General features: G+C 38.9%; 1 protein-coding gene across 2 annotated transcripts; it reads right to left on the bottom strand.

Moving 5' to 3' along the window:
- Positions 1-18,709: 18,709 nt before the first annotated feature.
- SLC17A6 (solute carrier family 17 member 6) lies at positions 18,710-70,637 on the bottom strand. 2 transcript variants are annotated; one of them, XM_088145085.1, is made up of 13 exons: positions 70,552-70,637; positions 68,984-68,986; positions 66,935-67,187; positions 64,634-64,752; positions 31,215-31,329; positions 29,523-29,610; positions 27,702-27,788; positions 25,430-25,572; positions 24,524-24,673; positions 22,158-22,290; positions 20,761-20,871; positions 19,533-19,660; positions 18,710-19,045 (listed from the first exon to the last, which is right to left on the bottom strand). In XM_088145085.1, exons 1-13 carry the CDS (start codon positions 70,635-70,637, stop codon positions 18,710-18,712), a joined length of 1,752 nt encoding a protein of 583 aa, XP_088001211.1. The 2 variants fall into 2 exon arrangements, with proteins under 2 accessions (XP_088001211.1, XP_007435677.1); XM_007435615.3 differs by lacking the exon at positions 68,984-68,986.
- Between the last annotated feature and the right edge of the window lie 1,452 nt (positions 70,638-72,089).

Raw genomic sequence — 72,089 nt, 5'->3', positions numbered from 1 at the left:
ACCAGAGACTTTTCTTTTAGGTATGATGGATAAAGAAATGGAAAGACAATATGGAAATTTATTTCTTTATATGATAACTGCAGCGAGATTTTATATGTGCAAAAATGGAAGGACTCACAAATACCTACAGCTGAAGAATGGATATTGAGATTAATGGAACTGGTGGAGATGGTGAAACTGACCACTTTCCTCAAAGAGAGGGCACTGTCTAGCTTTGTTTCCAATTGGAAACCACTCTTAGTTTTTTTGCTTGACACTCAAAAAAATGCAGTTTTGATCTTGGGATTCAATGAATGATTGATGTTATAGAAATATCCTGTACAAATTATATGTATTATTGAAATAGATTGATTTTAGGACTTTTTTGAATCTTAGATTAAAAACTATTTTTTTATTATGTAAACTTTTAGATATTAGAGTGAGAGGTGAATATATTTTACATTTATACCTGTACCAAGGGAAGTCGGAAGCTACTCATTCTTTTCTATGTCTTTTTTTCCCTTTTTCTTGATGTTTCTGGATTTTAACTCTTTTTGAAAATATAATAAAAATTTTTTAAAAATAACTCCAGATCCCTTACTTCTAGTCTGTCTTCTCACTCATGAACCAATATAGTAACTAGTTAAAGATGATAGGAGGTGTAGTCAAACATGGCTAAGGAGAAGCAGATTTAGGATAGTTGCATTAGATTGTAAAGTATTTGTGTATGTGAAAACTGTTCACATGATCAACATACCTGTTAAAACAGGAATTGGCAAAAATAAATGGAAGTTCCCAGCTTTTACATACAATGGGACTTCATAGACAATTAGGCATGAATGCTTGTAAGTTAAATGTGAGCAATGTTTATTACATGGCTTTTAAAATAAAATATACCAGACTGATGTACAACTGGTTATAATAAAAAAAAATAACAAAATGCAAAACAAATAAAATGCAAATACAACATAATGCCAGTTGAAAATAGTAGATAAAATAGTATGAAATTTGTTCATTCCAAGTTAAACATTATTAAAATAGCTGGGAAAAATCATACATACATAGAATTTGGCAAAAAAAATATGTAAGTACCAAGAAATAAACCTGGAGAAAGTATTCTGTAGATTATAATATTGCCACCAAGGAAGAACTTTTCCCAGTTGCCACTTATAACATCTCAGTCAACAGCACAGATGGGGGGGGGGGGTGACGACCACCCTCCAATAGACAAATTAAAGCAACTAACCTGATTTGGGAAGAGCATGATTTAAATGTCAAGTGAAATTAATGCCATACCTTGAATGGGCCAGGAAAGAAAGTATGCCACCCCAATTCTGCTTCCTCCCTTACCCAAATGCATTTTTTAAAGATTTTGTTTAATTTACTTAGAAATAGAGGGTTGGTTCCATAGGATGGTCACCTGAAGGAGGTTGTCCAATAATACTGTTTTGCAGATTGCAAAGTTATACAAGCATTGTTAGAAAAGTTTGCACAGTATCATATCAGCACAGAACTTCTCTGTATTAATACAGAATTCCTTTTAAAGTTACTTTAAACATATGAGAACAATTCTGAATCCAAATGAATGATAAATTAGATGGAGTATTGATCTGAACCAACCAGTCATATTTGCAATTGGGGAAAAATATCAGTAATTCGTGTAGATATGTTGTGAACATGCTACTTCTGTGCTCCGCAAATTTCTAAAATCCATTTGAAGAAATCAAGCAGTACAGCAGATAATTATTTTAGTTCCTTGGGGAATGTATGTATTGTAATTAAAGTTATTTCTATTTTTAATGAATATCCCTGGATAAGTGATATTGTTCATAACAAGGGTTCCATATGCTACACACGCCAATGCATTCTGTTCATATGAACCATAACAAATTTTCTGTTAATTACATTTTAAATTCTAATTTAAAACCAATGTTAAACATAATTTATGTGCAAAATACATAAAGGGAATTTATAATGTTTTCAGGTTTATGCATATGTATTTCAAAAAGCAAATCACAATATTAATGTCAATTGATATATATTCTTCTGTGAAACCATCCTTTTTTGTACCCTGCTCTTAGAATTAATACCCATTAATGTTATGTATATAAAACAGCATGTACAAACATTGTACAGTATCTTTAAAAAGCTGAAATATTTCTTTGTAGTCTGATAATATACATGATTAGTTATAAAAAAAAATCTATTGACTGGAATTGATTTGTTATAGATATGCACGTGGAAGTTTGTAGGTCAAGACAGAAGGGGCTGTATCCAAAAAAAAAAGAGTCTAATCATTAACCAAGTCCAAAAATTAACTACTGGATTTTGCTCTTCTTAACCAAGATGAGTTGTGGATGTATTGAATGATTTAAGGGGAAGAAAGATATTTTTAAAGATAGGCTAGTGGTAGGTGAAGTCTAAGATATCCAGGGAATATGAGATGTTAATCTTTGAACTACCACTGTTCCTGATGACCACTGCTAACACTTATTCATTCCTCTTAGGTAATCTGTAATTCTTCAGATACTGTTGAACTGTGATTCCCATTGCACGAATTACTTGATTTATTATGCTTGTAATGTGCCCTTCCCACAAGCATTTGATGGTGTATAGAGGACCATCTAGTCTTCACACTATTCTGTGAGGTTTGCTGCATTGAAATATAGGAAACTGTTCAAAGTCTTCCAGTGAGTTTCATAACTAAGTGGAAACTTGAACCTGGATCACTCTAGCTTTAATCAAACAATTTAGCCACTCTAGCTCATTGATTTTATTCGTCACTATTGGCTATACTAGTTATAGCTTATATGATTTAAAGTTCAGCTGCATTTGGAGGGCCACATGTATCCTAAATTGATCTTTTTAAGCAATAGCAATGTGGCCATCACATAAACAAAGAGAAGCAAAGCCAGGATCCATCATGGTAGGAAGGGAATACAAGGAAAAAGGTCTTTTATTTGCACTATTCTGGGCAAAGAAAGAGATGCTTAGCAGTACTAGACACTATCATAGCATCAATGAAATTAGTGGGAAGGGCCACCGAAGTTGAAATCCAACTTACTTGGAGGATGAGAGAAAAGCTACAGTATGGCCTTTGAATTGGTTTGGCTATGGAAGATATTACAGTTCAAAATATCAGGGAAGTAGAGAGGAAGGCATTTTGGTCATCTGATAGCCTAGGCAGATTGATTTGACCATGCCCAAGTTTTTATCATTTTTCAGCAGTGCTCATAAGTTGGTTCCCTACCATGTAGCCAGAAAGAATGAATGAAAACTTCCTATAGCTGATCAAGATGGAACTGCTGAATGGTTGGGATTATCTTCCTATGAACAAAACAATTGCAAGAAAACTTTTTAAAAGTCCTTTTCAAGGTTTTACTGCATCCTAACTTGCCCTGTTTGAAAGATTAGTTTAAATTCTGTCTCAGAAGCTTGACAAGTTCATTCAGTTATGTTGCTTAGCCTATCGAGGACCAGCAGTTTCAACTGTTCTTATAATTTCACCCAAACTGTGGATACAGGGCAGATGCTAGTGACATGCTAGGATACCACTAGGATATATTGCATGATCTTATGTTTAAACTATGAGAATAGTGATTTCCTGTGGCAGGTTTTGTTACCTCATTTGAGTAGCTTCTCAGAAGTGTAGAAAAGGAATGGAGCAAAATCCAAGAGGGGGCACTGCTATTAGTGCACTGTTAGCACTATATTTCTAGCTTGTCGATTAGGTTCAATGTTACAATTCTTCAGAAAGCCTCTAAAAGCCTCTCTGTGGTCTGAGCCAAGGCATCACAGCAAGTAGCAGACATGGCAAAGATGGCAGCTGGCTTTTAGAAGAGCTTGAAGAACCTGTGAGAACAGAATCTGCAGGAGGCGTTTTTGCCAGGTTCTCTTGACAGCTTTCACCTTGTTTTGATTATGTTTGACTCATCCCTGTCTTTAAAAGAAAACCAACAACTCACAAGCAGTGATCAAATAAGAACATTTTAGTATGTTGCAAAGTGAACCATGTTCAACAGTATTTAAAAATGGCATTCCAGAGGGTGATAAGTCATTGATGCCTTCAGGTCAAAAATGTAAAGTAAATTCATGTCTCTTTATCGCCAGTGAACTCTTGTGGTTATAGAAATGGCCGAATATGCTGACTCTCCCCACGTAATACACCTAACCTTTCAGATAGGCACTTGGATATGGAAATTCTTGCAAGAGCGATTAGGCCAAGCATTACAGTCAAAAGCCTAAACAAATCACAGTTGCATAATCCTTATTACTATCATAAATGTCTCTTGTTGGTTAATGGCAATACATCCTGTATTTCATCTTCAGTTGCAAAAGGAAGTAAGCAGAGGCAGTAAAATTGTCTACTACTGTCTCAGCCACATTCCTCTGTTAAAAGTCCCATGATGTGGGACTTCTGTAATGAAAAACCAAGTAGGTTTATATATCTTGAAATCTAAAATGAACCATTCAGAAACACATAAATAACAATATTTGTTAGGAGTAAGCTTCAGTTGTTATCTAAAGAGTGGTATTCTATAGGAAGGGAACACCCACAGATCAGAGTAAAAACCTTCATTATGGCCCTTAGGCCAGAAAACACTACAATAAAAATACATACACCTATAAGTATTAATGAAACTAAAAAGTAGGCATAAATACAATAAAATAAATTAATATAGTAACAACAATACAGATAACAGTGGCAATCACCAACATTTGTACCAATCTTCAGTCGTAGGTAGGATGGATGGCACAAATAATAGCACAAAATTGGACAACCTGGAAGGATATGTCAGGGTTCTGGATAGATAGAAGCAGTGACAGACATTGTGCTCTCTACCAGGGTAGTTTTTCAAAATGGGATAGATACATACCTTCCGAGTTTCCCTGTAAAAAGAGCATCAAAGGAACAGGTGGCTTAGGGATTCCACAGAGCCATCCCCACAGGGGCATAAATGCTGTACAGGAATGTTTTTACACCAGCCTCACAGGACTGCAGAGGGTAGAGCATCCAACCTGGCTGAGGGGAAGGCCCAACAAAAGTTCAAAATTAGAACTGAGGAGAGGGAAGATGATGGCACATTTGAGAAAAATCCATGAACTAGGGGTTGGACACTAGGTTTAGACTGGTTTGAAAATCAATATCCCAGAAACATTGGTTAAGATGACTCCTAGCATTTTCAAATCCTGACAGAGGCTCTCCAAAAACAGACCTAAGGACTGGAGTTTGCTATTACCCCTTGTTAGCCAGGTTGATTTAAAATGGTCTCTGAGAACCAGTGGAGCCATACCCACAGGGGAAAAAAAATCAATTTTAACCAGAAGTTAAGGAGATAGAACCAGGCTCTGGTACCCACAGAAACCAAACCAATTTCTAACCGTAAGGCAGCATTCTAGATGCAACTTGGAAATGCAAGTATAGCTCTGGATAGCTTCCCGGGTATCAAACTTTGTAAAAATGAAGATCTGGACACTATAAAGAAGCTGAGCAATAACCTTAGCATGAAAAGGCTTGCAATCTGCAGGGATAAAATGTGCCCCCTTTGAATGGAAGAATCTTAAAACAGCTGTGAAGCTATGTTGGACAATATTTGCCCAATAACAGAAATGTGTACTCCAAGATTAGGAGGCTTGGAACTGAACCCTAAGTTATTTCTAAGTACGCATCTGCTCTGTTGGGGTCACATTAATTTGCCATTTAGTTTTTTTGGTTATTTACTACAAGTTGTTCTTTTAGACAAAAGGAATCCAATACCCTCAGTGCCCTTCTCATTCCCACCTGGGAGACAGACAAAACTACCACATTACCTGCATATAGCAAAGTTGGAACTGCGCAATCTGCTAACATTGGAGAGTGATGCAACTCAGAATAGGCTACAGAGGCATATTAGGGATCAGCAGTGGGGACAGCAAATTTTAGGCTGGTAAAATTTTCTACTCAGTCAAAGATGGCAGATAGCAACTCGATAAGTCCCAATGAGTGAGAGTGGGAATGAGTTCATCAGTTCTGTCTCTTTCCTACTTTTCTTCTTATTACACTCCATGAGTTGTATGTCCCAGTTTCTGATGCAATTTACAACCTTGATTTTGTGTGAGAAATTTATATGAGTTGTCAATTATACACTGTAATATTATTATTTTCAAAAAAGAAAAACACGAACAGAAAAAATATATATAATTAATTGTTTACATTTCAGACAGGAAGATATATATCTTACTTAGCTCCTAATCCTGACTCCTCCTTGAAGTACATTTGGAGTCTGATCTCCTGAGGTTTAAAAAGACCCATAAAATGCCTCTTTTTTGCAGGGCCTTTATGAAGCTGGGAGAACTTTTCTTTTCAGGGGCAGTATTCAATACCAATTTAAATTATGGTAGTACTGGGATTAGAGAATGATTTAAATTGATCATTCCATTGTTACATTGTTGATATTGATTTGTATCATACTGTGAATTTCATGGTTTGCTTGTATTACAAACCAAATAAAAATATTACTATTAACACTGCTGCTACATACACACACACACACACACACACTTATAATCAGGCCAAATTTATAAATAATCCTCCAGAATGCATGTTCAATATAGAAAGAGAGCTAAGTTGTTCAAACTATTGTACAACTAATGAAGCCTTAGAGGCTTAGCAGGACATAAGTAGAATGAATGAAGAGATGAGGATTGTCTGTGGTTCTCTGCAACAAACCAGGTTTAATTTGCAACCTGCTGCTAACAAGAAGCTGGAATGACCTGGCTTTAGAAGCTTTCCAGCTAGGGCTAGAGGAAAAGGTTCCTGCCCTCATAATCCCGGATGGATAGATGGATGGATGGATGGATGGATGGATGGATGGATGGATGGATGGATGGATGATAGGTAGATAATAAACCTACCTGAATCAATATTCGACTAAGAATACTGACAGTGAAGACATGTATTATCAGTTGACAAATCCACAAGGCAATGTTATCTTCACAGATACAATCTGGTAGAAATTATTATATAAGGTCTCAATTAAAAGTTTTTTTTAAAAAAAAAACAACTTTATTTTATTACAAGTTTAAAAAAGAATATCCCAAAATACAAAAGAAACAAATCGCTACAAAAAAGAACAAAAACAAATTATAAACAACAGTAAAAAAAATAAAATAACATAATTAATAGTGAACAGTAACTAATGAAACAGAAACAAGAAAAAAAATCTGAGTATGTCACTTATACATCAAATATTAAATAATCTATGAAGATTTCAAATTTTAAAAAGAGGAAGTCTTTATTTTTGCAAATTATCATGGCATGTGTGCCAAAGGAAAACATATTGCATTATTTTAGAAGAAGAAAGTAGAAAAGATTGCTTTTCCAAAAATTGATATATTTCAAATGTCCTGAATCTGATCCTTAATATCTGAAATAATACTTATCCGATTTCTCAAAACAATTCTTTCAGAAGTTTTCCATACCTGCAGAGCCAAAGTTCCTTGAAAACAGTCAAATTCCATATTATAGAAAAGTAATTCAACATAACATTAAGAAATGTTCCCATACACCTACATACATACATACATACGTATAGATAGATAGATAGATAGATAGATAGATAGATAGATAGATAGATAGATAGATAGATAGATAGATGATAGATATGTTAAAATATTCTTCCCAAAAGATGCCAGTAGCTTACAAGATCAAATCATATGAGTCAATGACTCCTCCAATTTTGTACATTCCTGCAGGGGGGGGGGGGGGGAATCTGACATCCATACACCATAAATGTCAGTAATTTCAATTTTAAAAATATTATTTATTTATTTATTTATTTATTTATTCTTAAACTTGTACGCTGCCCATCTCCCCCAACGGGCGACTCTGGGTGGCTCACAATAACAAAAAAGAAAAAACACACCAATCCCTCCAACAGTGGCTAAAATCCATAAATAATTAAAATACAAATATACATTAAAAATGTCCTAACCCCCCCCCCCTGTATATTTTAGCACTAACACCTTCAAGATGCTGGGGGGGGGGAAGCCAGAACCCATCACCCCACCAGCCATCTCCACAGATGCAAGCCCACATCCGGCCCCCAAGCCTTCTGGCAGAGCCAGGATTTAACCCCTTTTCTGAAGGCCATGAGGGAGGGGGCACACCGGACCTCGGGAGGCAAGATGTTCCATAGGGCGGGAGCCACAGCAGAAAAGGCCCTCTGCCTAGACCCCCACCAATTGAAATTCCTTGACCAGTGGGATCTGCAACCTGCCCCTTCTGCTGGACCAAGTGGGGCGGGCTGAAATATTTAGGTTTTTATACAAATACAATATAAGTTTGGTTTCAGAAATGGACTCCATCACAAGGGAAGGTATCTGAGGTTTATCTTCGGCCTGAAGCATCTGGCCCATATTGAGAGAAATCCTTAAAATAACCATTACAAAGTAACTGATTTAAGGTCACTGTTCCAGATTCCATCCATATTTTGGATTTATGGATTACACCCCACTTGGAATACTGTGTCCACAATTCAAAAAAAGTTAGTGGCAATTTGGAGCCAAGGTTTGCCAAGATGGTGAGAGCTCTGGAAACTAAGCCTGATGAAGACTGGTTAAAATAATCTGGATATGTTTAGCCTAAAGAAGAAACATCTAAAAAGAGATAATAGTGTTCAAATATTTGAAGGGCAGGTATCACATAGAAGAGTGTGTAGACTTATTCTCTATTGTCCCAGAGGGCTGGATCAGAATGAATGGGTTAAAACTACAAGGAAGTTCAGCCTAGGTGTTATGAGGAATCTCCTGTCAATATGAGCTGTCAACTAATAAAACAGCCTGAAGCCACAAATTCTCCTTCACTGGAATTCTTTAAACAGAGTCTAAAGAATTGGTCTTTTGCTAGACACACTGAGCAGGAGGTTGGACAAAATGACTGCTAACGTCCCTTCCAACTATATGATTTCATGGTTCTCTTATTAGTGGCAATATCAAATTAGTCACTAATCAGCACTGTATGCATGCATTTTAGTAATGTACTTATTCTATTAAGAAGGATTTCAATAGAAAAGAATATCTGTAGCTCAGGGATGAACTGCGGAGTCTTTGGTGTTCTCGGAGCCTGGTTGTTTGCTTGCAGATATTTCATTGCCTGACTAGGTAACATCATCTGTGTTAGTGAATGTTTGCTCCCTGCTTATATACAGTAGCTTGCCCTTCCCATTTTGGTGGGGGTGTGGCTTTCTCCTTGGTAGCGCCTTGATTAGAGTATTGTTTTCTACTTGATTGTTTGTCTGGTGTTAATCCCTGCTTATCTGGGTTTTGGCTGTTGGAGAAGATGTGTTCTGGTCTTTTTGTTTCTTTCTTAGCTTTCTTATTGTCTCCTTTGAATGGTATATAAATGTGCTTTATCTCTAAGAAGGGTTTGCCCCAACTACTATTTGGTATCATATAAATATTTATCCTGTAACATTATTCTTTCTTGCCTGGTACAATTCAGTGAAATGGATATGGAAGCAAATGTGCAAACATACACATTTATTCTTCTCTAGTGCATTCAGAATAGTTAAATACTGTATATGAACATTTCAAACACTGAGTTAGGCCCTGAACTGTCAGTAAAGAATTTTGTGTAATATTTGTCCTTTGCTACATAGTATATAATACTAATAGTGTAAGAAAGCCTATGTGTTGTCATGGAACCTCTGAGAACAGGAAAAATAAGTTAATAGTGGACCAGTAAAGTTTGGATGAACTGGATGTAGTAGAAAGAGGAGAATCTGCAAAATAATAACCCTTTTAAAATAGCCGAATATATCAACTTTTGCCTAAACAATATCCTTAAAAACTTAAATTTTCCAGCAAGAAAAGCCTTTCTCATACCCATTCATTGCATGTATGCCTATGTATGCCCATTAAGATTGTGAATATGAAATTGTTTTGTGATTTTATCAGATCTTCCTAGAACAAGTTCAGGGTTTTGTCTGATCAAATTCTATCTTCTCCATGTATAGGAATGAAGCACTTAATGTGAACATGCCACATCAATCTCATAATCTTCCACTTTTTCTCCCTCTTCCTCCTAAAAAGGTATTGCATGCCTACTTGTGTCCATGCCTACATTGTCCTTAGATGCACTTTAACAGTTGTTGATTTATTATTGAGAGATGAAACTGGTCTCTGAAGGCTTCAGTCTTACATGTAAACCCAAAGCAAAAGATTACGTTAGACAAGGAATGCCTACTTTATTTCTTCCACCAGGCTGGTCCTCCAAGGTTTCTAAAGTCCTGCTGAGCTTCTACTTCAGGTTGGAAATGTGAGATAAGGGAGATATTTGAGTGTTACTCTTCCCTCCCCAAGTATTTTTTTAACAGGTATCTTTACTTGGCTTCAGGGCAGTGCACATTACCTGCCATTTTTGGGAACAGTTGTAGAAGAGTTAGGCAATCCAGTGGTCAACTTCTTGGAGAAAAAAAGACCATGTTATACATACAGGCAAAGAACCAGTATTATCTCTGATTTTTTTTTTATCATGTTCTTTTTTCTCTGATATTTCACAGCATTTCTATTCCCAAGGAAACCGTTTTAAAATGCATAAGCACAATAGCTTCAATTAACATTACAGAGAGACATAGTATATGATTACATGCATATTGATTTCTTTAAATCCTAATACTGGAGTCTGATAGAATATTTGGAGTGGAGGCATGGGTAGTGAGATGTTTTGTTGAATGAGTTAATTCTAAAGGTTGCTGTTTGAAACCAATTGTCTCTCAAGCAACAGGATGAAAGAAAAGGCACATTCCAGCTTCCCTTAGGAGTAACTAGCAATAGCAGAGATTTCAGCCTCCCGCTCAGTGTTGCAACTATGCTTTTCTACCCCAGGGACTGTCATATCAACAGCTCAAGGATCTCTCTCTCTCTCTCTCTCTCTCTCTCTCTCTCTCTCTCTCTCTCTCTCTGTGTGTGTGTGTGTGTGTGTGTGTGTGTGTGTACTGTATTTACAATCAGCATATTGAACTAAAAGAGTTGTAAGCTTTATGCTATGGATCACCACAAGATGTCTCATCTCCATTATTACAAGAATACAAATAGAGTTTCAACTTCTGCCACATACGATGGCTTTTTCTGGGAAGATTATTTCCATTTCTTCCTCCCCTCTTTCTTTTTCACTGGCTGGTCTATGGTTTCAGCATCAGGAAATGGAGATGGAGGGGGGAGAGAAATTAGAGACCTTGTGAGCTCGTTTATAAATGCATTGTTATGTAAGCTCTGCTGCTTTTTGCAAACCCAATAACTTGCAAACCCAAAGAAAATATCAATGATGCTTTTCTTAAAGAAACCTTTTCAGTGAAATGCTAATTGTAAAGCCTACTCTGTAGATTGTATAGCCTGATGGCAGTGGAAACAAGAGGTCCTTAGGCTACATTCAGTGCTAATGCTATTGCCTGGGAGTGGCTGTGCTTTTATAAGGGGAAGAAGGCACAGGGTTGTGGTTGTTGTTTTAAAGATGAGCTGCAAATGTATTCCAATCAGTGTCCCAAGTGTAAATCAATAATTCATCCATCTACATCTTCTCGCACTTTGCAGGCAATCCCTGACTAAATTAATGGTTGCATATGACAGAATGACTTCACCACATTCCTCCCAGGAGATTGGCTACATTGCTCTGCAAATGACATACGGTCCCAGGACTGCTGTTGCAGAAAAACAGAGCAATCTCATACACAGCAGAGTCAGTACTGCCAAAAGAATGGGATCTTAGAACCTCCCAAATAAGAAACTTCCTTCAACTACACCAGCCCAGTCAGCTCAGTGTCATCCACACTGACTAGCAGGAGATATTTTGGGCATCAAGTAGGAATCTTTTCCAGACTTACCTACAGATCCTTCAGCTACCTAATAGGATTTCAGATAAACCAAGGGACACCAATGTCTTAGGATCTCCATTTTACCAGAATTCTAGAGCAGAAGTGGGAACTGAGAGTGTAGCAGCACCCCATTTATGTTATCCAGTGCCAGTCGAATGCCTCAGCCACCCAGCCAAACAATGAAGCCAACCAGGGGCAGGATCTGAAATTGCTGGCCCTATACATTTTGTTGACAACACAGCTGTGCCAGCTATCCCTCATGGGGCACCCTCTCTAAGTCAAGAATGGCTACCAATTTTTATTATAGAATAAAAAATGGTAAGGGGCTTATTAGGGGACGCGGTGGTGCAGCGGCTTAATGACGCTGAAAGTTGCTGGCCAGAAATGGTCGATGCTTCAGCGGTTCGAGTCCAGCCTTTGCATTAACAGGGTGAGCTCCTGTTTCCTCCCCAGTTCCTGTCAACCCAACAGGTCGAAAACTCACGTGAGTAGATAAATGGGTACTCTCACTCCAGTGGGAGGAAAAATGCTGGCGGCGCCTTGCAAAGAGGAGTCGGGAGCAGTTGCTGGTAAGCGCGAAAAACCGCGCGCGCCCAAAAAGGGCGCAAAGCAACGGAAACCCCGCCTCCTGCACTCGCCAGCTGGGCTCTGCTCTAGGAAGGAGGCTCTGGCAAACCACTTCCGAAAAACAATTGCCTTGAAAACTGCAAGGACTCGTCCAAGCAGTCACTGCAGGGTCGGTAACGACTGAGCGCAGATAAAAAAAAAAAGGGGGGGCTTATTGCACTGGTCCCATTGCAGTATACACAAAAAAGTTATGCCTTTTAATAAAATTTATTAGTTTGAAAAGTGCTACCAGACTTCTGATTTTTTGGACCTATTATATCAGTGTCTATCATATTAAGCATATTCCATCACTGATTCAGTTCTGACCTTGGTTTCTTTTTAAAGAGCTGACATCTACAACAGTTTTGCCTTCTGTCTCTTCAACATTATTTGAAGAAAAAACTACTCATGCAAGGTTCAAAGACCGGCATAATCAAATGAGCTGGAAGACCCAAAATCTGACTAGCGTAAGAAAGCAAATATAGCATATAACATTTATATGAATGAACTCATTGCTTAGATGAACAGATTTTTAACCCATTTCTTTGGCTTCATCTTTTTTTTTTTAAAGTAATAGTGAAAGGGAGAAAAGATTGTATTCTTACAAGCATTGATCGGAAAGAAGCAGTTCTTTATACATTTTAATTTTCATCTCTGTGGGGTATAATCAATCTCTGAAAATAATTACTGAGTTGGACACGTAAGGCTATTGATTCAATACAAGGTTAGATTTACAGCTTATTGGTGTGGTTTGAAGTTGCAAACAGGAAGGATCTGCAATTTTTAAGAAATCAGCTTTATTCTAAGGCCATTTTTATATCTCCTTGGAAAGAGGGGCAAAGTAAAACCCTGCACCCCAATGGCCATAGTAGCATCACTCACTTACCTGTCACATAAGTTAGCCTGGCTACTGTCAACAAGGTGAATTTTAATTCAGTTGGGGCTATCTATCATTAGATTTAATAATATATAATCATATAATCATATTCCTACACAGTTATTGGAAAAAGCGTCTCTGCTCTGCCCACCATAGTTTTCCCAAGTTCCAAAATTCCAATATGTCTCTGAATGGTTCAAATTCTCCTAACCATAAAAGGAAAAACTTAAGCAAAGCTAACTCCTCCCCCCTAAAAAAGAAGGAAGGGGAAAAAGTGGAAGAAAAAGAAATAAAACAAAACAAAAGGAATAAAATGAAAGAAATCAGAAGAAACCAAAGAAAACTGAAAGCAAACAAAACAAGGGATCCAAGATATAATTAAGATTTCACTACTTTTCTTCGATATAAAAATCTTAAATGTATTTATACAAATCATTACATTTCAAATTGTAATACTGAGTTAAACCTAGAGTGTACAGAATCATCTTGCCCAATCTTGCCTTTCCATAAAAAAATCTGAGATTTGACAAATTCAACTGAATCAACATTTAGAGTCCAATCTTTGCCATGACCTCACTGTAGATGAAAATTTAGTTTACCAGTTGAACTTTTATGAAAAGAAAAAAAAAAGGTGGAAAGAACAGAAGGCCGCAAATGTTTCTTCACTCTTTTATCCTGCTGATATCAAAGTGGGTTACTTTAAATAAATATTTCCCTTGAACAATAGTTTAATATTTTCAATATTTTATTAATTATTAAATTATTATAAAATGATAAAAGGTGGAACTAAGGTCTGTTTTCACATTCCACACAATTTTGCAGTTACAGCATAACAATCTGCATGAAGTCTCAGCACAATGAAAAACGCTTCAGCTTCTTTGGTTACTCCATGATGACCCCACGAACATTGGAGTCCTGCTTTCAGACATTTAAGACATTTTGATCCCTGCAGACTTACTTAAATAATCACACCAGAATATATATGCACAAATAGACAGTTCTAATAAGGTGACAGTAGAACAAGCAGAAATGTAGATACTGTGATTGATCTGAACATTCCTTCCATACTAGTAATGCAAGATTACCTAGGAAATGTTTATGCCAGCTTTTTAATAATTATCAGATCAATAGCTGAGGTTGAGAGGGAAAAAGGAACTCCAGATACCTGCCTATAAATGGTATACAAATTCTATTCTGATCAGATTATATCTTTAGTCTGAAATATTTTGGACCGGACCTACATAGCTTCTAATGAAACATACATTGGTGCAATTTTGCTATGGAGTTTTAACAGTTTGTTATATCTTGATGCAAAATGTAATGAACCTGCTATTAAGGTGTTAATCTGGCACTTGGATGGGAATATATCTTTGATTTTCACATTGCTTCAAAGCTAACAGCCGCTCCACAAAAGGAACAAAAACATTTTTTATCTCTCTATGACAGGGCCTGAAATGATGATTTGATCTTTCAAATATAGAAGCTTCCCTCTATGGCATTTCTTCTGCTTCCAGTATTTGTTTTCATTCTTTATATCCCAAAGAGAGTTTCATTTTGATGTATAGATACTCTTCTGTCAGTGTTATTCAGCCAAATAGAGGTTCTTCTACTTTCCACTGACCCGTTGGCATTTATTGTATTTTTACAATTCATGAGCCAGAATGCTGGATATTCATTATTTATGAAATAGCAAAATCCATGCTCGTGATAGGTTTGTGGGCTGAAGCATATGAATTTGCGCTGAAGATACCATGTGAAAAATATTGCCTGTTAATTCACATTGTATAAAAAGCTTTCTAGGTAGCACAAATGTTTCAAAACTATGAGCAAATAGGCAGCATTTTGAATTCTAGTGCATATATACACAAAACCACACCCCCCCCACACACACATATATAAAACACCTAAATCTTAATAAATTATTTAAGACATTCTTTTTGATCAAGAATTTTTTTTAAAAATGAGACTAATATTAAGCCTGTATACACAAAAAGAAAATGGTGTGGTATGTTCCATCTAGCCCCTCCTGCTATCAACATACTAGTTTTGAGGACCAGCAGCTCATGACACAGGAGGGCTGGATCTATCCTGTGGCAGACATTTTTAGTTCTCCCAGTCATCACAAAAGGAAGTTGGAGGCTTTCATTTCGCTCCCTGTTTCTGGCCTTTTAAATTATGTTCACTCTAGAGATGAAAATAAATATAAAAATCCACAGTAGCACAATCAAGATCAGCATCTCTGCAGGTAGACTTGACTGGGCTTTCCAATCCACCCACCAGTTAGCCTTCTGCTTCTTTCCCCCCTCCTGGGTGGCCATGGGGTAGGGGTAAGCATTACTAAGGGGATTGCAATGAGGGTGCCTTTCTAGGATAGCAGAAGTCACCTAATTTCCAGTATGCAGTTCACACAACATGAAGGAAGGGTGAGGGAGTTAGCTTATCAGGGAAAGTTAATTTCCAGATAACTCTGGGCATGATTGGTGCTAAATCTCACTCTCTCTGGGTCATGTAAATTTAGAGCAGTGTTTCTCAAACTTGGCAATTTTAAGATGTGTGGACTTCAGCTCCCAGAATTCTCCAGCCACACATCTTAAAGTTGCCAAGTTTGAGAAACCCTGATTTAGAGTTTTTCCACATAAGTGGATAACAGGGGAAGAATCAGTTTGGATTAGGGTGGGTTAATAAGCAAAGCAACAGCCAATAGATCTGTTTCTGCTGCCAGCCAGTTTGGGATTGTCAAGGGCTGCATTTGGCCTGGTAGGTTACAATGTGATGAATTGACTTAAGAACCAACGATGGGAGAAAACACTGCTTCATTTAGCAAAGCTTAATGCCTTGATATTCCACTGGAACTCCACATACAATGAACAGTTTATCAATGTACAGAATCACTTGAGTGATACAAATGTTTTTCCTTCCTAAAAATAGGCTTTGAAAGAAACCGTCCTGGGCTATTATGATCCTGGGAAGTTATGTGTGGTAATTTATTTTTGCAAAATACAGGTAGTCCCTGGGTTAAGAACACCCGGTTTACGGATGACCCATCCGTAAGTTAAGACTGGAGCCTATTTTAGCAAAATTCAAGTTAAATACACAATGATTTGAGTTAAATACACAATGGTGTGAGTTCATTACACAAAACTACTTATACAGTATTATACAATGATACTGTTCCGGCTTACATACACATTTGTCTTAAGGAAGACGTTGGGAATGGAACTCGTTCTTAAACTGGGGACTACCTGTAGTTAAGAACTAAGCCATAGAAATGATGCTGAAAGAAAACACACAAATACTTTTTCTTTATATATAAAAGGATAAATAGAGCATTTATTAACACTTTTTTTTAGCAGCAACAAAAGTGACACAGTCCACATCTTTTCACAGCAAAAGCTATGGCCACATTTTACATCACTTTGAGGCACAAAGCAAAATATATAATTGACTTTTTTTCCCTCCAGATAAAAGTAGGGTTAAGTTTAGTACAAGAAGAGAAGGAGGGGAGAGGGCAGGAAGAAGCAGAAAGAGAAAGGAGGAGGAGGAGGAGAAGATCCTTGAGTTGTATATTGCAGTAGCAGGGCCTTAAAATACTAGCACAATACAAGGAGCAGATCAAAAAACCTGAAATGGCTTTTTAACATACAACAATAATCATTTCATTGGAGCTGGGAAATGGATACTTTTTAGAGCATTAAGTGGTCTAGTAGCAGAATGAAACATATTGTTCATTAGTCTTGTCTGTTTTGCTTTTGTAAAATTTATTAACCCAACTGTCTCAAGGATCTACTACAAGCTCAGTAGTGACAGTAACAAAGAGATTAAAAGATCATGCACTTAACAGTACATGGCACTTATTGCTTGGTACACTAACATTACAATTCTTATTGAAGAACGCTCTAAGAAATACAAGGCCTTGATCCAGAGCTCCACATTCATGGAGCTCATTTTCTCGGGCTTCCCTAGTCACTTCAATGAGAATGGCAGGTCCACACGCACATAACAGATGCACATATTCTGACTTGCTCCTCAACTGTAGCAAATGCAAGCCTGCACATGCAAAAGCTTGGTGGGCCTCCTGAAGATCTTCCATGGTCTCGGGTTTCTGGACAAGACAAAAAACTGCAATCCACACCCCACTGAAGCCAGTGCCCAACCTCCCATGGATTTTGAGAAATTAGAATTGCACTTGAGCACTGTAAAAGTTACACTCTTCCTAAACCCAGCCCCCATGGTTTGCCACTTTGGGCTCACTATGGAAATGGCTGCTCCTACTCTGTGGTCCATTATAGTTCTATTGATTTGCAAGACAAATACATTTTTTTTAAAATTCAGAAATCTTTAAAATAGCACTATTTTCTATAATTATACAGCATCTTCAATAAACTATGACTTTATTTATAGAATTGTGGCACAACATCTGAAAATATGAAAAACTATCCAGGATTAAACAAATAATTATCTTCTTTTCCCTTTCTTGCATTTACTTCAAATAGGCTTTAAAAGAAATACTAGTTTGTTCTAGGGCTGTGTGTCTGCAGTATATTTTTCTTTGGATTTGTCTGGGTGAACATAAGACTTATGGCCAATAATTTATAACAAACAACGAGTATAACAAATACTCCTTTATCTTGTTTATTTATTCTGCATGGAAGGTCAGACTAAATGTGATTTTTTACTGGTTGGTAGATAATCAGGAAGAACCTGACACAAACAACTGCTGTATGAGCCTGCAGAAATGAAAGGTTTGTGCCTAAATGTTCAATTAAAAACAACCAATTAATAAAAAGTAGCCTGCAGGCATATAATCACAATAAATAAAATTATATCTTAGACTGTTCTGTAAAGTCCCAATTTAACTCTCTTTAGAGGACTTGAATTAGGACTAAAACAGAAGCCTTACTCTATAAGAAATCCTTGATTTTGACCAACCATACATTTCTTACATTGTACCAAGTAAACCTCCACACAATCAATGTTATGATCTCTTTCAATACAGTGTAACAAGTATGTAAGTGCATTTTTAAATGATCAAGAAGTTTTGGCTTTCTAAACTGAACAGTTGATGTCCCAACCCGGATGGTAGTTGTGCTTTTCCTTAGTTATGAGCTTTCCACTCATTTATACTGCAAAGACCTAGTTTCCTGTGTAGGTTTGACCAGATAACCCTTAAAACTCTATAGAATGGAGACACCCAAATGGAAGTGATGAAATGTCACAAACTCATACAGATTGCACTTGAATGGTATTATTTCTTGGTTTTACAGTAAGACCTTCTTGTCTGTTATGTGTTTACATGTTTATGTCACATTTGTGTCTCTGTGTGTGGTGCACGCGTGCGTAAACAATCACAATGAATAAATCACAAACACTACAAAATATACCCAACATAGGCCTGTTATGAATAATCTTCTCCTTCCTTATAACTATATGAGTTTTGTGCTTCTTCTTGTACAAATTCTTCTCTCTTCTCCCAGCCTTCTGGCCAGCCACCATTAATCTGGGTCGTAGCACCATAAGATTTAGTGGTACCATAATTTACATAATTCTGAGTAATGTCCCCTGTTTCTTCATCAAGTTCATCTTCATGAATGAAGCCACATTTTTCTTCACTCGTCTGTTCAGGGTCTGCCCATGGTTGTTTCTCTCCTGAAGCAAATATCCCATAGAATATGACTCCTCCATAATGGACCAAAGCAGCAATAAGAAAGACATACTGCCATTCCTCTCGTGTCTGTGACAAAGAAGATGGTGCCATCAGAATAGCAGAGGGGGTTCACTTCGCACTATCAAAATAGCTGTGGGGGACTCTTTAGGCTTATAATGATTCTTTATAGGAATTATGGGACTGTATCTAACTACTGTATAAAGTAAAAATAAAATGCTTTTTTAGGGAATAAGAGGTAGCAGGAAAAGCTATCAAAACTTGAAAATCTTAAGAGAAAATATGGGCAAAGTTGTAGCTATATTTTGAAAAAGGATACCCAAGGGATGTTATCCTTATTTCTCATCTCATCCACCAGGATGGATTTTAATTAACATCATGAGGTGAAGAAGCTAGTAAGAATTCACTTTTTCATGGAATGTAACATGTGAACTTACACTGTTTATATGTGTGACAGACTGACAATGAATTTGATCAGATTGCACATGAGTACTATTTCTTCAAGCCTAATAATAACAAAAACTACTTTTGGAAACTGTAATGTAGCAAAACTTACTTTGTTTTTTGTCATCGCTCCAACAATTATAGGGCACACCATCCCAGACAATGTTCCAACTCCGTTTGAAATTCCCATTAAGATACTGGCATACCTTGGAGCAATATCTAAATGATTGACATTGAATCCTGTAATACAAAATCACGTTTGTTAACTGAATGATAGAAAAACTATACATCAATTAAGACTTGTTTTACTTATCGTAGTTAGGACAATATTCCCAGAAAACCTTGAGATAATATTAAATTCATTTTTATTCTTTCCAACTCAATGAAATGTTGGAAATAAATTATATATTTGGGCTCAGGATCTGTCTGTCTATTTATCATCAAGATAACTCTGCAACAATGGAAAGAACAGGCCCAAAGCTGGCATAGTGGGAGAAGCTGGCATAAGAAAGATAGGGATGGATCTGGCAAGCACTGCAGAAAACATCTCAAGTCCATGTGTATGGGAGAGGCAGTCAGATAGTGGCTAGAAAGGTTGGTGACTGCTCTATTCTAAAGCCCTCCCTTTCCTCCCTGTCATATGATCCAGGGTGGAGTATACACAGCCCACCCCATGCTTCCCAATTCACATATACAAATAAATAAAACCAGATGCAACACGGGGGAAAAACAGAAACACCCCCACAATACAATATGTTACTCATAACACAGAAGAAATACACAGTCCTTCCATGGTCAGTATTCCAGAAGTGTTCCATGGGTTTTCCCTAATTTGCTCCCCCCCACCCCAGAACCCAACAGAATTCTGGAAAGAAATATGTAAAGGGAGTCAGGATTCGGTCTGCTTACCTGTCAGCACAATAACTCTCTGAAAATTGAACAAATGGGACCAAATTTCATGTGATGGAAGAATTTGGCAAAAGAAAGATTTGTCTGACAGATAGTCCAGGGGTTGCAGAGAGGCAGCAGCTTGAGAATTTGGTGACTGCCCTATTCTAAGCTCACCTTCCTCCTCCCTATCAGCCACATGCACCAGAATGAAGTGTGTGCAGCCCAGCACGTGTTTTCTAGCACACATACGCAGAGAGTGGCAGAGAATACATACCCATGTCCAGATACAACATGCTACTTCATTATGCAGAAGAAAATGCAGATACCTCCTATGGCCATTGCTGGTAAAAGGCTTGGAAGAATTCCAGAAGCTGTGCTCTGTATACTTCTCTCACCTTATTTTGTTTTTTACAGTGGAATATATTACACTGATAAAGAAGTTAACTTACCAGATATAGCAAATCCACTGAACCCCACGGCAAGAACGAGGAAAGAAATAGCCACACCTCTACTATGAGAATATCCAACTACCAAGAGAAGAGTTGCTTCCATTCCAAAGCCTTGGATTAAAAAAAATTAATAGTGACTTGATAGTACTTATTGTTCTTTTGAAGCATTTACTACAGCTAGATAGTAGCACCTAGCCAGTCTTGGCATATTTCAGAAAGCTAAGCAAAGTAAATTTGGTTAGCACATGGAGGAGAGACTTCAGGAAATAACAGAGTTGTAGAATAGATTGGGAAGTCAAAACGTGTTGAAAGAAGGCAATGATCAACTTCTTCTACACTGTTGCCAGGAAAAGTACATTGGTGCATAGCGTACCTGGATCTCAGCAAAGCCTCTTATGGAGTACCTCATGATCCACTCCTTCATAAAATGGTAAAATTGTAGATGATACAACAGTTAGGTGGATTCACAGGTGGCTGAATGAGCACACCCAAAGAGGGCTCATTAATAGCTCCACTTCAGCTCGGAGGGAAGTATTGAGTAGAATGCCACCGGACTCTGTCTTGGGCCCTGTGCTACTCAGCATTTTGATCAATGACTTTGATGAGGGAGTTTGTTGGTGACACAGAACTGGGAGGTATGGCTAACATTTTAGATGAAAGAGAGAAGATTAAAAAAGATCTAGACAGGCTTGAAGAGTAGGCAGAAATTAATAACATTAAATTTAATGGGGAGAAATGTAAAGTTCTGGATCTGGGTATGAAAAAATAAGGCATAAATATAGGACAATGGAGCCTTGGCATGACACTAGGACATGGGAAAAGGACCTGGGTCTCCTTATCAACCATAAGTTAATCATGAGCCAGTAGTGTGATGCAGCTGCTAAAATGGCAGTTGCTGTCTTGGGGTACATTAACAGGATAATATACTGTAATTCAGATCATAGGAAATAATTGTTCTAGTCTACTTTGCCCTGGTCAGATTCCGCTTAGGGTACAGTGTCCAGTCTGGGCAGCACAGTTCAAAAAGAACCGTGGCACCTTCATCCATCTTTCATACCTTGCATAGTGTCCAGAACTGGGGCATTTGTTCCTTCCATCTTAGAATAAAACTGTGATATGAAGGTTCTGTAAACTATTCTTTTACATCAGCATGATAATGTACAATATTTTCCCCATCAAATATGTAGAAGAATTGGGTTAAGACAGAATACTGGGTGAATGAATCAACTGACAATAAGCATTTTGGTTAAGACGATACTTCTGTTTTATTACAGTTAGAAGCAAAAGCAATTTTGTGTGCTATCAGCTTATATGAACCTGTTGTGAATTGGATGTTTTATGCAGTGTGGTACTCACAGAACATTCGGCCAAGCCTTTTAATAACAAGTAGATCTTACCTCCACAGTTCATTATCTTCCTGACGGTAGTGGTTGAAAGAATTTGCCTGCTTCTTAGAAAGTCTGCAATTTGTCCTCCAATAGGCACAATAATAGTCATCACTAAATGTGGCAGTGCAGACAGCATTCCCACCTAAAATCAGAATTTTTAAAAAGGAGTTCTAATAGAATATATTGATTGATTAAAAAAAATAACCAGCAGATGAACAAGCTGGTACTGCTAATATTCAGATGCCTTGGACTACATTGATCATAATTCCCAGCGAGTATGGACACTGACACCAGCTTGAGGAAGGCTGACTTTATAAATGCAAGGAAACTTTTAAAGATGCATTATCTTGATCATTTCTAATGAAAAAAATGTCACCAGTGTAGATATAAATTTGACTTTTTGCTTCTAGCGAATGCATCTATGAATAGTAATATTATTTATAGCAACTTTCCCAGCTACACACATTTTCTTAATAATGTATAAACAGCACATAATAGTTACTTGGAGTTTCCTAGACCAAATATAAATTAGAATTATGATTATCCTATTCAGAATCTATCTAATATCTGAACTCTGCATTTCAATTTTGATAAGATTGCAAATTGCTATTTAGGCCTTGTTTCCCTCATGATCAACTTACCAAAATATTTAATATCTACCTCTATCATTGCTATTTCCAGTATGGCCAAAAGATGGAATTTACTGTTGATGTAACTAAAAAAGGATTAGTGATGGTAGGCAAGAAGCTGAAGATACATATTTACGCAGAGGAATTCTAGCCAACTCTATTCTGGATCTCAGAAGACTTTCAGGCTGCAGATGAAGCATTCTAAATACCGTTAGACACCTGGATCTAGTATCTGGCCATTTAAATTTCCCATTTGTCTATCCAGACAGTTGACAGTTGAGAAATATTGTGGGAAATTAAATATTCTGCAAGGGCTGAATATGGAGGTAGGAGGAGCTTCCAGGGCCCCGGGATCCAGCAGTTGCCAAAAAATCCCAGGTGATAATTTAAGGATGGGGTTGAAAGAGCTAAAGTTCAGGGGGATCAGTCAGGATCCAGCAACTGCATCAAAACAATGAAAGCAGCATAGTGCCATTGTATTGCAAGCTCCACTCCTTTCACAAGTGTGTACATCACAGGACATGTGATGAGGGATGGAGCTTGACACAACACTGCTTTCATAATCTGGTCTCCTTACCTCCCCCCACAGGCGCCACCAAGACCAGCTTTCCTGAGTGTGCCATAATCTGAAATGGCAACATACATTTTATACTGACGGGTGGATACATTACAAACACAAAACATAGTGCAATATCTTGTCTTACAGAACTTAAAATGTATTCTAGGTTGGAAAAAAACATAGGTTAATTCCCTGAAGCCTAAAAGCTACTTACAAATGTAAACATCTGCTATAAATTGATCTAATCTTTCATGCTATTTCTGACCTAATTGCTTATATGCTGCTTTCTGTAAAGTGAGACCTGTCAGAGTAAGCTAGACTAGAAGGCTAATTCTTATAATATGCTGAGGGACAGACATCTAATAGGCTGTGACTATGGAGCAGATCATCCTAATACAGCAGAAAAGCAGGACCTGGCTTTTCTAGATAACTTCTTGGGACTGTAAACACAAACTTTTGAACACATGCCACAGATCATCAAGGCAAAAAAACAAAAACCCTTCATATATAGTTTTGCAAGGAATAATCACAGAGCTGTTACCTATGAACATGACATAACAGAAATCTAGTATCCTATTTATCAGTCAGAATGCATCCTTGTTTATAGATGATATTGTTTTACTTGGAGGCCTGTCCAGTCCAAGTCTAATGTAAATATTAAAGCATCGTAAAAAGAGGACACATGGGCAATGAAGTTGCTAATCAGCATTTAGTATCTGGACAATAAATAGAACAGGTCATGGGCCACCTGGGTACAATCTCCTCCATGAAGTTTTGAGGTACTGCATGTCTGTTTAAATCACTGCGATTATACAGTGCACATACATGTCCACTGATTGTGCTACTCTCTTTCAGGAAAGCAATGTTATGCAAAGTGCAAAGAAAAAAATAAGAACACACAGCACTAAGCTACAGCAGCCCACTTTTTTATTTTCTAAGACTATCTCTGGTTTTTATGTTGATCAGAAGCACTGTTGAAAATGCAGATTATGCTTAAAGATAATGCTTTGCTTCACAGCAAGCTAGCTTCTTGGTTTTTAATTTTTTTTTAATTATAACCATCTTTTTAAAAATGGGTGGGGTAGGAAACCTTGTGAGCCTTAAGGAAAGTCCACATATTTTATGGTGGGATCCAAGAACCTTTACAGTATGCCAGTTCAAGTTTCTTTTAAAATAATATAAATTACCTTACTTATTTCAAATCCAAACACCTCTTCAAAGTAAGCAGGTTGACTAATAAGGAGCAGATAAAAAGTCCAACTTCTACAGAAGTTTGCAACAATGATTGCATAGACAGGCATAGAAGTAAAAAATTTTCTCCATGGAGTCTTGAATTTCTATAAACAAAGACAGCAGCTGGTTATTTCTTAGACATACCAGAGACTTCAAGGCTGCTCTTATTGGGCACACTTGCACACTTGTGTTTTCTCACTTGTACATGTTAAAAACAAACAGAAACAGTATGTTTTGGAAGACCAGAGACGAGGAGCAGCACCATAAACTACAAGGAATATGATACTTCTTGAAAAACTATGTTCCAATTACCTCCCACTCTTTTTAAGACTAGATTTCATGGTTTATTACTTGACTCTATTTTTTGTCATTGTTCACCAGCACAGTCAGGCATGCATGTACACACACAAACATCCTTTCAAGTTATCAATTTTTAATATAATTTTTATTTTTATGAATTAAGTGAAAAATAACAGGAAAAACAAAACAAAGGAAAAGGAATAGAATACATACATATACTTATGCTGGTAATAAAGATTTGATTTGATTTGATTTGATATGATTTGATATACATAATTACATACAAGGCAGTACGATCCCTAACTCATCTATGTTGTTATTTATCTTTTTTTAAAAAATTAACATTATTCTTGCTGTTGCATAAGCTTTACACTGAGGTAAGGGCTGGAGTGAGAATACAAAAGGTGAGGTGAATTTAAAAGAACTATTAAAAGATTAAGGGCTACATAGCTCAGATGAGACCACCTTCATTTCTAGTTCAGTCCCTGACCTAGCTGGCATAATCTTATTTTTTTTTCTAGATGTCTGTACAGAAACACACACAGTAGTAAAATCCTTACTTCCATTGCTCCTAGAAGATTGGCACTCTCTCCAATACTTTCTTCTATGTATCTGCGCTCTTCATCTGTAATTGTAGGGTGCTTTGCAGGGCTCTCATATGACACCAAAAGCCAAAACATATACCAGACAATGCCGAAACTTCCTGTTGGACATATATAACGGGAGGACAAATTGAAATGGAACTGCAATGGAAACATTCTACACAAGAAGCAAAAACAAGTTTTAAAAAATCGCCTGCTTGGTATTTTATCTTGGTATTTATTTAAACAGACACTCTTTAAAGAATACCCTTAAGTTTAGAAACATATTTTAATTCTCTTTCAAATGTATTTAATCCCCTTGGAACTGACTATGCAATGCCCAGTGATTCTACCAGTTGATCATGTATGGGGTACAGTTGCAGTCTGATGCAACCACGTAAAAGCAGGGATGTAACTTCTGCCTGATCATCGCTTTTGAAAAAAGCTGTTCTTCAGTTAAGCAAATGGGCCATGTGTTCATCTCTTCATCATCACTTCCCAGCATAAATTGGATAGCTCTATGCCTTTTCAAAGGGTTCCAGGAAATACAACAGGTATAGCCACAGCAACCCAGCTGAAAATACCCCCTTAAAAAGCTGAATACAGATTCCAATCCAATCTGATGGATTCCTTGCACAAAATGAAAATGGGTAAGAGAATATATGGAATACAGGACATTGGGGCGCGCACTGCCTTTCATGCCTCATCCATTTTGGCCTGCCTCTTGAACCTTATAGCTGAGATGGAGAGGAATGAGAATTGTGGCCAAACAAAGGGAGAATAGGGAAAGAGCAGGTAAAAATAAATCACGTCCTCAGCATATCATCCATATATGGGTGGAATTAATTGTACAGTGGAGAATTATTTCATCTCTAGTTTCATTCTTCAAATTCACATGTGCAATAGAACTGCCTCTTCCCTCCAATAAAACAAAGTTAACTTAAAAATGATCAAAACTTTGCAAACTCCTAATAACTCTGAGAACACTTGGAAAATTAGTGAACTCTCAATAGGTCTTAGGAAATATTGCATGAGACTTCAGATATTTGGGAGGGAACATTCAAATTATTGTATAACATCTTAAGTCCCTCAAAGATGGATTATCTTTCATCTGGATTTATCTCAAATTTGTAATAGTTACTGTACACAGAAGAAATGTTCCACCTGCTGATTTTTTACCTAAATGCATTTGCTATCACACTTTTTCAGTTGAAAACCCACTTGACAGAAAACATAAAAAGAACATTACAGAAAGGTCCCTTCCTGCTCCCCTACACTCACTTACTGAGAATCTTCTATACTGTCTACAATAATTAACTTCATTCCCATAAAAATTATTCTAACTAAAGATCAGATTCATGGACTGTAATTCAACCTGCCCTAGTTTACACTGAATTAAGTGTATCAAGACTGAGTCACTGTCCTCATTTAGGCTGAATTTGAGAGTCTGAACAATTCCACTGTTTTGGGAATTGTATCTCCAGGCAACCTAATTTGTCCATTTTGAATGTTCTTTCTCTCTAAATTCCCTCGGAGCTTTTCTCCTCTTGCTTCTAGCATATTTGTATGCAGTATTAGAAGAAAGCCATATTCTGAGTCATAATCTGGGGTCCCAGAGCTCCCTGGGTTTGAGTTGTCAAGTCCCCGCCCCCCAGTTTGCTCCAGGAAAAAATCAGAACAGCACAGGAGATGATGGACCCTTAAGCGATAGGGGTGCCAAAAATCACACCTTTCCTCATTTCCCTGAATCTAAGAACACGGATAGGTAGAGTGCCACTGTTGGATACAATCCAGAATGTGTGCTTCACCCTTCTTCTAAGATTATATTTATGGTTGCTAACTTTCCCTCATTACAAAAGAAATGGAAAGTACATTAGATACAGAAATAGTAATGACTTCCTTCAGAGAACTTAGTTGAAATTAGATTTCTCTCTTCTAAATAGTTTCCCCACTAGAATCTTAGACTGTGTTTTCAATATTAGTCTCTCTGGATTGAAGACCAGTACCAATAATGGAAGGAATATAATGGTACGCTTCCATTAATGGAAACAGTTTCTACTAATGGACAATGAGAAGGGTGATTTTCAAAAAGTTCATGGGCAGCCACAAGAAAAAAAAGGAAATCCTATTATGCTGACAGAAGTCTGTCAGCATGACATTAGATAAATATTGTAATAAAGTATGTATTAATAATAATCAATAAACATATAATGCCTTGCTTATAAAGCAAGATGAACAGAGAAGATCATACCATACACATAGAACACAGATGACCATCCCGTATATTGCACTAAAATCCCAGCCAATGGCATTGCAATGACTGCACCTGCATAGGATCCTAGAAAACAAAAGAACCATGAATAAATTATAAACATCTATTAAGATGGCATCAAGTCTGAAATTCAATTCATGTTGGCATCATGGGTATCTACTGGATGCTTTTGAAATACATTTTTCTAGTTTCTAAGAAAACTGTTCACTGATATCTTCTAGACAAAATGACCATATGAAGTATTTAGGTCATTCTTCCCTAATCTGTTTCTTTTCAGGTGGATAGGAAGTTGAGGAAAAATGGAATAACCTCTGCAAATAATTTCACAATCTTATTGGCTAATGTTACCAGATGATTAGTTCATATAACTTCATCCAATAAGTCGAGAAGAAATGTACCCAATAAAACAGTAGCCATGAATACTTAAGAGGTTTCTTTTGGATCCACTTGGTTTTATTTGTCCAGCTGGAACACTGATACAGTATGTTAATTATTATTATTGTTATCAACCTGAATCAATCCATTGCAGAATGAAGGTCTCTTCATTGAAGCTTATGGACCATAAACTACCACGCTTGCCCAGTGTAGATAAATGGTAGATAAATGTTTTTCCACTTCCCAGTCTAGGGCTGAGAGTGATGGGCTCAAAGCACCCAGTTGTCTCTGTGACTAAAGGAAGAATAGAACCTGTGTCTTTCTGCTCCTAATACAGCATTTTAACAACATACCACACCAGCTCTCCAATATATTAATACTGTGATCTATGTACTGCACTTAAAGCTCATATCCTTTAGCTGCAGCTAAAATGGCTTAAATATGCTATTTCCAAAGGACCTGTAAATTGATACATGAAAACTGGGAAAACACATTATTGCTTCAACAATTATTGATTCAGACTGACAAATAAATCTAAATATACCAATAGAAGAGAATATATATAGTCTACAACATACAATGTAAGGACTGTAACAGCCACTATGGGGGACAGACAGGCGAAATAGTAGCAGAGCACATCCATGAAACAATAACTATCAGTCAGAAAACATGATAAAAACTCCTTAATTTCACAACACATGGGCAGATTCAATCTTAGTTCAACTGGGAAACCATCAGCATCTTAGACGAAGCTAAACCCAAAGACATGATGGAATTCCTGGAAGCATGGTATTCAGACAAGTCAGCCATCAGCAAGCACACAGAGATAAACAACATTTACACACCATTTAAAAGAGACAATAAAAAGGAAACAAAAATACCAGGACACTTCTTCCCAACAATCAACACCCAGATAAGCAAGGATTAACACCAGGATTAACCCCAGGCAAACAGTCAAGCAGTAAACAATACCCTAATCAAGGAACTACCAACCGAGACAGACAATCAAGCAATAAACAACAGCCTAATCTAGGAACTACCAAGAAATAAACAATACCCCCTCCAACACTGACAGGGCAGGCTACTGTATATAAGCAGAGAGCAAACCCCATTCCCTTCTAGCACTGAAGAGGTTACCTAGTCGGGTAATGAAATGCCTGCCAGAAAACAACCAAGCTCAGAGAACCCCAAGGACTCTACAAATCCAAATGTCCTTGTCTGAATATAACTTCTAGAATAAATTCTCAAGTTAACTTTTGTTCACACAGAAAGAATGAGCCTGCTCTAAATTGTTCTCTGGGGAAACAAAACTCACTGCAATCAATATGTGTGAATATTACTGATGAGCTGCAGAAGGACAGTTTATGTTAGCATATGCTAGAAAAAGGAAAAACAAACAAGTAAGAAAATGGAGATGTCACTTACCACAGAAAGATGTAGTTGCTAGTCTACTTCTCTCTAAAGGAGGAGCCCACTTGCTCCATATTCCATGGCAAGCTGGATAAGTTACACCCTGTGGAGAAGATTACTTAGTTTATATATGCTACAACAGACATAGAAAGAAAAGGGTAAAACAAAAGGGGGAATTGATAATATGGCATGAAATCTGAGAGTATTTGTAGGTAGGTCACAAAGGATGGAGGAGTGGTGAATGTTGATTATGTGTGACGTGATACCCTCGAAATGCATTATTCGTCTTTCAATGATTTTTCTGCATTTATGAACTTGAGTCGCATATTCTTTTTAATTTTTTTCTCTTCTGATTCATTCATTTCATGCATTCCCTTGGCAACTGTTTTAGTATCATTTTTAACTTAACTCACTGTTTTTATGTTCTTCTTTGATTAGTCACATGGATGAGCACATTCAATCAAAAACTATCTAGTAAATTAGATTATATTGTAACATAGACACCTCTGGCTTAAGCGGTGAGGTACAAGATATGCCTCTTCTCTCTTCCTTCATTCCTTCATTGGCAGGAAGAAAGAGGAAAGCAAGAACAGGAAGAGAGCATCCAGCAACAATTGCTGGGAAGCCCACAGGGCCTTTGAGGCCTCCACTTCCAGTCCAGAGGTCTGCTGCTGCTTTTTTTGCAGAGACAGCATGTGATCAGAAGCAAGAGCAGAGGAGCTGCAGCAGTTCCCTCCTTGCTTCTGTACTGCTCTTCTCCTGTGGCTCCTCTTGAGGCCCTATGCCTTGGCTAAGATATCTTGGTGGCAAAATCCAGATGTCCACTAGAGATGGCAGCAAAGAGCTACAGAAAATTCTAACTCTTTGCTGCTATCTAGTGATCATACCAATTTTTGCAGTCCAGATACGGTAGCCTTACCCTATGTGATCACAGAATTAAGAAGTAGGAATGAACCTTAAAAGTCATCTCGTCCAATCTGAACCACATTGCCATCTTAACTGCCAGCTCCCAGTTCATGGATACCCTTTCATTGTTTTTCACTGTATTTCCTTGTGATCAACAACTTTTCCATTTCACCCTACCTCTAGATTATGAACAAATAAAAAGGTACTCATCCTAAAACAAATTATGTATTTACATCATTCCATTACAATAACTGCCCATTTATGCCAGGTAAACTCTTTTTGTAGTCTCTGAGACACTTTAACTCTGGAAAAGCACATTTGGGGTTATTTTCCAGTGTGAGTGAGGCTACAGCCTAAAAGCAGGTGGGGCTGTGACCAAAGGAAGTTGGGTTGTGCTTGTTCAGGTAGCCACTACCCTAGTCCCACAGAAGCAGCATACACAGAGAGAGCCATAGTGTCGTGGCAAAATTTGGACTGTTAATTTGAAACTGCCCCTTCAAGATACTTGAAGGTACCATGGTGAGTGGGGAAGGTAGACAAAGGCCAAGAGATGAAAAGAGTAGTGAGTTGGAGGCAGTCCAGCACTGGTTGCCCAGCCACCTGGTCTCCCTTTCCCTCTGAAGGGATTGTATGAAGTTGTTTAATTCATTCTTGTTATGCCATTGATAACCTGTTCTTCTTTCTCAGGGAACTCAGTGGGCAAGATTTGGGGACAAAGTATCACATCAAGGGTCATAATCAAGAGCAACCTGACTGCCCATTCAAGCTGTCCATGGAAGAGTTTGCGCTTCAGTTCCATACCTCAACCAAACCTTGCAAGATTCTAACAAAGATGACACATCCAAAATGCACTCGAGCAGCAGACGGTATTAACATGTTGAGGGTGGATGTCAGTAGTATCGCTGCACCAAAGACCCTGAAAGAGATTAGTGGAATTACTGAGAACTATGCCTGAATGCTAGTAGTCATATTTACATGTGTATAGATCTAATAATTGATATATATTTGTGTTCTCTGTAAGACATAGACGCTGGAACTGGGATGATCCAGTTTCAACTCCACACTTATCCCTGGAAACTGACTGGGTGAGCTTCTCAGACCGATTTACTTCACACCTTATTCTGTACATACAACTGGAAATATGTTGTCTTGCATTCCAGAAGAAAAGACAGAATATAAATTTTTTAAAAAATGCCCAAATTCCATTTTTAAGGAGAAAATAGTTATTTCTTAATGGATATAGAATAGTTTGGTATTAAATATTTAAAGATATCTTCTGATCACACAAAGTCCATCTTTACAAGAAACAAGTAACTTCACTATTAAAAAAAAAAACCTGTTGCAATGACATTTTCTGGGTAGGAAGATCAACTACAGTACTAATATTTTAGTTTCCTTTTGGTGAGGACATGCAGGTCGCTTACAATTCCTTTGTACTATTTTCTTGACTTACAGCATATTCATATACATGACTGCTCCAAAAGCTCTGTTATATTCAGTTGGACTTACTGTCCACAACTATGCCTTCTGGACCCCTGAGTACAAATCAGCACACTCTATGACCCAATATGGTTTTCTTCTTCTAATTGATAACTCTTTCCAAAAATTAAATGCACCAAATATATGTTCAGAGAGGGTGAAAGACCTTCAAAGCATTCATTTCAGACCTCCACCTCTGCAGATAGTTTAGACCAGTAACCTTGAAGAACTCACCTATTTTGCTCAGCTGCTGTAATAGATGAACGAAATAAGGAAGATGCTTTGCTTTCAGCATGACTTGGCAGCTGTAGGGTGTGTGGACTTCAATCCCAGAATTCCCTAGCCCCAGAATTCCCCAGAATTCTGGGAGTTGAAGTCCACACAGCTTAAAACTGTCAAGGTTGAGAAACACTGGATTAGACTGTCTATTGAGAAAAATATCTACTAGTCACTACATCCTCTTGATTAAATATCCTGAAGTATTATAAAGCCATCAGTTACACAAGGATGATAATTCATAATAATATTTTGGGAGCATGCATTTAATCACTCAGCATATCATTGTTCACTTGAGATTTTTGTAGCCGAACATATCAAACGAAGGCATATTGTATTTATGTCATCCATGGAAACATTTTGTCTATTGGCGCTTGATCTCTAACGCTGGATTCATGCGTGCCTGTCATCATCCGATCTTGTATTTATTAGGCAGTGAAAATCTGTATGTGAAAACACCTTTCAAGATGTGATTAGAGAAAAATAGCCTCAAAATGTGCCCTAACGGACACAATGATTCTGAAACAGGAAGCCATTTATCGCAAATCAGTTTCCTAGTGGAGAAACTAAAAAGTTCCTGTATAGCCTTGAAGCGTTCACCTGTTTTGCTCAGCTGCTGCAGTAGATGAATGAAATAAGGAAGGGAAACATTCATCGGAGGACGCTCACCACCAAAACAGGCGCTGCTGCTCTGAGACTAAAATGTGGGTTTGTTTTCAATTTACTGAGATTAAGGCAGGAAATAAGAACATATAACAAAGCATAGAACACACCTTCAGCACATGTCTTCCATGCATCTGTTTAGATGTGAAAGGAGAGAGAAATGTCTGATCTGAATAGGATTGATATTGTTTAAAAAAGACAAATGATTCAAGGCAGCTGTGTGGGAAAAGGTCACTCGGTCCATGGAGGATGCTCCACTGAGATGGAACTCCGTTTCACTCTCTTATTATTAATACATCCCATCAAGCCTCTTTCTATATAAACAGCCTCTCTCTCTCTTAAGAAAGGGAACAAACACACACAAAAGAGTGTGTGACAGGCTGCATATACCTACGTTTGACAGCTCCTCCTCATGTGTTTCCTGAATTTTTTTTTCCTAGTCTGGCCTGAATACAACATTTACTTTAATGCATAGATCATATTTCCTGGACAATAAACTCTACCCAAAATATACAAATGGCCAGTTTCCAAGTATTTTATTTTTAATACATTCATTCCATATTCTTAACAGTGTAAGCAACTCCGTCCTTACATATAAAACTATCAATATCACAATAATGCTGAGTGTTACATACACAGGCATGCATGCAAACACACCCCTTATTTTAATAAACAATTGCATAGTCATAAAAAGACATCAGAATATAGTCAAGGATACTTAACATACTCAGTTTTATTCTCCCTGTTCCTGCCTACTTAAAAAAAAAAAAAGACATTCACGTTTGCTTCATGAGTTCTTGTTGCTTGCTTTTGCTTGTATGACTAGTTCTTTTGCTTCTTCTTTTTTTTAATAACACCCTTCATTTCATTTTCTTTCACTTTTACATTTCACATGTCTTTTGCCTAGGAATCTGCCCAAACCACAAGCTTCAGTTCAGACTCCAACTCAGTGATTTAGAAAACAGCCTGATCAAACTGGTTTGGACCTCTACCTTCTATTTGATTCATGGCCAAAGTCCAAATCTTCTGACACTCATATTGATTGATTGATTGTATTTATTTAAAAGTTTTGTATGGTTGCCCATCTTAAACAACTCTGGGTGGCTCACAACAGCAGTAAAACCCAATGACTATAAAATAGAGCATAAAACCATAAAACAAAAACCCAGTGCCTTCATCATCCCCCCACAGCCCACTCCAATTACCTTCATTCCATTCCAGCACCTGAGTAAAAAGCAAGGTCTTGATGGCCTTCCAAAAGGCTGAAAGGGTGGGGGCTTGCCAAATCGCTGGGGGGTGGGGGGTGGGAGGGTGTTCCATAAGCCACAGAAAAGGCATGCTTCCAAGGTTCCACTGGATGGCAGGATTTTAGGGAAGGGATCTGGCGCGTGCCTACCCTATCCAGTCTGGTGGCATGGGCAGATAGTCTTAGGGAGAGGTGCTCCTGCAAATAACCAGGTCCTGTGCCACACAGGGCTTTAAAGGTGATAACCAGCACCTTTAATTGCACCCGGAAAGAAACTGGGAGCCAGTTCAGCTCACACAACGGAGGTGTAACATGGGTGAACCTAGGAACAGCCAATACCACTGCATTCTGGACCAGTGGTAGCTTCCAAGTGGTCCTTAAGAGCAGCCCCATGTAAAGCAATTGCAGTAATTCAAAGGGAAGCAACTAAGACTATTCCTGCACTTTCCATTGACTGTCACTGAAATCAACCAAGATAGCATTCTTTAACAAAACTGGACATTTACAGGGATAGTAATTCCTTGTGATGGATGAAAATGGACATATTTCAGACAAACAGCTGCAGTGGTGCTTGCATTAGACAAGTTTGTGTTGTGATTTTAAAAAGGGAGATTACCTGCAACTGTTTAATATTTTGATTGATAGAACTGAATGAATTTAATTCAACCAACATGAATAAATTCTGGATCTTTTGCATCTGGTGGTATTTTCTCTCTGAATTAAGATGGTGAGAAATGAAAGTATGTCCGAAAAGATACATTTGACAGGTGCCTGTTTTTTAAAAGAGCCTAGCATTTTCTTTGTTATTTTTCTGACTAGGCTAGTCCTCCTAAGCCTTTTCTGGATAAATTTAGGCAATTGTGCAAGAAAATCCTTCCTGATTTGGGGTCTCTAGCAAACAAACTTGCACAGTTTCAGAAACTTGGGGGTTTGGGCATCTGTGGGTTTGATTAAAGCCATGTTTTTCAAACTTGGTAACTTCAAGATGTGTGGACTTCTTATGTTTGTAGGGGTTGGCAGTTTGTATGGCACAATGTCAATCACAGGGAAAGCAGGAGCCAGGGAAGAATTCTGTAACATTTCAGAACATTAATTTTAGATTTTTTTAAAAAATTCTTTTTGTGTTCTGTTCAATTATTACCCAAATCTCATTTAAATAGGACAGAGGGAGATGGTGGACAGTACATGTCGTGCAGAGGGAGAAGCAAAAGAGGCCGAAGATTCTGCATTTTCCAAACAGTTTTATAGGAATGATTCATGTTCAACGTTCAACATATGGCTGCATGTTGCAGAGGAATAATGGCAGTTCCTTTGGGGGTTCTTGAAGTTTTTCCCTACTGCAGATTTTTACATCAATAACTCTCTAAGAAATGTCTGAAGAACTCCAAATAATGGAGGTACAGAGTCTATAAAACATCATGCCATAAAGGAAAGCTCCACACTACTGGGCTTCATGTACTGAAAATGGGCAGCATGTTACCTATGGAAATTGAGATCCAACTCCAAGAAGGGGGGAAAAAAGTTTTCTTTTCATTATTCCTTGTATCAATTTGATTTTCTCTGTTTTCACTGACTTCCCTAGACCTTTTTGTTCCTGGTGCTATTTCCTCTCTGAATTAAGACAATCAGAAATGAAAGTATGACACAAAAGATGCATTTAACAGGTGCCACGTCTTTTTTGTTCCCTAAATAACAGAGTCTAGCATTTCATTTGCTATTTTTGGCCACAGGTACGTACAGCACAAGCATTTTCAGCCAACGTCTTACTGACTGTGATATCTGCAAAATGGCTCAGATGGTAAAACAGTTTCTTTTCATGTACACTGACAACAGCATTTTAATTTATGTCTTTGACTGCATTGCAAGATATGCAGCCAGGATTTTATATTCTTGTAGGCAGTGCAAAATTTCATCATGAATTGTGATGACCAAATACAGCATATCAAAATGAAATGGTCTTCTTCAACAAATGCAAGATTTTTCTGTATAAAAACATTATATATATAAATATATATATTTAACCTTTGCACTCTAGCCATTTAGAAATCTCTGTGCAACCATTTTCATTTTTCCCAAAATGACCCAAAGAGAACTTCAACAGGACAATCCTTGTCACATTAAGGCAGAATTAAACCTCACTACATTCAGTGTTGGTTTATTCTCAAGTATCAGTATGACTGCATCTTTAATACATTTGTGGGATGGAGTAGAAAAAATAACATGTGTAACATTCAGAAAACATCAGATAAAAATTGACATCTTTAGGAACATTTAAAGAACCTTGCATAAATTATTGGTCAGCAGATGGAGCAATTGTTTCACTAAATTCTACTTCAAGAATTTTTCCTTACCCTAAATCATTTAAAAGGTTTACTTATCTTAAGCAAGTAACACTTTTAATTTAACTATTAAGTGGAATTTCCAACTTCCAACAGCAAATTAATTTTTTTCCTATTATGAAGAAATATACAGTGAGACAATAGCTGAAACCTCAAATTTTTGGTGGTGGTGGAGGGGTGCCTTTGAATCGGTGTTGGTGGCTGCCAGGACAGGTCCCTGCAGTTTTCTTGGCAAGGTTTTTCAGAAGTGGTTTGCCCTTGCCTGCTTCTTCCTAGGGCTGAGAGATAGGGACTCCCCCCAGGTCACCCAACTGGCTTCGTACCTAAGGCAGGACTAGAACTCCCGGTCTTCTGCTTTCTAGCCTGGTGCCTTAACCACTACACCAAACTGACTCTCAAAACATCAGTAGTGCTAACAAAATGCAGAAGGGTGGAAGTAAGGAATTAGATAAAATCTAAGCCATGCTTCTAGTGTCCTGATTTCAGTGATTCCATTTCAGTTGGTGTTTTTCCCTACAGCTTCAGATCATCCATGTAAAGGAGGTGGGATAACCTGGCAAATGTTTTTGATGTTTGATAGCCATGTCCTGACTTGTTCAGTATTGTTGACAGAGGAATCAATGCAATGACAAACAGTAGTGGTTATAGTGAGTCTCACTGAAAGATTCCTCTCTTGATGTTAACCTCTCCCAGTCTATCACCATTGACCAGCAACCGTGTCTTCCATTGTGCCATTGATCTTTGCACAAAGCTTCTGATGTTTCTACTGACTCCTGTTATTTCTAGGCACTTGATTGTCCAATCATATGGCAGGGAGTCAAATGCCTTCTTGTAATCAATCCAAGCTACATTCAAGTTGGTCTTCCTTCTCTTGCAGTTTTTCAAAATCATCTTGTCAGTTAGGAGCTGATCTTTTGTCCCTCTGCTGTTTGGGCAGTTTCTTTTCTACTCAAATGGAAAGAGTTTGTTTTCAAGTAGGTGCTGTTGAACTGCATCAGCTACTACACCAGTTAGCAATTTGAAAGTTGCTGGCCAGCAGGCAATTGGCCTATAGTTGCCTGGCGTTGCCCCTTTTGCTGGATCTTTCATTATCAGGCAGGTTTTACCAGATGTTAACCAATCTTCGATTTCACCTCCTTGCAGTATTTTGTTAAACTGCTTGGCAATGAGGGGCTACAAAGCAGTCAGATGTTTCAACCAAAAACCACACAGTTCACCTTCACCTAGTGCTGGCCAATTCTTGATCTTCCTTGCCCTTTTCTCCACCATTTCTGCTGTTATGACAAGTTCTTTCATTTCAGCTTCTTCTTTATTCTTATCTACCTCCTTTATCCAAGCTGCATTCTTGTTGTATTTCTTTGGGTTGTCCCATGGCTGCGCCCAGAACTGCACTGTATCTTCTTGTCAGAGAGACTGGTTCATTGCAGTCTCTCCATTTTTGAATTGGTAGTGCATCATCATCATCATCATCATCATCATCATCATCATCATTTCTGATTATAGATAATGTTTCTTATTCCATCCATGTCTTTTCTAGAAATTGGCTTATGGTTAGTTCTGACACAGTGGTGAATCTCTTTGAATGTGTTTAGAAACAATGAAATATTTAGAAATATTTATTTATTGGTACTTCTCATTATTATTGGTCTTATTTATATTCATTAAAGCACTGTACACACTCATAATGCCATATCTCTCAATCAATCAATCAATCAATCAATCAATCAATCCAAAGCAGTAGAACTACTATCAAGTCACCCAATATATCAGAAATACCAAATCTCTGTCCTATCATGCATAATCCTGCCAGAATTCCTTCACCTAGGTCAGGCCTCCCATTTGTACCAGAATTCATATGCCTTGAACTGGATGTAGTACAACTCCATAACAAAGTTTCAGATGATGCTGTGATAACATCTGAACAACTACTGTATCAGGGTCCCCAGAAACTAGGAAAGCAGCCATGATTCTAAGACTGATTGGACATTGCCATGAATGGGTATAGCAGCATTCTTCTTGGTAGAAACCACACCCCCACCAACACTGGCAGGACAAGCTACTGTATATAAACAGGCAGCAAATCCTACACTCATCAGCACTGATGATGTTACCCAGTTGGGTAATGAAATGTCTGCAAGCAAACAACCACGCTCAGAGAACACCAAGGACTCCACAGTTCAATCCTGAGCTACAGATATTCTCTTCTATTGGAACAGTAATATTTACTGTAGGGTACAATCCACAATACAAAATTCCTATGGCACCGGTCCTGGTAACTAAGACCCCCATGCTGACTTAATAATTTTAGAATCTGCTTACCACTACCCATCATTTTTCTAAATGCATTAAAGGGAAAGGGTTTTAGAACATCAGCCAAAAGCTTTTAGAAATGGATGTTTTGGGGTGTTGTCCCTACCTGACCTATATGGACTCAGGATTGATCCCATTAAATTTCATGTCTGGATAGATTCCTCCCCCCTATTGTGTGTTTGTGTGTCTGTATATATGTGTGTGGCTGTGTGTGTGTGTGAAATCAGTCTGATGGATAGATTCTCTCTCTCTCTCTCTCTCTCTCTCTCTCTCTCTATCTATCTGGCTATTTTCTCTCTCTCTCTCTCTCTCTCTCTCTCTGCTGGTTCATTACAGATTTCCTACAAAGAATAAAACCGCTTTCTACATGCCATGGGGGAGGGATAGAGGCATCTGGGTGCCTGTTTCTCTGATTAAAGCTTCTTTTACACCATTTTTCAAAGGATTAGTACGGATAAACTGATTCCCTGGCTCCTGCTTTTAATCTAATAAAGGCTTGAATACATTATTAATTTTTGCAACACATCTGAGGTCTGCTTTTGTCAAATAAATCCCCCACCCTCCTAATCCCTTAGTGTATCATTAAGCTGTGAAAATGACTTCATCACCCACGGCAGAAAAATGGAAGCCCCCCAAGCCATATGGCAAGTGATCTCCATGAGAGTTCAGCCCCTTCTGCCAGGAAGCTGATGTATAAAAGGCATCCTTTGGGCCTCACTTCGGCAATACTATCCAAGGGCTGTGGAAAACAGAGCAGCATATTTTGGAATCACCTCCCACATCAAATCCACCAACAACAGCTAGGCAGGTGCTTTACAAGCTAACTTCCATTCCCATGTAACCCTAGCACCATATCACATGATACAGGTATCTCAAATGTGAATTGATCTGCTTGATCCAAGGGAGCTTTGGACAGCCTTCCTAATCACTTTGCCATTGGGTCTGTTTTAATTTACAATCATAGCTATCACAGATAGCATTGATGTTTCTATCTCCATGTACTGAATGCCAGGGAAGGAGAGTGCAGGTGACTTCTGTATAGGGCAGAAGAGGGCAATGTGATTCTCAGTCTAATCTCCCTAGCCGAATTGAATCTAATAATTTTAATGGGAAACGATTTAGTTTTGATAAATTTTCTATTTAACCAAAAGTTTAACCTTCAAAACTTTGTGCAATATTCTGGTAGGGGCCATACCAACTGGAGGCTAATATTGCTGTAATTTTATGCTAGTACAGCAGCACAGAATCAATGCCATAGAAACCATGGCCGATAGAGAGGTTAATTTTGCAGTCCCGGCTTAAGCAATGCATATCCACCCTTCAGTCTGTCCTTGCCCTTTGAAAATACCTTGCCGTTACCCACACAAAGGAGGCACTAGTCAATACACAGGGACAGCAAAAGGAAGATATCATGTCCCTCAGAACAAGGCACGCATCACTCTATTGACAGCCAGACAACAACAAAGAGCCCAAACATGTATATGTGTTCATAATGCAAAGGGTGGCAAGCCAGACAGAAACTAACTACAGCCATGACTTGAATACCACAATCTTTGTTTATTATTTATTTACTTCATTTCTATACTATAGTATATGGCCCCAGCAAGTCAGCACATGGCAGTTTACAATGCTAGTAACAATCCAATCCAATCATCATCATCAATATTATATAACTTAATAACTGTATTTACCCATAATAAAAATGCAAACAAGATACAAAACCACATATAAAAACACAGTGTCAATATTAAAAGGCAAAACAGCAGATTAAAACAGGGTTTTGTGTGGGGAAGGCTAAAATGTAGAAAAAAATAGGTTTCTCTTAAGTGACATTTATAGAAGAAGTTGATAGAACATTTAGGAGAAGAATAGATGTGTTGGATGAAAAAGTTCTTTAACCTGGAAATTTTTCTGACTCTTTGTGACTCGGAGTTAGCGTAATAAAGATACTACATATTGGTTCCAGGAGGTATGGCTACAACTCCCACTGTGACTCCACAAAGCTAATCCCATCATCTTTGAATTCCTGAATATATCATCAACAATTGCTTTAGAAAGGAAAAAGACACAGAAAATGCCAGGGGCCCTGCTTCAGAAACAACATGAAAATTGCACAGCCACAAAGAAGAAAATAAACAGTGAGGTATACATTAGGTGATGACAAACCCCTTTCCTTCCTTCCAGGCTTCCAGTGACAATAGGACAATTCAGAACCACTTCTCAGCTGAACCTTGCAAACTTCTGTGCATAAATTGGTTTATTTATTTATCGAATTTTAACCCCCTCCCCCTCTTTCTATCCATTTGACAATCAAGGCAGCTTACAAGACTAAAGAATGTACAAAATACAAATTAGTGACAGCCCTTCAAGGTAGATCTGACTAGGAAACCAATGTCATGTAGGTCAGTGCTATTTTTATTGTAAAGCTATAGTAACAGAATCTTGCAACAGTATCTGAATGTGTCCCCCTCCCCACACCTTTATCTTCATGTGAAATAGGGAGGGACTTTCTGAGACATTTACTCATACTACTTTCTTGGCTTGAGCTCAGGCCCCTTTAATCTGACCATCACCTTGGTAACTGGCTCTTCCTCCTGTCTTCCAAGGCCATTCCCTCTCTCCTTTACACTAAATCAGCATCAACAGAATGAAATTCCCCATGATAAAACAAGCTTTAAAATCAATTAAGTTAAAAGCTTTGTGGAAGAATTCCTTTACTAACCTGCTCCCCATTGGAAGAATGGGGAGCAAGTGCAGTTCCCTAGGGGAGAGCTTCTGACAGCCCAGAAGCCACAGAGGAGAAAGCTCTTTCTTGCATATCAAAGAGCTAAGACTCTTGTAGCACAGAGATCCACAGATGGTCCTCTCTTGTTCACCTGGGTAGCTGGAAAAATTCACAGCTGGAGATGACCATCCTGCAGATGATAAGGCTCTAAGCCATTTAGGGCTTTTCAAGGGTAGCTCCACGTACAGCACATTGCAATAATCAAGGTAGAATGTAACCAAATGTGTGGACAACTCTTACTAAATTCAGCCTGCTCAGAAAGGGTCAGTTTGCATACTAGCATTCCTTATCAAAGCCCCCTTTTGCAAATCTGATGACATCTGAGTATCAAGGAGAACTCCCAAACTGTGAACTTGCTCCCCTGAGGCACATCATAAGTCAGTGACCTAGATGTTGAGTTACAATCCCCTTTGCACCACCTACTGGGCATCTCCTGATGGGAAAAACCAAATTTACTTCAAAATAGTATCCTCAAAGCCCAGTCCCATCAGGTGGTCTAGAAGGATACCCCTGCCAATAATAATGAAAGCCACAGAAAGTTTCAAGAGATTTAGCAGGGCCACACCAATTGTATCTAGTTTCTAGTTTAGATCATCCGCCAAGGCAGTCTCAGTACCATAGCCCTGGGGAATCCCTGATCAAAATGGGTTCAGAAAATCAGTTCCTTTCAGCTTGAGCCTTGACTTCAATTACTCGCCTCAATTACTCAGTCCTACTGTATAGAAGCTCATGTGCATACATTCATTCACATTCATTTTAGACCAAGCAGTCTGACTAATATGTGGTAACTTGTGATAAAGTTGTAAGGTGCTGACATTTGGGCATGCATTTTTTTTAAAAGTTGTTCCAACACTTAAAAAGATATACAGTGTGTAAATGCTACATGGTTCTATTGTTTCTTCATTCCATCCAGCCATAAATATAAATGTTGAATTAAACTTAATTTCAGTGGAAAGGGGAACCCAAGAAGACAACAAATAACTGAAGCAGAGCAACCTCTTTTAAAGCACTCTCTGTACAAGAGCAGGTTCCCACTTGACATAATTTTTGAGAATCTGGTTCAACACTACAATACTCCATCTTGGTCCTAGAAGGTGCCAGAAGTGTCAGAAGCTGTTAAGTAGAGACTCACTAATATCCCAGATAACCTGACATTACTCGGTATATTGTTTTAGGAGTTTCTTTTTTAATCAGAAACCTACACTGATCTCAGAGTAGAGGAAGGATTAATCAGTGTACTTCAGTGTTGGCAAATAGATCACAGGGACAATTTGGATATCAATAACCAATACAGTAAAAGAGTAATCCAACTGAAAATGAAATATCCAAGCTGCTGAAGATCACAAATGTCAAACTTAAAAAAAAAAATCCAAAATAGAACCTCCTCTTCCTTATTCACCTTAACCCCCATTTACATTCAGGAAGCTTGTTTGTATTCCTTAAATCCATTCAGAAAACATCTAACGATGATTTTGGCCTTTGTGTATTCTTACTAGGAAAGGTGTATCTGCCCTATTCTGTAAGCCATTTTTTTTCCAGTTTCTTCCAAAAATTGGCCCGAAACAATTGCTGAAGACATTGCTGCTTTAAAAAACAAAAACAAGATAAACAGAGACCTGAAGCTTTATCAGTGCTTGCCCACATTCTTGCTTTCGCTAATTCATGCTACCAACCCAAGTTGACAGTTCAAGCCGAATTGATCCAAATTGGTATAGACTGTATCATTCTTTTCCCGAACTCTGCCAGACAAATGAGAGAGAGCTAGTGATACTTGTTCAGAAGGAAAGCCAAATGTCTCAATTAACCTCCTCTGATTCACATAGAACCACAGCCTGTTATCCAAAGAAGATAATTTCTACTCCCCCAGTGAGAGATTTTTCCAGCGCACAATTTCTTTATCTGATTGTCTGCATCACTTTCCTTGACAGGCTCAGTGCAGTGCTTGAGTAACTGAGTAACTGAGACCTGTATAAGCAACATGACTGCAGAGATGAAAATGCACATCTTCAAACTGCACATCTTCCAATAATTACATCTTGTCCCACAAAAGAAAGTACATGAAGATGGTTTCTTTGTGATATATTGTCATTTTAAATATAATTAAAATGCCTTTGTAGATACTGTATTGATGCTTAAAAGCATGTTTCCCCTTCTACCTCAAACTCAGACGTAACTATTCACTAGAAGAACCATCTAGGATAACAGGCTTGAATCAACCTTTGTATTATTTGGGGAGCCCTTATTTCTCTATAATGGAGCCATCTCACACTTTCATCCTGTGACCCACCTCCCTTTAATCTGTGTCTTTGTGAGCATGTGCATGTTTCTCATTTGTCTTTTAGTTTGAATAGGTGGAGTCTGACCCCCTACACAATCATGCCCTAGCAATCTAGTGATAGAATCTAGTGCCTACAACCAGCCAACTGTTGATGGTCCAAGACTTGCCTGTGCAATCATTATCTGAACTCTCAAATCCCAACCAAGCTTTATTTATACCAGGGGTCCCCAAGCTCTTCAGCTCATTGACCCCCAAACATTTATTATATGAAAATAAGTTAATAAATGCTACTTTAACCAATAGTACTACAAATTATTAATAAATCTGGAGCACCCTTTGAACACCATCAGCATTGACACAATTGCCTTCAGTCAATTGTAAAAGGCAGCTTTATGCAGAACAGCTTATATCCTGTGACAATACCTTTAACACCATCAAACAACAACATCTGCCTATCCCAGGTCCTTGGGAAGGACTCGATAGGTAGATAAAATGACAGATCCAGTCTAAACATCTGGCTGACTGTGTGACCAACAATAATAAATAATACTGACCCCTTGGATAGTCCCATTAACCCTTGGGAGTCAATATTGACCACTTTGGGGAAGTGATTTAAACATATGAAGTCTCCACACTTTCTTAGTGTGACTTCTATTGGTATGCATTTGCTTCTGTGCCTTATTCTTCTAATTAGCATTCTATGTTTATTCTTATGAACCCTAAATTAATTCTAAATTAGGATTTGATTAATTTCTTCCAAATAAATTATTCAAATGCAGAAAGAAAGAAAGAAAGAAAGAAATAAAGAAAGAAAGAAAGAAAGAAAGAAAGAAAGAAGGAGAGAGAGAGAGAGAGAGGAAGGAAGGAAGGAAGGAAGGAAGAAAGAAAGAAAGAAAGAAAGAAAGAAAGAAAGAAAGAAAGAAAGAAAGAAAGAAAGATCTCATTTTTTTATGCAAATCAATAGACTCCTATATTTTGGAGAAAATGCTGTATGAATGTTCTATGAATAAATTCACCAGGAGAAGTTTTAAAAAATCCCTTAGTGTATTGTATCAGAGCAGCTGACTATAAATCCCAACTCTGAACTAATATGGTAACATTGCTGGGACTTGCTCTCTTCTCCCTAATGTTTCCTTGATTAGATACAGAATCTTAGCCCTGCTAACATTTATTGTGTGTGCACCCAATTGTGGAGAGAACTATGGCAGTAAGAAAAATAGTCACAATTTTTCATATGCTAACTATCATAAGAAAAAAGGCACAGCTTAAATAGACACCAGGATTTATTAAACAGTACTATTATGGAGTAAACTCAATTAACATCACAGAAAAATTTAATTATCTTTTTTTTTTCTTTATAACCCTCTGCCTTGAAAAGTTGCACAACAGACAATCAAGTATGGAGTATAATGGTACTTCTTTACTAACAGTATTGTGCCTTTTGTATTCTTGGAAATTACTGGAATCATATGGGAACAAATAGCAACCACATAGAGGAGCAGTTGAATGCCTTTTGGGCACTGCTGCTTCTGTAGATCTCAGCTGTGATCTCCATGGTACTGGAGTGTGAGAATCATCTTTTGCATGATGACTTTGAATGGCTGCTTGGTTGCCTATGGAAAGACAAGAGAAACATCTGGTATATACAAGATTGCAGCAGCAACAAATAGCTCATAGGGCTGGGTGCTTGCTAGGGACCTCAGATAAAGTAAGAAAAGCTGTTCCTAGTTATTCTTTCTTTCTGGAGTCTCCATTCTTTCATTAGCACTCTATTTGGAGAGTCACCCATTGGAGAGGGAATGGGGTCAAAAACAATACTCACCTATATAGAGTTGCTGTGGAATTCTTCTGCAACTTCTATTAGTTCAGCAATATGTGTATTACCCTTTATTCTAAAAGAGAAATGGGTCACAAATTTTAACCAACAATGACAATGAGTTAAGCAGAGGACCAGAGAATCACCCATAAAAGTGACAGGGCTCCCCATCACCTGTTCTGATGCAACATGTGACTTTAACCACTTTCTAGGTTTATGAGCCGACAAGGTCCCTTTCTCCAAACTATCTACTTACTCTATACCTTCCACTATGGGAATTTTCTGGGAATAAAACAGCTGTTGAAGAGTAATTTCTGTTTCTAAGAACAAGGAAAGAACTTGTGTGGCCCCATCACCATTGTGTGCTCAGCATCTCTACCTCTTTTGTCAAGGAGGTGACTAAGAGATGGAAAAGATGCAAGGTTTCTGCTTTGCCTAATGGTCTTCCCTCCCTGATGAGGAAAAACTCACCTGTGTAGAAGGCTTTGTTCTTGCAGCTGGAGCCATGAAATTTCTTGAAGCATAAGGATATTTTCAAGAATTCTAAGAAGACAAGTGCTAATCTGTACTTCATTTCTTTCTTGTCTTATTGACTGCTGTACATGTGCAGTTCATGCAAACTGTCCCATCACTGACACTTTCATCATCAAATCCCAGCTTGTCTTGTTCCATGCAGCTTAATATAGGTGATCTGTATATCTTGGCTAGGTTTTATATACATCTGGCAGAGCACCATAAATTAACTGCAGAGTTAGCTAGAATTCTTTTCTCTGCTGAAGTAGTGGAAATTCAGAAGGGACTAGAATTTCCTGCAGGAATGCTTTAAAATTTACTATTTCTTTTTTAATTTTGACATTATGTCATTTATGGTAGGTAAAATATTGTCTAACTGGGCATAGGAACCTGACTAAGGCCCACTCTTTTCCCAGCATGTCCCCAATCCCATTCAGTTCTCCCAACAGCACTAGGCGTAGTTGCATAACAAAATGATCATATTAATAATTTATCTGCATAATATTCCTATTGTATTTCATAAGTATTCCATTATTACTTTTAGGCCTTCCTTTGCTTTTTTTCTTTAAAAAAAATAAAAATCTCTATGTACATAAACAATTGTATCTATTTTTTTAATAGGCCACCCAACTCACAAACTGTGACTCTAGGCAGCTAACATAGGATTAAAACCAGGAACCAAAAGGGTTGAAACCAGATATTCATACAAATATTAAACTCATTAAAACAACTGGAAGCTAAGTTAGGAAATGTAAAGAACTACAGAGATGACCTTGGAGAAGCTATGTAGAGACCATCAGCAAAACATGAGCTCAGTCCGGGGAAACAAGACAGTGTGAGAAAAAGAAAAACTAAAGTTGTCCTGCCTTGACTCTCTTTGGTATAAGAAGGAAGGAAGGGAAAACACTCTCAGACTTTCAAGATTCTGTTATACCACTAAAGTGCAATTCTAGTATTTCTTGTTGTGTGTGTTTCCTGATCTGGGCTACCACAAATGGTGACAGTAAGCCACAGCAGGGGACAGCCAGTTGTTGACCTCAGTTGATCTCAAAAAATTAAACAGGTCACCTGGCTAATACTCAGTACAGAAATCACTAGGAACTTCCAGGACAAGTTGTAGGCATCCCACAGGAGGGAAACAGCACTTCCATATCATTGTCATAAAAACTACATGGATGCGTCCACCTACATCAGCAATCAAGTTCAGTTTGAGGAGTCTTGTCCTTTAAGTTAGCTTCAACAAAATCTAATTTACATCAGAAGGCCTACCTTTGAGATCCACATAAGAAAAAACTTGATTTTTAAAACCAAATTATAGAGAAATTAGACTCATATATAACCACAATGCAAAGATTTGAGATGGTTTTAAAGATACACTTTATACACAAGTAATATTATTAGGAACTAATATTAAATTTTCCATTTATATGCATGTATTCATGGCCAATTATTCATACTGCTGTTCATAAAACACAATTTCATATTCAGTAGCTCTGCTAGTAATACAAAGAGATATGTAGTTTACCTGGCAGTAAGAGTTGTTTCTTTCCTCACATATTTTACCTTTAAAATCAAAGGATGCTTAGGTGATAGAGGTAGGTAATTTTTCACAGGGGAGATCATCTTAAATTCCTTTTGTGGAAAGGAATATTTATGATCTCTAAATATGAGATTGTAGTTCATTTTATGGAGTTTTTCCCCTTTATCCTTTATTTACTATATATATATAACTGAACCTTGTGCTCTGATTTGCCATCATACTAGAGCCAAATTATCCATATATTTAAATTTTGGTACTGAATATTCCCTAGACAGTCTACAACTGTTTAAATCTTCCGTATCTGTACTTAACAGCTATTGTTACTGATTTTTAAGATGGGTTTCAAAAACTGGGATTAGATAATTAACAAACATGTATTTGTTTCATAGTATGTTATTGTTGGCATGGGATGACATTTAATGTTTGACATTTATGTGCAAATGACATGTTGCAAGTGACATCCAATGGCTTACAGGATATTTCAAGTTTCATGCATATCAAAAGGTAAAAATAAATTAAAGCTCTCAATTATCAGGTAAATTAAAAAAAGACCAAATTTTGATTCCAAACTAATAAGTTATTAGAAATTGCTTCAAGTTTTTCCAGCTTGAAGCAGAGACATTCTGATATTCCCTTTTCAACAGCATTATTTTTAAGGTTTGTAGTTCAAAATGGCTGAGCTTTTTGCTGTCTTTTAAAAATTAAGGGAAATTATTTTACTCTGCTTTGTTAAGAGTTACATTCCACTTTTCATTCAAGAGCCCGACGTGACATAAATAGTCCTCTCTTCTCCCATTTTTCTCCACAACAGCCCTCTGAGACAGATTTGGCTGAAAGAGTGACAGGCCCAAAGTCACCCAGTGAGCTTTCATGGGTGAGGGTAGACTTGAACCTGAGTCTCCCCACTCCTCATCCAACATCTTAACCACTACACCACACTGCTCTCTATGTATTTTCAATGCATGTACAGTTCTACTGAACACCACTAGAGGAATATTTAATAGGTTCTAGATGGAGAGATCTCTTTAATTACAAATCTCAGCAGAGACATGGCGAGGAAGGATTAAGGTGATTTTGGATTTGTTACACCATAAAGATCAGTGTTTCTCAACCTTGGCAGCTTTAAGATGTGTGGACTTCAACTCCCAGAATTCTCCAGCCAGCAAGGAAACACAGGTATAGATTGTAAGTCTGAGTTCAGTAACTGGTTTTTTTTTCATACACGCATACTGTTTGAATGTACTGAGCAAGGTGTCAGAGACATAGGTTAGACTAGGCCCATACAAGGTACACTTATACTTGCAGAGATCTTCCTGAGTAAGGTTTTAGCTTGTAATCCCATGTCCCACTGTCTCCAAAATGCAGACCTGAAATGGCATCACTCACAAACCATTATAGGCAAGAACTAGGCATTTATATGCTTCCTGATAAACAGGAATGGGTATTTAGCTCCTTTTCTTAAAATAGGAGTGATAACCTGTTGAAGGCTCCCACTGTAATGCAATGCAAAGCAACTCAATGCAATAAATAGCATGTCAAAATGGGAACTGTTATATGGCTCCATTCTGCCTTCAGAGCTACACAAAACTGCTGGGAAAGATCAACAAAACTGGATCTCGGTGTTATCAGTATGCTATCCAAACCACTACTCTGCGACATCTTCAGGTAATGATGTGCCTCCCCTGAATACACACCTGCAGTCAACAATGGCTGGATGAGGGATCATACACTTCATAAAGTTCAAAAGATCATAAAGTTCAGGTAAGATTCAGCTGCTCAGCTGAAGGTCACATCTAGAGAGATCTGTGAGATCATGTTCATGACGGAGCAGGTACACATCCAGATCTTCAGCTTTCCCAGACTGAAATATTAACTTTGATGGATATGCTCCTTCTTGGAAAAAAACCACCTTAAAACAGTAATGCATTCACTAGAAACCACTACAAACAGCCTGTACATGGAACTGCCCTTGTGTCAAATTTGGAAATTTATTTAGTACAGAACTTAACAACCAAGCTGGTATCTGGAAAAACTTAGAGACCACACTTAACCTATGCTAAAAGCATTGCATTGGCCAAATAAAATAGAAATACCTTATTATTTTTAGAGCCTATATGGCATACGTTGCAGCTACAGGTAGTCCCCAGTTTAAGAATGAGTTTAAGTTTCCTTTCCCTGTCCTTAAGTCAAATTTGTATGTAAGCTGGAACAGTATTATTGTATAATGCTGTATAAGTACTATTGTGTAATTAACTCAAACCATTGTGTATGTAACTCAAATCATTGTGTATTTAACTTGAATTTTGCTACAATAGGCTCTGTTCTTAACTATGGGTCATCCTTAAACCGGGTATTCTTAACCTGGGGACTACCTGTACTATCTTCCCTGCTCTCTCTTGTTCACTGAGATAATCTGAAAAGGAAAAGTTGTGTCTAGTTGCCAAAAGCTCACTATACCTGTTCTTTAGAAATCCTCTCCCAGTGGAGTTGGGAAGAGTAGCTTCTTTGTTAGATTTCTAAGGTTGTTAAAAGCACATTTCGGGGGTATTTTAAGGGACTTTAAGCTTTATAGAAGGAAATTCAAACTTGAAATGAGGAGGAATTTCCTGACTACAAGAGCTATTAAACAATGGAAGAGCCTGTCTCCTGGAGTCCTGGGTGATCTGTCACTGGATGTTTTCAGGGAATGGCTAACAGCCATTTGTTGGGATGGTCTGAGGATGCCTGCCCTGGGCAGGGGGTTGGACTCAAAGCCCTCCACAGTCCCTTCCAACCCTATGATCTGAGGACACATTTTTAAACGGCCTCTTAACTTTTTAAAAATTATTTTTATTGTTGTTTTATATTCTTTTTGATAACTCAGGTTTAACTTCTGATTTTGTTTTATGGTAAGTCATCAAGGTATATCAGGAGTTGGCAGTATAAATTTAACACATGAAGGGATTAAACATAAATAGTAAAAAATATTCTTTATCCTTCTGAAGCATATTTACACTATTACAGAGGGTCCTTATTACTAAAGAAAATAATTTTAGGATGCACAGGAAATGGTCAGAGCATGGATGAATCAGGAAAATCATCCTTCACAAACATACTTCCAAACATATAAATGTTCCATGCTAGGATTTCTATCCATGGGAACTGTAAATCAGCAATGTGGGTGATAATTTTCATGTCAGTTAGTTAGAATGTGACTAGAAAATACAATCTTATGAAGAGTTAAAAGCACTGATACTTAATCTCCAAAAACTGCTTGTCAGCCCTTGACATGGGTAAAATAAAGTCAAACTAAATGCAACACAAGATATGGAATACAGTAAGGCAGTGTTCCTCAACCTTTGCAACTTTAAGATATGTGGACTTCAACTCCCAGAGTTCCCCAGCCAGCCAGAAATTCTGGGAGCTGAAGTCCACATATCTTAAAGTTGCAAAGGTTGAGGAACATTACAATAAGGAAAGCCCTGATGAACAGTGTCCTTGTTGAAGTGATCTACAGATGAACCGATGAAGTACATGTACTAATATTAAAAAAACTATTTTAAATAATGCTTAATCTCAGAGCAAAGGCCTTAATTTCATTCTTGCAGGCAAAGGCAATCCTTGATGGCCAAAACACATAAAAACAAAATGTTCTTACATTTGCATAGATTTGATTATGTTCTAACAAACCACCTTCCTTTTAATGAGACGTTACTGCCACAACAGTACTTGTCATCAGACAATATGAGGTCTCCGAAATGTACACATTTCTAGAAATGTGTCATGATGTAATTAACTCAGAATGTCCTTATTTTTATAGCCCCAAAATATAATTATAGACAACTCTCATAATAGTTCTCATCTTTCAAGTGTAATGATTTATGAGGCAAAGCTTTTGTAAATCTGGGGCTTTCACTAGAGCAAGGGAGCTCTTCAGTTACTTGGCACTGAGGCTGATATTGTCATGGCTCCTGGTTTGACAAAAGGCCTGGAGAGAAATACCAGGGTGAGGACAATCCATCAGAATTAGGTTGATGCCTTTGAAAAGTTGGTGCAATTTATACACATAGGTTGCAACCATTCACTGGTCATTGCCAGTGTCAGCTGATTGTACATCTGCTGTTGTTAAAATTAAAAACAACAGGTGAAAAGATAGACAATGTTTCCCATACTGTACAGTAGGAAGATAAAAAGCAGCTTCTGCCATACAGGGTGTCCCAGCAATTGGCAGTGTGTCAAAGTGAAAACTCAGTCTAGTGACCCCTGTTATAAAATACACAAAATAATCGAGAATGTGTTGCTAGCTGCTGAAATCATTACAATTAGACTTTTCTAGAACTGGAAAAATAAGTAATTAGCAGAATAGGACAGATTGGCTTAGAATGGGAAAATAGGGACCAGTTCACAGTGCTTTAAGGGGCTGGAACAGCTCTTCCACGAACAAGAGGAATTGGCGGGTGGAGGGGACTGAGATCAATGAGTGCTCTTGTAGGAAAAACGGGGAGATCATTTTCACCAATTTCTTCTTCTTCCTGCAGCTCACAGGACTCCCTCTCATTTAGAAAGCCCCCTAACTCACTGAAACAACTGCTCAGTAGGGTATAGGGGGAGGAAAGAAGGAATAGAAAATAGTTGTGGGGTTTTTTTCTCTTCCTCCAGAATACTGATTGTTAAGTCCCACTCAAAATTCTGCCCATCATGGCTCAGATTCAGTGTTGCAGGAACAAAACTGCATGAGCTTGACATCATTTCCACACTAGCAATTTATACCATCTTCAACATCCTACCGTTGCTGTCCCAAATAACTAACCGTATTGAAGACAGGGTTTATTTTACCTCAGTAACAGCTGGGTGATGCTATGAAGACTCTCTAAATCACTTGGCAGGGCAAATGGCTTGAGACAAAGGAAGACCCCTTTCCCTCTGCTAGTATGTCTGTTGGGAGACATCAGAAGAGTAGATACAATTGTACTGGGGGCTGCAGACTGTAAAAGGAAGAAATCAGTGAAAATCACTACCCATATCCTCCCTCTATTGGATCCCAATTCTCTCTGATGAAAGAGGTCTATCCATCGATTGAAAGCCGACTCTGGATCCAGCTCACTGCATAATTCATGATCTTATTGTATTATTACATTTTACACTCTTCTTCAGGATTCTCAAGACTGCTTATTAGTCCTTTGCCCATTTTATGATCTGAGATGACCCAGTGAGCCTCATGGTGAAAAAGAGATTTTAAACTGGATTATCAGAGCCCTACTCAAACACTGCTGCTACTCACTGAGTTTATTTTACTACTGTTTTGTAAAATGTGTAGCTGCTCTGAATGTTATTCGTAAGTAGGATGTAATTCTGAGCATCCATCATGATAAAATAATTCTTCTTGCAGATGTGTTTTAGAATTCTACAAACCATCATTGTAAGTTAAAGTAATGTACATTTAAGATGGTAGCTATGATTAGACAGAACCAGTAGTAACAGCAGAACAGCTTATACTTGGGAATTCTCAAACTTTGCAAAACTGTGAGGCTCTAAAATGATAAATTGGTGTGACTGTGTGTGTGCATGCTTGTGTGTGACACAATGAATTCATTGAGGTTAGGGTTAGGCAAGAAACAAATACATATCTTACTTTTATGAAATTTTAATCTATATATCAGATTAAAATAATAGAATCTTGTAACTTTTCAATAGAAATAGATTATCAACTTTAAAACTTTAAAGGATCTTCATTAGTTTTGCACAATTTCTGAAATCTGGGTTTTACTTTTGAGACAGCTATTCTCACTGCTTGTTCCACATTTATCTTGGATCAATATTTCCTCTTCTAGCAACTGGCTTGAGTGTTTATGCTTATGGTGTGGGTGCAGTGTGGGTGGGTACAGCTATTTCCCTGTAAATCCATGCTCCAGGTTCTCCTCTCCGTTTATCCAAGCAGAGTAGGAGCTTGTTCTGACAGAGGTTTCCAAGTTTAATGGTTTCTGCATGCAAAGTAGGATTAATATCAGAACTTGTTTGTGGCATTCCTCTCTGCCTTGCTTGGACAAGGTAGCTGCCAGAAGTGAGTTCTGATAGCAATCAAGCTTTGGATGTGCAAACCATCTGGACTGAGCAAGCCATCACTGAAATGAGTAAGCCATCACTGAAATCTCAACCATGTGTTTTGGAAATTGAAAGTACTCTGGAAAAGGTTATCTTGGAAGGTTATCTTTATTGTTGTAACCACAGATTATAGCAATGTGATACAGCATAAAATACAATGAAACAAAATGAGGAGAGGAGAGGAGAGGAGAGGAGAGGAGAGGAGAGGAGAGGAGAGGAGAGGAGAGGAGAGGAGAGGAGAGGAGAGGAGAGGAGAGGAGAGGAGAGGAGAGGAGAGGAGAGGAGGAGAATAAAATAATAATAAAACGAGTGCTAGATACGAAGTGGTCAAAACAAGAGTTACAATAAGTACTTAAAAATTTATTTCTGAGTTTAAACGATGAAAAAGCAAAAGTAGCAACCTGCCTATTAATAGTTGGAAACACATCTGCAAGAAGGCAGTTCAACCATTCAAGGTCCAAGCCTTTGAATTCATCTACCACCAATAATCTGGCCCTAATTTCATTATAAATGGGGCAGTGGAGGACTATGATTGCTTTATAAAGTCATTAAGTCTGCAACCCTTTGAATATTCCTCCCAACCTTGACCTTATTTATTACTTGCAATAAATATTGACTGGGTTGGCATTCCAATTTGTACAGTCAGGAAATGGTGATGTGTGCATATAAAGCAGTTGCTGTAGAGAAGCCAACATGTTTTGGGAAGGGGATTCAGGAATTTTAAGATCTGAAATGGACAAAGTCATATCTGCAAGGCTTAAAGCATCGATTTTGCTCCTTCAAATCTCTCAAACTCTGAAGAAAGCAGAAAAGTCCAGATTTTTTTATCACATTCACTCTGGTGCCACAAATGGATGTTGTGTGCAGCCCCGACCTCTACTTTAACCAATCCCCAACCAAAGCATTAAGCTTAAGAAGAGCGGCATCAAGCTTCACCTCTCCTGAGCAACTTCATCTTTATTATTGGCCCAAAGAGCTATTTCCAGCTCTCACTTTGCAGGAACAACCTGCCTATCTCCCCAACCAGCCCGCATAGAAAGCTTGCAGGCTAGAATAGGTTCTTTTTCACCAAGACAGGCTCCCTATTCACCCCTTCCATGGCCTCAATTCCAGTGTCATATACCACATGCAACCAAAAACTCCAGGCTAATGGAAGGCTGTGAACATAATTCCAGAAGTTTAAAGGCATTTATCCCTCTAGTCTTACATCCATGACTGATGGAGAAAAAGGTTGCAAAAGAGGCACTGAGGCAAATGAGCATGCAATTAGTACTGGCGATATGGTGGGGTAAATGGATCAAGCATATCCCAAACCTTATCAGATTGTGCTCCTGCTCTGCCTGGACAAACACTTATCTAGGCAGAATGGGAGTGAGTTCTGGCAGTAATCGTGCTTTGCACATGTAACCCCTGTCACCCACCAAATTTGCTTGTGAATACAGGAATCACAATCCAGTTTCAGAACCCCTATAACAGCCTTCTCCAACTTGACCAACTACCTTTCCTAGAAGTAAGGAAATAGATACATTATTTCAACAATAGTGCATGTTAGTTTTTCCATGTTGGAGCTGAGGTTTGCCTGTTCATGGGAATAAACACAGGAATCAATGCAACTGAGCCTACATTTCCACACTGAAAGTACCTAAATGGAGGATAATTCAGAATAATATAACATGAATAGCCTTGAAAATCACCTAGTTCAGCCATCTGGGTACCATCCAAACCTCAATTCTCCAAATTCCCCAAACAGTATAATCTGTGCTATAAACTCTGCCATGTAGCTAGAGGTTGAATAGGGCTGAGGTAGTCCAACACAGTGGTGAGGCTGGAACTAATCACAGTATTGGATACATGCTACATCCACAGTGCCAAATAACATATCTGTTAAGAGAGGGACTCTTAATAGCCAGAATTTCCTGGCATGACCTGGCAATGGCCTTAACACAACATACAACACAAAAGACTTTTTATTAGTAGAATTTTCGCCTGGAATGCAGCCCTTCCTTGTGGTACATAAGCTGTAAATTCTGGTAAGCCCATTCATATGGGATTGTAAAGAAGGAACGTTATTTTCTTTAGAAGTGTTTGATGTTATTATCTAAAACATATATTAAAATATGGACACTTGGGGATTTTGCTAGGAAAATTTGGTGGATTTGTGCCTTTTCCTTGCTGTTACTCCATTGATCCGTATCGTATGGAGAAATGTACCTTACATAGTGACATGCTTCCTGTTTAGCCTTCCTATATGATATTATCAGGGAGGCTAGAAAGTCCATCAAAATTTAATTTATATAGGAAATGATTGAAAAGGAAGAAGTCTTACAGTATTCCCAGAAAATGTATGTTTGAAGGCAAAGAACTTATGTTTTTACAAGTCAAATAACTGCCAAGAAAAGCTACAGAAATAGAATGTCAGGGATTTGTGAGCATTTCATCAATGGAAGGTTGATCCAAAGCTTCTCATCTTTCATTAAGAATTTACTTGCTAGGAAAGGAGCAACTGAACTAAATTATAGTCTTGCAACTGCACAATGAAAAGCCTACCATCTGCCCTTAATGCATTTATACAGATGTCACAAATATGCTCCCCCAATTTTACATCTCTGCACCTTGTAGGAAATGCCTCTAGATTAGGGAAGCAAAGGAAACCCTTTTTAGATGCTACAAGGGGAGACACTTTTATCTAAATTAAAAGTTTCCTTCTCTCACAAAGATCATATTATGGTCATCTCATTTCTGGCTGTAGAATTTGGGGCATAATGGTAAAATGTGTAAATATACAGGACAAAAGGAAGACACTGAACTCTTGAGAATAGCATTCTTGGAAGTTAAAACCACTGGCCGTCATAAATATGCATCCTACAATATCTAAGAAGAGAACATTATACCCTAATTTGTACTTAAAAGTATGTGTTATGAATATCAATAGATCTACTTTCCAGGAAAGATATTTAAGTCTGGAAACACTGTGGCATATTAGAACATGAAATGATTGTTACATTCAAACTGCATTGGACATTCAAAGAGCTTAGCTATTGAGGCATCTTATTCCATTTTGGAGCACATATATTTGAAAGCAAGCCCCATCAATATAGAAGCAGGACCTATTTCTCAAAGGCCATAGAACACACCCCCAGGGAATTTTTCTTTTTGTTTTTTAGAAAAGTGGCAAGTGAATCAGAACCAGTATAGACTTAAAACCAGATCTGATACTGTGTATAAAAGAATTGCTAAAGAACTCCAGTCATATATATATATGTGTGTGTGTGTGTAAATTTACCTGTGGGGTACCTTTGTTACTTTACAATTTTATGACACCTTCTTTAGATGGCATGTGTATTACTTCAGTTATGAAATACACAAAATAATCTGGGAATTATAACTTTGTGGTACAAAAGAATGTGATTATAAAAGAAAGTAAATAAAATATGTATTAAATATGTAAATTCATATTTAAAACTCAGGAACTCCTGAGTATTTTTTTAAAGATTAAATAAAGGATACTGCAATGACCAGCTTTAGTCATGTGAATCTCCCTCTAGATGTCAAGTACATTTATTGCTCCCTGTATTACCAGCCATTTTCTGATTATTTGTGGAGTACTGACTACTTGCTGTCCATTGATCCCCCAATCCCTAGTGCACACCATGGATCAGCCCCTTCCTGTAGTTCAGCAACAGACTGCATGTTTGGCATGCAAATTCATTCCCAGTATCTTCAGGTAGAATTAGGAATCAACGTGGTTGAAATCTCTAGCAAACTGGTGTGGTTAATCATGACCTGGATGGCCAGTGGTCCGATTTTACATATGGCAGCTATAAGCCTATGGTGACCTATCTGAAAGAGCACAGTGCAATCATAGAGAAGGGTCAATCCATAACATAAATATCAAAGTCTGAGTGTTGCATCTGAATAAGCATGTGATATGCAGTGAAAATTGTGTTATCCTTGGATAATTTACAGAATTACAGAAACAGCAGTGCTATGCATCAGACTTACCTTTACAAGGCTAAGCAAACCAAGATTTTTCATCTGTTCAGCACAGAATATAACTCAGGAGGCATGGTAGGACAGAGAAGAAATGTTACTGTGGGCTCTATGTCTGGATGCACAAACTCTGTCCATAGAATCTCTTCTTTCTTCCCTTCAAACTGATTTAGTACCATCGTGCAAGAAACACGAAACATCTGATAGGATTTTCATATTCAGCTGCAAATACTAGCCAGTCATTGGTAGAAATGTATCACTGAGAAATGTGCACTACAATCAGCAAAATAGGAAGAGCTGAATGCAAACCTTTCTAGATTAAACACACCTATTAGAAAAGCATGCTATTTCCCCCCCGGAAGCTATTCCATATGCTCAGAATCATGGTTTTAAATTATCAAACAAGCTTAAGGAAATCTCAGATTAAAAGAACCACCCTGCAGCATCAGATCAATGCCTTATCTATCCACTATTCTATTCCCACAATGACCCACCAAATTCCTCTTTGCAAGCCTACATGCGGGACAGGAAAGGATTCTGTTTTCCTGCTTGTATGTTCCAACAACTGACTTGAGGGGCACCTTGTTTCAAATACTGGGTGTAAAACACATTTTCCAGTAGCCTTATCCCCCATTGATTTGTGTCTTTTAAAGCTATCCAAATCAATCATCGCTTGCTCGTTTTCCAGTCTACCCAGCCAGTGCAAGACAGCCTAGGAGACTTTGTTCCGCACTTCCCTACAGACCTCGGAGCAAGAAAAACAAATCCAAAACTCATTGTAGTGTGGAAAGCAGTGTCCCCCACATTCATTTATGCCTCCTTTTCACCTTATTCATGTATTGGAGGGGGGGGACATTATCTTTGCTGCAGATGGTAATCTGAGTACTTAACCACCTGATTATCTATCTTGGAGGTGTTTAGAGATAAATCGAACCCTCATAGGGCTCAGTGACTGGGTCAACTGATCCACCACCTTCATCACTTCTGTTGACACAAGATCCTTTCCCTGATCGGTGACAGCTGGCTCACACCCCATAAGCATATATGATATATGAACTTATATTTGCTTGGTTTTTGTTTTTGTTTAAATACAGTACTCGAGAATGCTTCACTTTTCACTTACTTACATTGAACTACATTTTCTATTCAATGTTTGTTCACTTAATTTGGAAGCAGCTATTATCTTTTTAAGGTCACTAAATATCATGGAGTCATTGGCCAATGTATTCACTGCACTGCCCATCGGTTTGTGAAGAAGCATAAAAGCCCAGTCCAGATGCTGATGTTTGTGTGTGTGTGGGGGGGGGGGGGGGAAATCCTATTGCTTATGGTCCTGCCTTTCTTTGTAAGAACTTTATTTTTATTATCCCTTTTTAAAAGCAAAAACAACAAACAACGAATGCTTGCTGGATCAGGGGGTTATGCATGCTGGAAACTAAGCTAGCACAGCTGAATGGTGCAGGAGTGGGGCCCCACATTACAGTCACAGGCTGTTTTCACAATAAAGCTTAAGTAAGTACAGTATTGCATTTTCTCTGCATTTGAATGCAAACATGTACTAAAGGAATATACATTCAGTCTGAAGCTCTTCAGTTTCTGTCAACATTATTCTCAGATGAACACATTTAAAATCTACACGTAATCATAAGTAAAATCTACTATGTAATCATAGTAAATGTCGCATCACTGTGCAGTGATTTGCTGTATAGCTTTCATGCCCTTATTCACCTATCAGCTGTCTGAACAGAAATCCACAAAAATGTATTTGGACATGCCAACAACAGATCCCTGCATGCACAGAATTAATGTAAAAATACAAGGATTTTATATTGTTGTGACTTATTTCTAGTAATGTATTTAGGGAGGATAAGAATAAATTATTAAAATTAAAAGATTATTGTGTCAGTGTCAGTAATTAAAATAATCATTTATATTTACTGCAATACATATTCTGTAATTGTAGTTCTACCATAATTAATAATTTATGAATAACTCACATATGAATAACATTTAATTTCCCTCACGATCACCATATAACCCTTTTCACTAAAACTGAGTCATAAGGGCACTATTGTGTGCATGACTACAGCTCATTAATGGCATAATTGATTTCAACTGAAATAACTGATTTATTTATGCAACATAGATTAAATGTTTGGATTTCTAATCAAGTTTTAATTGAAGCTGCCCATTGTGATAAAGTATTCATTATTGGCAGTAGAAACTTGCTTATGTAACTTTCAGATTTGTATAATGGTTTTCTGTTTTTTATTCAATCAAACCTGTTCCATAGTTTTTTTTAAAAAAAAATCCAACTGTTATTACCTTTATTTTGATATCATCCATTTTACTGAATTCTTACCAAATGCATTGCTTAAAAAGGCTAAGTTATGAAATCTATGAAATTATGGCACTAACCCTGAGATCTAAGTGACACTGGGTTTAAATATTTTGCATTCCTTACAAATAAAAGGGTCCCACTCGCTTCCTAATTAATGAGGAAACATAACATCCAAATCATGTATGCTCTTCACTTGAATGTACAGATTAAAAACATACAGAAGATACACCACTGCTCTGAAGCCAATGAAAGAGCAGCACTGGCTAACAATGACAGGCTGCAGGCGCCTTTAAAGACTCTGCTATTAAGATTGTGTTGCCTCAAACACATAATTATCATTATTTTCAGATTAACCTGAGACTGAATGGGCTGGTAAGCGAGAGTCCTCAGACAGGTTCCGGAATGTGTCTTACCCCATTGTGTTGGGTAAATAACATGGCATTATACAAAAAGGCTGCAATTAGAGCAGAGTTAGAAACCCTCTTGCTGCGTTTTTCTAGCAATGCAAACGAGCCCTTTAGAAATCAGCCACAGGAAGGAAATTGCCACCATGATCAGGCACGGCCTGGAACACGCTGCCACCCGGCTCTCCCCCCAAGCGGATCGTTTTTCTACTTCAGCCCCATCTGCCTTGCCCAGTGTAGGCCTCTGGTAGTTGGGGCAAATCCCACATGGGCTGCAAAGGGGTCACCACAACTTTTTGTTCACTACCTGTCTCTACCTACAGTGCCCAAAGAAAAACCAGAGGTTTTACGCAGCTGTGACTCCGCTGCTTGTGCTGTACAAAGTTCCTGTTATTTAAAAGGACGGTCATTTCCTCCACCATTCCCAACATCAGCCTCTCATTCCCTTACAAGCCAAAGGAAAACAGCCCTTCACTCGAACAACAGAGAAGCAGAAACAGGATACTCAGGCTTGCCACCACCTTAGAGTACAGATCTCTGGCCTGCGGCTGCCTACTTAGACGGCACACGCCGCTACTGCTGCAGTTTTTTTGTTTTTGTTTTTCCCCGGTCGGAGAATTAGGCGAAAGAGGAGAGTTAGAGCATAGAAAACCACGGCATCGCGGCTCCCCGCTTTACCCCTCCCTGAACGAGGCAAGGAATTTGGTCGATCGCAAGCCCCTCCTAGAAACAGACACACATACTGCTGCAACGAGGAGGACGTCGATAAGCTACAAATCTCAGCAGCGCCTTAGCACGACCGCTGGCAGCCCCTTCCCTCGCCCTAAGGAACACGTCCGTACTGCGCCACCAAAAGGCAGCCAGCGACCTCTCCATCACTTATCGCCTGCAATCACAGCGTCACCCCTAAGTTTTAGTTCCTCCTCCCAGCAGCGAAGGAACCATCCAATTGGAGAGCCCACCGCTAGAAAAAGCATTTTCCCCGCCCAACTGCCTCCCAGTAAGGGCGGCAAGACAACGTTCTCCTTCGCAAACGGACGACGGCGGGGTCGTTTCGACGGCGGCATAGACTGCACCACAAATTAACCCAGGGCACTTTGGCCTGCAGCGTCATGCGATGCTACCATGTCTGGACTGCAAATATCCAGACGAACAATATGTGTACGGTATAGTATGGAAAACACAGCCCAGATCCGTGAACCAAAACATTAGACTAATTGAACTATAGATAAGTTGACGAAGCGTACGCTTGTCTTGCGAATACAGTATCTTTCTTAATGCAGAAGACACAGAGGGTTGGGTGATGGGTTTGGTAGGGTAACTAAACGGGCAATTCTTCTATCCTCAAATCAAAATCTCCCATTTAGAAGCTCGTCCGGCCATCGTGCTGTGTTTTCTTGCCAAGAGAAGGGTCTCGAGCTATAAGCGGAACCACTCCCGCGCTTAGGAAGGATTAATGAGATATCTTAGAAAATATGTCCCCCCGCCATAAGAAATTACAAGGTTTAAGTTCTGTCTCGGAAATTCAGTCGAACCATTGGCTCTCGTAGCAAAACAAGTTACACTGTACAAGCTTGCAAGAACGAATGGGCTTCTGCTATCAGCCTTTCAGGAGTATATTGAAATCTCGGAAGCTGCACTGAAAATCTGAAAGTTTATTTCCTTATTGCTACTTGGAGATTTGCCCTTATATCAGACTTCCATCGAAAATTATTTGCTCTGGAAACATTATCACTGCATGTCTCAGTGCATCCATTTCTACCTTGCTACTCCTCGTCCTTGGCCATTCCAAATTCACGTGTCACGTTTTCCTCTCTCTTTCCAATTAAAAATGTGCACCACTTAGGCAGTGTTCCCACGACACACCTAAAATTTGCTTGGTGATGGTTTTCTCACCTAAGCCAATTTTCTATGCTAGCGTAACGTACTGAACCATGAATTAATCCCATGAGTTCAATTTGTGGTTGCGTGGTTTGTGGTTCAGTGTGTCGTGAGAATATCACATATGAAACCCCCACTCTGAGATGTGTTCCCGTTGCCTAGTTAGAACTACAATCCTATGTTGGTTTGATGAACATTGGGTCCTTTGATACTTCCAAGTAAATATATACATATATAACTCAATCACGCTTTACTGAACCCAAATGGTCTGGACTGGCACATTACTGTGAGACACAAACTGGCGAAACGTATTTAATCCTAATATGTTGTCCGCCCTTCGTATGTGTTGCCTTAGCACACATACACACGAATGTGGAAAATAGAGCAGGCAAAGCCTCGGCGTGGGTGTCAAGGAAACCACGGTGGAATCAGCTGACACCCGCGCGTTTCCTTTTGCAGTTGGAGTGGTTCCCTCGTTAATGAAGCCCTCGGATCTCAAGAGGACCGCCTGCCTGCAGCCTTGCCGGAGGAGACTTTCTTCTTTAGGAAAATCCCGGTCCCCCACGGCGCCTTGGCAGAGCCTTTTAGAGCCTCCCTCTTGTCCTCCTCAAGGGCCTCCCGTTTCCATCGGCTCTGAGGCGCGTGAAGGGCCGGCGCTAGGACCTTTGACTTCCCGCCTAATGAGCAGCGGGCAAGCGCGGCGCGGCGGCGGCTGAACAAGTCCTGCGCCCAGAATCCTCGCAGGACCTAATTAACAGGTAGATTCGCTCCCTGGGTGCCTGAAACCTCTTGCCAGACACCATAGAAACCAAGCCCTAAGACCCCGCGCCATCTGCACGCTTTCCTTTCTTTCTGCAAAGCCCTCGGAAGTCACTTTCTCTTCCTCCTGTTTTTTACAGAAGGCGCCTCATTCACTCCACTCCCTTGGCCACTAATAATAGCTGCTTTTAATGGGAGAGAGAGTCTCTTTTGTTGTTGTTTTAAAGGGGAGATAAATAAGAATAAAACACTCGACTCAGCATCGGTGGTATTCAGAAAGGTACCCGGATAACCTCTGATAAAAAGTAGAATCGGCCCACTCTGAGCAACTATGAACAAGAGAAAATCCAGCAAGAGAGACAGATGAAATGATCCAACAAGCGAACACGTGTTAAACATAAAACCTGTTCGGCAATCAGCCACAGAAGCAGCGATAATATGCAGTTTAGAAGCAAAGGAAAACAAAATCATAAACAGATTTTATATTTGGATTATATATGTCTACTCGAATCATAGTAATGCCAACAACATTTAAGAAAACAGCAACCACAATCGTTTGAAGACAATGCTTTGTCAACTAAAACCAAGCCAGTCCACTCCGGGCTGACCTCCAGAGACAGTCGATATCGCGGTATTTTAAGCCCCGTCTTCCCGCTCGGGGGTGGGGGGGGACTCCCAACAATATAGGTCATTGCTGTGAACTGGCTTAGAGAACGTAGCGCAGAAAACCGCAGGATCAAAATGAGGGAACACCATAATGATGACCTTTCGAGAATAAAACCAAGGGCAGCCCAGTGATTTGAAGCGGAGCCAATGTCCAAACTAACGCGTTGAGGAATGCTAACGTAGTTTATCTGGGAGTAAATCCCATTGAAATAAATGGTACTTTAGGTGCCCCGATGTTAAAGACCAGAGATCGGGACTCTTTGCGCTTTGAATGGTTCGGTAGAAGGAATTTCAAACAGTGCTCGACTGGCCTGGGCGTTTTGCATAGCTTTTTGGCTATTCAGAGGACAAAAGTCCCGTCCTCGTTTTGCACTTGGCTTCCCTCCTTTCATTGACAGCGTACAGCAAGGCGAGAAGCGGAGGCCCTCAGAAGTGAGGACCCAGCCCATCCGCTTCTCTCTTCTCCGAAGGAATGCCGTAATCTAAGGCAGACGTTTGCCCTGCGAAGCGGGACTGGCGAGGAGGCCCAAGTATGGCGCCCTGTGAGTTTGCGCGCCGGTCGAGGGCTGGCTAGCAGTTCCCCTTCTCCGGGCGGCTGACAGATTTCTGACAGTTCACCTGGGGTTGGTCCGCCAGATTTTCCAAGGAAACGGGGCAGCCTTTTCCCTAATACGAAAAAAACCTCCGAGCTAGTTGTCTCTCCTGGGGCTCGGATGGCCTGCGCAGACTATTTAGGAATGCGGCGGGACGACACCCCCCTCCCCCCCACAAAAAGCCCCGTAGTGCGGAGCAAGACTACCTGGATTTCCACATCGCACTTGGAGCAGAGATAGATATTGGCTGCTGCGCTTACCTGTTAGCTGCCAGCCTGGATGAAATATAGCCCCCTGGGATCTGCGTGATTATATACCCCCAGAAAAAGGAGCCGTGGATCATGCCAACTGTTTCTGGGTCCCAGTTAAACTTCGCTTTCTTCCAAAGCGATAAAGGAGCGAGAGGGAAGAGAGAAAGAGAGAGAGGATTGGTAGTAAAAATGGGCTAAATCAAAGCACTTCTAAACGAGAGGTAGATGCAAGGCGGGAATCCACGGAATTACAGTATCCATGGGTGCCAGCCATAACCATATGGAAGTTGTTGTCCCCTTATTCTGCTATATTCAACAAGTATCCCAAGTCGATTATCTCCTTTTTTAATGGTCGGGTTGCAGCAGAAATAGTCATTAGGATAGGCTACTAAGAGTCCCGTGATTGTGACTGTAATAATCCCTGCCTACTGATTTATTTATTTTGTAGCCTGCCGGGGGGAAGAGAGGGGTCTTTATGACACGTTCAGTCCCGATAAACTGGCTGGACGATAAATACACACACACACACACACACACACACACACACACCCCAGTGTGGCTGTGATCCTCCGCTTAAAGGAGGATCACACACGGTTCCATCAGCGGAGCAATCGCTTGGTCTAAGCCAAAAGCTTCTACCTACGGCAAAACAGAGACTTCGTCCTTATTCATCGACTCGGTTCTATTCTTGGTGGATGGGGAGAGATCATTTGCGAACCTCGACCGTTACTCAACATAATTACGACCGCATTTTCTCCCTGGAGAAAATGGTTGCCTGCGTCAAGGTTGTGTCTTGATATTGTGCACCTCAACCCCTTCTCCTTCTACCCCAACGCTCTTACTTTAGGGACCTCTTGCTGTACTTTACCTGGAGTTCCCCATAATTAATAAAGGTTCCCTTTCTGCCCCCCAGTCCGCTTTTTTAACATCAAAGACGGCTGTCCACGTTATCTCGAAAACTCCGACGCTTCCCAAGAATCAGCCAAGAATCAGCCCAACATTTTCCAGGCCTTTTCGGTGTTTTGTTGTTAATAAATCATTATTTATTAACCACCTGAACGAGTAGATGGGCCGAGATAATAGCGACATCCTTGTCCCACATCGATTTTGGAGCAAGGGGGGCCCATAAGACATTCCCATGTCAGGTTTAGCACCTCGGACGCCTCTGATTTAAGCAAGCGTGTGTGTGTGCGCGCGCGGGGTTGTTCCTAGCGGGGCCGCCCCTTTTACAAGGGTACAACCTAAATTTCAATCTACCGCTGCTGCAATCCCCCGAATTGCACTAAACCTGGATGGAAGTGACATTTCAATCCCTGGAACTTTGTTCAACACCCGTGAACGGAGAGAAGGATTTGAAGTCTCATTCTATGGTGTAGATTTAGCAAGCGATGTCTCCTTTGAATCACGCTGGACTCCTGGTGGCTTCATGGACACGGCCGTGCAGGTTTTGTGGCAATAGCAGAGTCGCGATTTATCATTTCCTTCTTCCTGATGGCTCCTTTCCCCTTTTTAGTTTAGCCTATAGTCTTGGGATTTTCTGATCCTAACCCTTTCTCTCACTAACCACGGGCGATTCCAGGTAGCATTTTCCGAGATCGTCCAAGGTTGGAAGACAGAGCACCATCCTTGAAGAAGACAAGGGCGAACCACTTCTATACTGTTGCCAAAATACCGTGTCCACGAGGTCATCAGAAGTTGAGCTGGGCTCGAGGACGTTTTCACTCCCCCCCCCCCCCCTTCTACAGTAGAATTTGGCAGTTTAATTGACTGTCAGGGAGCGAAGACGGATGTCTGCAACAGTTACTTAGGACTGGGACGATCTGGACTGAAGTCCGAACAGTCCCCCGGGAGGCTTTGTGAAAATAAGAGGGAAAGGGGAGGACTCCCACGTTCGGAGCTCCTTGGGAGGAGGAAGAGGTGCGGGGTGATCAAAGGGGGATGTGTTTATTTAATTCGGACCAGGGACCAGGCTGTAATTATCGGGGGGGGGGGAACAGTGTGGAGAAAATGCTATGGGAAATGGCAGAGAAAAAAGAAGAGGCGGGAGGTAAAAGTAAGAAAGGTGAAGAGGAGAAATATCTCCCTCACTCGCAATCCCCAAAGCATCCCTGATGCTTTACTTTGTAATGCTTCCCATCTTGTTCTAGAGACCCGCCTCCTTTCTTCCAACATTGGAATCATTCAGAGGACAACCTAGAGGGCAATATGTAGAGCCTTGGCTTGCTAACATGCATGTCGGGAATGGCGTTGTGAGGGCCATTCCTGGCTGGCTGTGAGCGAAGGGGAGGGTTCTTCCTGGAACTCGCTCACCTCTTTGATGATTTTCCCTCCTCGGTGGATGGTGCTGTTGTTGACCATGTCCACGATGGCTACTCCCAGGTTACAGCGGATTCCAAAGGAGATGCAGAAACCCAGTCCACTCATGATGGCGATGATGTATCGCCGGGGTAACCCGAAGCAGGTGCAGTCACACAAGGGGGCTTTCTTCCCGGGTACATCCAGGGGTTTCCCATCTTCCGTCAGCTCGATGTTGTCTTCTGTCTTCTGTTTTTTCTCTAGGACTCTGCCCAACCAAAGAGGAGAGCTCAGTCAAGGGATCTACTTGCTCACTTATATTGGGGGGGGGGGGGGCGTGTTGTAATACTCCTTCTGAGTTGTGTGTGGATTTGTTGCCCTGAAAACAGTGATGTAGATTTGGAGCTTAATGCAAACTAAAATATTCCTGATAACTATTGGTAGCTTTTAGTAGAGAGGCTCCCAAAGATGTACAGAAAGCATTTTCCCACCTTGATAGATAACCAGTCAGTCCCTACGCCCCAGAAATGTGTGAGGCGTGATAGAAGCAAGTCCGATTTTCAGTACTCCTTCTTGAAGGGCACAGGAGTGGGGAGGGGGGAGGTACAAATTTTTTTTATCTTGGCTTGGGTTTCCAAATAATCAGTAGTGTTTCCAAGGCAGAAATCCAGGGCTTCAGGGGAGCAGGACAACCACCCTTCCCCCTTCCCAAAGCTAGGCCAACTGGATAGTTTTTCCATCAGATTATGAAGTCCAGAATCAATACCTATCTAACTGTATATAATTCAAAGAAAAACCAGTCAATGGCCTTTTAAATTTTAATTTAATTTTAATTTACCATTCCAGACCTGTCAAATGGTAGAGGAGGTGCCAAGATGCATCTCCTCCTTCCGCAGCTGCAGAGATGCCCTTTGTTAGCTAGCTCCAAGGAGACTAGGTAGAAGAACTTGGTCTTCTAGGGAATGCTTTAATCATTCTATAAATTGCATGGCAAACGTTAGAGGGAAGCATGCAAGCCCAGGCATCCCCAGAGGGGAACCTTGTTTGTGAGGAAGCTAATCTACACAATGGACAGGTGTCTGGTTGTCTTTCAGAGCTCAAAATGGCTGTCTGCCACTTTTCCATTGGAGAAAATCAGTCCTGCCTTTCAGCTTACCCTCAGACATTTTCTGCAAATTAGTCTGTCTGCTATAGAAATAGGATTGACTCTGATGTTTGATAAGAGCAAGAAAAGCTTCATCCCATGAGTAAGCCCCTTTGAGTTTAGTAAGACCTCTCCTTAGGTGAGTGTGCATTTATAGGGTTGCAGCCTTAAACGGGTTTGATTTTCTCTTCCCTCAATATTAGTGCTCAAATAAAAATAAATGGATGCTTTTAAATTTCTCTTGCTTTGGCATACAAAGTTTATTATGCCATATACATGGCAGTGACCAAAACACACAGTTGACACTTTTAGGATATCTTTCAGTTGTCTGTCCTTAATTATTGCTACCTTCCCAACAGAGGCAAGTGATCCCCTTTCACGAAGATAAAAACCATGGGTATTTGATGGAAGCATTTCTCCCCACCCCTCCTTCGTTTTGTGCAACTGACCTCCTATTGCTGACATCAGTGTCTTTTAATAATTCAGAATAGGAGAGCAGCAATAATGTTAATTCCTAGGAGAATTAGGATAACTGAAGATAGAGTTATCTAGGAACATAGAGAAGTTGTGAGTTTTTCTTCAAAGCTCTTCTCCCAGCTAAGATAACTAAGAGCAACATAATTCGCAGTCTGATCGCTGATTGTGAAGCACAAAACTCCCCCCAACCTGAATCTATGATGAAAATCGAATTTCACAAAGTGTTCTGTCCTGGATTACAGTGGCAGAAAACATATATTAAATAAGCAATTCTAATTCTATCCTGGCAACCACAGACATATCAGACAATATTTGATTTTTGCATTGTCTCACACCAGCGGCAAATAAAACCTTTCCCAGTTGAGTTCTTATGGGAGATAAAGCAAAGCAAAAATCTGTCCAAAATAAGAGATAACCTAATTAGAATTAAGGGAACAATGAACCTCCTTTTCCAAGGAAGACTAGTTTCTATTCCAAATATGAAATTAAACATCCTGGGATAGTTTTATGTGATTGGTTGCTGTATAATCAGAAAGGCAGTATATAAATTGCAAACAGCAATCATGTTTGTGTGGGTGTGCCATTTATAATACGTAAATATACAGCTCATGCAGCCCCTATTAAAGATAACAACAGAATATTAAAATTTAATAATAATAATAATAATAATAATAATAATAATAATCCCTTATTTGTTGTTATATTTTGTTAATTCTGTTATTTAAAGCAACATAAATATCTGTGACAGATGTGGTAAATGTTTGATCTAATCCTTCCTTCCTTCCTTCCTTCCTTCCTGGACAGGGAGTAGATCCAGCTCCCAAACAGAAATTGTTAAAAGCCTTCTGGATATTTATATCATTGGAACTCTGGATAGACAATAGCAATATTTTCAGTGTTGTAACAAGGGTTAGAACTGCTGCAATGGTAGCCTTGCTGATTAAATGCTACAGCTGACCTTTCTGTGCAGGTCTACCCCACCATTTTGACCATAGAGAGGTTTTAAAAAAAAAGGAAAGATATTTTTGCTCTGTAAAGATTAAAATCATAATAAGGTATATTAACACATAGCTGTATGAAATTATGTTGACATTATGTTGATTTATTTCATAATCCTAGATGCCATTGATTGGGCTACAAAAGATTGGCCTCCTCTGCAGATGAATTTACATGTATGCATCGTTATTTTTCTGACATTTTCCGTTGCATTTTATTTTTGTATGTAGATGAAGAGATTGCTCAAAGAAGGACACACAGATGCTTTGATATGGGTTTTTTTTTCCTTAGTTTTTCTTTTATGGGTGTTTAAAATAACTAGAGAAAAGACATTCATTTATCAATTATTTATGAATCTCCATGTTTTTTCCTCATCTGAAAAGATCATTCACGGGGGAATGGGCAATGCAGGATCAAAAATTTTATTTATTCATCCTTTATAAGGGAGAGGAAAAGAAAAGATGGGGAAAAGGATTTCCTATTCATGCTTAATTGTTAGCTTTTTTCTTTAAAAAATCAGTTTCAAATTATGAATTAAAAGGAATAACCCCCCCCCCCTCATATAAGAAAGCTTTGTCTCAATAAAATATTCTGACTTCTCAGAATTGAATGATGTGAGTTTTAAGACTGGGGTTCTAAGGACACATCTGTTACTGAAGTCAGATTTCTCTTCTTACAAACAAATAAGTTTAGGAGAAGGTGTTACATGTTTAAACCTAATATCCAAAACACCCTTCCTTCCTTCCTTCCTTCCTTCCTTCCTTCCTTCCTTCCTTCCTTCCTTCCTTCCTTCCTTCCTTCCTTCCTTCCTTCCATCATTCTTCTGAATTTACAGTCCTTATTAACAATATCCAAACAGCACGATGAAAATAAACACATAATTTTAGATATATACAATAAATACAATAATTAAGAGCCTGTTATAAGAACTGGAAATAAGAGCCTCAGCATTAGAAGCTTCACATTATTCTTATATAAAAAAGAAAAAAACAGAAGAAATAACTTCTTTCCTTACCTGTAGATCTGACCAAGTGACTTCCCAGCAAGATTTTTCAGCCTTTCCTTCCCAGGGTTCAGAATCCTTTGTTTTACCGACTCCATTCTTGTAAAGATTTTAACTGTCTTTCACCAGGTTGACAAGGGTGCCCTTACAAACCTTGCAGATGGATCATATTGGTTCCATATCAAACTTTTTTCCATAAAATATTGTTGCTCATCCAGATAAAAAGATGACGATAAGTCTTCGTGTGTGTATGTGTGTGTGCGTGAGTGTGTGTGTGTGTATAAGAGAATGTGTGAGAGAGGAGAGAGACACCGTAGGTGTAATCTGTGGGTGAGGAGGAAAGAAATAGCCAGAGCCAGAAAGGAGAGACAATTGAGTGTCTACCTGAAGCCCATGAGTTTCTTAAAAGAACAGAAGTTGTGAGACTGAACTAAAAGGTCCTCTTAGAGGTGAAGAATCCACTAGCAAAATGACAAGCGAAGCCATTGGTACTTTGAAAGAGCCTTGATTGAAAGTCTAATGTAAATATAATCCTGATCTGGTGTGGATTGTGTTGCTATGGTTGTGTATGTAGAGGTAGAGAGTCGTCAAAGACAATAAATCCCATATGCATAGAACCCTTACCAGTGCTCACCTCACACCAGTTTGGGTGAATCCCTGATAAGTGTGCTACATATTCTGGCACAGAGGCAGCACTAGCATTTCATTATTTGTGTGCAATCCATCAGCCACTTCCTCCAGGGCTGGAAAGAGTAAATTAAAGTAAATGTGGGAGGATCACACGTAGCGCAAATGGGTGACTCTTCTCTACCTCTTCTTCACTCTGTTCCCCCCCTCCCGCCCCCAGAGAGTTCAGCACCATCAACAGCGCCGTGTCAATACAGCGTCCTCTGGATTGTTTTCAGCACCACGGAGAGTGCAATCGGAAGCTTTCCTCCGCCGTCAACGTTCTAGGGGAATTGGGCGGACTCGTTACAGTGAAGTCAATGAAGAGTGGGTGCCATGGAAACCAAAAAGGAGCCAGTCAGGATCTCGCCGTCTCCAGGTTTTCCAAGAGCAAAGCACTTTGCAAAGAAAATAGGGGTTTACGAGACGCTGACCATTAACTTTAGGATTTCCATGTCTGACTCCATTTTCTGACGCATAGACTGGCCCAGTTGCGCAGTGCAAACACCACATAGCATTTCCATAGCTTTTGCTGCAGTAAAACAAAACTAACTGAACAGTTCTTGCCAAGAGAATATGCCCTTTTAAGTAATTAAGCTGGACATCTAGGCAAGCAAATCAGCAAATCAACCAAAGTTTAGGAAATGGTGCTGTATGTAATTTCTTAATGTCATAATATAGACATTATATGATACTAAATTGTATTAAAGGATATCTGCTTATTGCTGGAGGTAGATTTCACAGCTGGGCCAGATCTATTTCAGAGGGTTAGGAGAGCAATATAATCTGGGGAGGCCTTGGAGAGAATGGTGGGGTGTCAGGTGGAGGGGAAAAAACATGTTTTATTAATGCAGTTTGGCTTGCAAGCATATGGAGTACTGTCT

Source organism: Python bivittatus, unplaced genomic scaffold (assembly GCF_059951505.1).
Source record: "Python bivittatus isolate LINGU-HERP-01145 unplaced genomic scaffold, Pbiv_v1 ctg000480_np1212, whole genome shotgun sequence".
NCBI lineage: Eukaryota > Metazoa > Chordata > Lepidosauria > Squamata > Pythonidae > Python > Python bivittatus.
Note: the sequence above shows the minus strand (reverse complement) of the source record. Positions and strands in the feature narration are given on the sequence as shown.

What these genes read in the sequence shown, in the direction of transcription:
- SLC17A6 (XM_088145085.1), bottom strand. Translation starts at nt 70,637, where the DNA reads ATGGAGTCGGTAAAACAAAGGATTCTGAACCCTGGGAAGGAAAGGCTG. An exon ending in ATCTGTGTTCTATGTGTATG is followed by an intron (nt 25,573 to 27,701) that starts GTATGATCTTCT and finishes TATGTCCAACAG; the next exon opens with GAAGTTTCGGCATTGTCTGG. An exon ending in TTGGATTTGAAATAAGTAAG is followed by an intron (nt 22,291 to 24,523) that starts GTAATTTATATT and finishes TTCTGATTTTAG; the next exon opens with GTGGGAATGCTGTCTGCACT.